Source organism: Bos grunniens, chromosome 22 (assembly GCF_055505025.1).
Source record: "Bos grunniens cultivar Pamir isolate PY7600 chromosome 22, Bosgru_T2T1.0, whole genome shotgun sequence".
NCBI lineage: Eukaryota > Metazoa > Chordata > Mammalia > Artiodactyla > Bovidae > Bos > Bos grunniens.
The window spans coordinates 60950893-61007500 of NC_141186.1; the positions used below are offsets into that span (position 1 = coordinate 60950893).

Consider the following 56608-nt stretch of genomic DNA (forward strand, 5'->3'; position numbering starts at 1 on the left):
CTGAAGTGGGAGTCTCTTGGGGGCGAAGTCTCGCTGCGTCCAGGGAGATGGAGTCAGGACTGGCTTGAGCTGACCCAACTGTGTCTGAGAACCGCCGGTGTCTGGGGACGCCCTCCACACATATTGGCTGCAGAACCTCTGAGCGTGGAAGCAAGAACGCTCAAAGCATGCTGTAACGGGACTGTGCTAGGGTGGCGCCGTGACCCGGGTTTCTGAAAGTTCTGGGCTGTGCTGTATCCTGTGTAGCGACCACGCACAGATCTGCGATGGGCAGCGTGGGCCTTTTCCCTCCTGGCGGAAGTGACAGCTCAGCTCCTTGATCACAAGATGAGAGTGTTCTGATGCTGGTGATGTTTGTTTACATTTTTCTCGTCTTGCCTTAAAATGTGGATTTGCTTTCATCACCACCACCCTGTGTAAAATCATATAAGACTGAAGAAAGAATTCATAGGGCCTGGACTCCATCTTAGGCCTGTTCATGCTGATCATGCTCGGCCACCTTTCCAATGGACTCTGAACTCTGTGTTTAGTGCCTATGAAAACAACAACAGAAGGATAAGACCCCCTCCAGACAGGGGAACCTTGAAGATCGCATCTAGGTTACTCATCGCCTAAGAGAAAACATACACTAATCACCCCTTCCTCCAGACAGGCCATAATTTTTTCTGTATCAATCGGAGTGTAACCTCGGGTTTATTGATTATTGGCTAATTGTTTGACTATTTGAGCCCATGAGCACATAGCACATGAATGATGGGGTTATTGGGATTGTATTTTCCTTGGTCTATGAAAGTCTCAAGGACTTTGGAGTGGTGGGTTCAGACATGTACACGTGGGGTATGAAAGATTTTCACAGATGCTGGTCGGGGTCCTCGGCTAAGAGGAGACTCTGCCTTGGGCCCGCCGGTGTAATAGACTGCACTCCACCATCTGCATTGTCCTTCTGAGTGAGTTCGTTTCCCGGGACGCGTGGCTACATTTGGCGCATTGGCCGGGAAACTCCGGCAAAAAGAACAGACAAGAGGTTTGCAATGCTAGCCACTGCACTACGAAAGTCTATCTCGGGCCCTCCCGAAAACCGCCTCCTGCCCCAGGGACAGGACAGCCCTTCAACCGGTCCCAACAGAAGCCCTGGGCCCCGTTACAGCCACACCAGTGAGCCTGGTGCCGAGCTTTTGGCCACTGGAAGAATGAACGCCGGAGGCAAGGAAGGCAGAGGAAGCGCCCGCAGTGGTGGGGCTTGCTGACTTGGAAATTAAATAGGGCTGCCGGGGCTCAGAGATACCAGGTCCCCGAGAGCCCACGGTGGCCTTACAAGTGGGGGACCAAAACATTGACTTCACGGTGGATACAGGAGCCGAACTGTCGGCAGTAAAACCTGTGGCACCACTGTCCAAAAAGACTACCGCTCTAACTGGGTATCGGGAGAAGACATGATTAGATCGTTCTGCCAGCCCAGAAAATGCCAGATGAGGGGGCACCAAGTGCTTCATGAATTCCTCTGTGTTCCCGAGTGCCCAGTACCCCTGTTGGGAAGAGACTTGCTCTCCAAACTAGGAGCACAGGTGACTTTCTCCCCTGAGGAGAGGCCCACCTTCTGGGTGGACACTATGACTTATTTGCTCTCTCTCTCAATACCACCCCAAGATGAGTGGAGGTTGCATGAGCCTCCGAAGGCAGAGCCGGGTGGGCCAGAAGAGCATGCTGCTGCTGCTGCTGCTGCTGCTAAGTCGCTTCAGTCATGTCTGACTCTGTGCGACCCCATAGACGGCCTCCTACCAGGCTCCTCTGTCCCTGGGATTCTCCAGGCAAGAACACTGGAGTGGGTTGCCATTTCCTTCTCCAATGCATGAAAGTGAAAAGTGAAAGTGAAGTCGCTCAGTCATGTCTGACTCTTAGCGACCTCATGGACTGCAGCCCACCAGGCTCCTCCATCTATGGGATTTTCCAGGCAAGAGTACTGGAGTGGGGTGCCATTGCCTTCTCTGGAAGAGCATGAGAGAGCTAACTCAATTATTCCCTGAGGTCTGGGCGGAAGACAACCCCGCCTTCCCCCAGGCTGGCTAAACATCAAGCCCCAGTGATAATAGAACTGAAACCAGGCACCATCCTGGTTAGAAAGCTCCAGTACCCGCTACTGACAGAGGCCTGGGCCGGCATACTGCCCCACATCAATAGATTGAAACAAGCGGGCATTCTAGTAGAGTGCCAGTCGGCTTGGAATATGCTGATCCTATCAGTCAGAAAGGAAGGAGGACAGGACTGGAGGCCTGTACAGGATCTCAGGTGAGTCAACCAGCCTACTGTGACTTTACACCCCACTGTTACAAATCACTATACCTTACTTAGCCTCCTCCCGCCGAGGACTAAAGTTTATACTCGCCTAGATCTCAAGGACGCCTTCTCCTGCGTACGCCTCACCCCAGCATCACAGCCCATCTTTGCCTTTGAATGGGAAGATCCAGTCGGGGGCACCAAGCAACAGCTCACCTGGACTCCCCCACAGGGTTGTAAGAACTCCCCAGCCATCTTTGGGGAAGCCTTGGCTTCTGACCTGAACTCATTCCATCTGGAAGAGTTGGCTCCTATAATATGGGGATGATCTGCTGCTGGCTGCCGAGACCAAGGGAAAATGCTGGGAAGGGACAAAAGCACTGCTCCAGCTGCTGATGGAAGCAGGTTACCGGGTGTCGAAGAAGAAGGTGCAGCTCTGCAAGGAGGCGGTCAGGCATCTGGGGTTTGTTTTAAAGAAGGACACAAGGGTCCAGACCCTGGTTGGGTCCTGTACACTGATGGCACTAGCCTGATAGAACAAGGACAGCGGCCGTCAGGTCAGCCGAAGCGGGAGGGGCCACCAGGACTGAAAAGGGACGGCGGGAGTTGCCAGGTGGCAGATTATTGGTGCCGGAGGAGCTGGCACACACTCTGGTAAGCCAAACACACCAAGCGACCCACCTGGGCCATGCCGCCTGCCCACAGGTCAATGCTGCCTCTCGGTGTTCAGGCAAAAACCTCCGGGGATTCAGCGGAAAGGCATGCTGCCCTTTGAACACCTGGGAGTGGACTTCACTGAAATGAAACCTCACCGACACTACTGTACCTGCTGATCACGGTATGTACTTCTTGGGGTGGGTAGAAGCTTTTCCTACCGGGACTGAAGGAGCGTCAGAAGTAGCCCGGTGCCTGCTTAGGGAGATAGTCCCCAGATTTGGACTTCCTACCAGCAATGGTTCAGACAAAGACTCGACTTTTGTAGCTGATTTAGTACAAAAAGTAAGCAAAACTTAAAACATCAAATGGAAACTGCACACTGCATATAGGCCCAGAGTTCTGAGATGGTGGAACGGACCAACCGGACATTAAAGAGACTCTCCAAGTGGATCATAGAGACTGACTGCTCCTGGGTGGACTTGCTTCCGACGGCTCTGCTCAGACTCAGGATGACCCCACAGTTCCAAGGCTCTTCTCCACACAAAATTGTGTACGGGAGGCCCCCTCCCATAATAAAACAGGTGTCAACAAATTTGCCTCAGGTAAGGGGGGATATGATTTCACAGCAGATGGAACTGGATAAGGTAATAAATCGGGTAACTACGTTTGTACAAGAAAGGGTGCCGTTGCCCCTTGGGGAACAGATTCATGAGTTTACGCCTGGTAACCAAGTATGGGTCAAAGATTGGAAACATGACTCACTAGCCCCTCGGTGGAAGGGCCCTTATGTTATTCTAACTACCCCTACTGCAGTTAAAGTTGCAGGTATTGCCCCTTGGATCCATCATACGAGGGTGAAGAGAACATACCACGCAGACCCCAAAAACGCTGAGTGGACTGCACAGAGGGACCCCGCTGACCCTCGAGAGACTAAGACCATCCTTAAGAAGAAGGAAAAGAAGATCCTGGACGAGCCCCTTCAGGATGAAGCCTCATAATCAACTCCTGCCGCTTGGCCTCATCAACGTGATTTTGAATTTAACTTCCGTTTCAACTCAGGGCCATGTTTTCATCTCAGGGGCACATTCCAACGCAAACTTCCACAACACTTCCAACTGCTGGGTGTGTGGGGCTATGCCTCTGTCTGTGATGGAGGGACTTCCTTGGTGGGTGTCACCGCTCTGCCAAGGAGATTTTAAACCGCTCTGCTCTTCTCTGGGACGACAAAAAGAGACTTTCCTCTCTCTTGTCAACCATAACCTCTCCCTGCTCTCTTGGCGTAAGACCTACAGTCAATAGACTCGGGTCATGGGGTTGCCCTGGATATAATGCCAGTGTAACAAAAGCCTAACCTACAACAAGCCTCAGTAACTCTACCTTATTTACATGCTAGATGGACAAGATCCGTGTTTCAGTGGTATGAGTATATTGCTGCCTTACTCGTACCCTCTATAGGGACAACAGATGTCATGATTAAAGTAGAGGCCTTGACTAATTTCACAAAACAGGCCCTCCTAGATAGAACAAATGCCATCCAAGCCTTAAATGAAGAGCAAATCCAAATGAGAAAAGCGATAATTCGTAATAGAATGGCTTTGGACATACTCACAGCTGCTCAAGGAGGGACCTGTGCTATAACCAAGGTTGGATGTTGTGCATACATTCCTGACTTACCTGGCAGTGTATCGCCTGCCTTAGATGACATGAAAACCAGGTAGAAGCACCGTCAAATAAAAACACTCCTTCCTGGACTTCGGTCCTACCCTGGGCGCAGGGCGGTTGGTGGAAGACTCTATTTACCACTGTTACAGCTGCCGTGACGGTTCTGCTTTGTGGACCCTGCATTTTACAATGTATTAGGAACTCTGTAACCCGAAGGTTGGTGTCGTTCTCCCAGATTGGCGGTCGGAGAGCCAGGGTGCAATATATCCCTATGAGTGATGCTTATAATATGAGTTAAGAGCATCAAGAGGGGGGAATGAAGAAGGAATTCACAGGGCCTGGACTCCATCTTAGGCCTGTTCATGCTGATCATGCTCGGCCACCTTTCCACTGGACTCTGAACTCTGTGTTTAGTGCCTATGAAAACAACAACAGAAGGATAAGACCCCCTCCAGACAGGGGAACCTTGAAGATCGCATCTAGGTTACTCATTGCCCAAGAGAAAACATACACTAATCACCCCTTCCTCCAGACAGGCCATAAATTTTTCTGTATCTATCGGAGTGTAACCTCGGGTTTATTGATTATTGGCTAATTGTTTGACTATTTGAGCCCATGAGCACATAGCACATGAATGATGGGGTTATTGGGATTGTATTTTCCTTGGTTTATGAAAGTCTCAAGGACTTTGGAGTGGTGGGTTCAGACATGTACACGTGGGGTATGAAAGATTTTCACAGATGCTGGTCGGGGTCCTCGCCTAAGAGGAGACTCTGCCTCGGGCCCGCCGATGTAATAGACTGCACTCCACTGTCTGCATTGTCCTTCTGAGTGAGTTCGTTTCCCAGAACGCGTGGCTACAACAAGACGGTGGTCACCACAATTTTAGGAGGACTAATACGTTTCAGAAGGACTCGTAAGATGAATTTCTTTCTCTCCTCCAGAAAAGCGAGTCTGTTTCTGACCCACGGACGCCGTGGGTCAGTTCGCTGGCCAGGTCTCCACCTCCTCACGGCAGCTGGGACCCTCTGACGCTTCTCCGGCTTTAGAAGCAGGCTGAGTTTCCCCGTGGGTGTCTCCTGCACACCGTCCCCTCACACGCTCTGCCCTAGTTCACTCCTGAGTATTTTAACAGAATTATTTTTCTAAACTGCCGGGAATGCTTCTGTTAACCCCGTGAGGATAAACACATGTAAACATCATACAGAGTGGGGGCAGGCTCACTCTCCCCCAGGACAGGCTGCCAGCGGGTCCCCTCTGTGCCTGCGGGTGTTCAGTGGTGTCTTCCCCCTCACCCAAGCCCCCTGCCACAGCCACACCTGCTTGTTAGGAAAACGCCCATCACGGGGTCCACGCTCACCCCGCGGGGGACGGCCTGAGCCCTGACTCCCCTCAGAGCCGGGCTTGGGACGGGCAGGCTCCATGTCCCCTGGAGCTCTGTCCACTCAACGGGGCGCCATGACCACCCCCCGGGCGCAGAGGAGGCTGGGAACTGCCTCCTTCAGGCATCCATGAGCCCAGATAAAATCTGGGAGTTAGGAAAGGAGGAATAAAGGCAGACAGATGTAGAGGACTCAGTCTGTGCTCCTTCCTGTGAGATAATAGACTGCACACTGGCCCCTGCCCCCAGGTCCTGGCAGCCAGCCCCCGAGCCCCTGCCATGCCCAGAGGGACAGGAACACCAGCAGCATCTGTTTATTGGGAACTCTGGGGGCTCTGGGTGGGCTGCTCACCAGAAAGACCCAGCCGCAACCAGGAGCTCCAGCTCTCAGTTCTGCCCCGACCCCATCCTCCGGAGAGGGGAGACAGGGCTGGAGAGGCAGGTCACACCGCCTCAGACAGGGCGGGTCCCCTCTAAGGCTCGTCTCCACAACCAGCCCCAGGCAGAGGACAGAGCCCGAGAGCCAGGGCTCGTGGGCAGGCGGGGACATGGGTGCTGGCCAGGACCCTTATTCACATGGGGTCACTTCCTGGCCGAGCCGGAGGTCACACGGATTGGGCAAGGTGGGGGTCCCAGATGGGGACAGGGGTGCAGGCCAGAGGCTTCCACCGCATTCAGGGTCGAGCCCACAGCCAGGGACGGTCCTGAGACCCTCCTCAGTACTCGAAGGTTACCGTCTTGACCCGCAGGTACTCGTTCAGGGCTGCCTCTCCTGCAAGAAACGCCGTGCCAGGGGCAACATCACAGTCCCAGCAGCTGCTCTGGCGGGCAGCGCTGGCATGTCCAGCGCTGTGGTCATCTCAGAACCTCCCCTCCATGTCACCTCCCAGACCCCCTTCTTCCATGGCTCCGAGGGGCCCTGCTGCTGTGCCCCCAACAAGCTGGGCACCAGAGCTGATCCCCCACAGGATCCAGGCCCCAGCTGCTGGCTTCCACAGTGGCAGAGTTGGGGTGGAAGCCACCCCAAGTCATGGAGCGGCCCGGGGAAGGGGGGTATCGGGAAGAGGTCTGCTTCCCCAGGAAGGCTGGGCCCAGTGCCACCCTTTCTGCCTTGGCACTCACGTCATCCTCTCGGGTTCGCCCAGCCCCCCACGGGCTCCCTCTATGAGGATGAAGCCTGAGCCTGATTAGGGCTCCCAGGCCCCCTTAATCTTGCCCTTGCCCGCCCCCCGGCCCACTTAAGCACTCAGCCTCTCTCTGTAGCTCCAATAGCAGCTCCTCCAGTCGCTTGGGTCTCAGCCCACTCCAAGAGGCCCATCCCGTCCCCAACTAAAGCCAAGTCCAGCCTCCTGTTCAGACCACTGGACAGCTTCTAGCAGGATCTGACTCCCTGCCTTGGTCACCGGCCTGTCGGCTCCCAAAAAGAAGTAAGTGGCATCTCATCAGCTCTACCCTGGCCCCTGGGCTGAGCGGCCTCTAACGGGTGTTTGTTGAATGAATAAATGAAAGGAGGTGTGGCTGGCTTACCCAGGTCTTTGCCGAACCCTGACTGCTTGAACCCCCCGAAGGGAGCGGCCACGTCAGTCTTGTTGTATGTGTTGACAAACACGGTGCCAGCCTCCAGCTTGTCGCTGACGTACAGGGCCTTGTTGATGTCCCTGGTGAAGACGCCAGAGGCCAGGCCGAACTCCGTGGCATTGGCCCGAGCCAGCACCGCGTCCACGTCACTGCAGGGAAAACCAGGAGGGCCTCCTTGAGGAAGGCAAGGGGCCAGCCCTGGACGGGGAGCACCAGGAGGTCTGCACCCCCGGCCCAGGCGGAGCCCGACACAGCACAGGGCCGAGAACGGCCAGGCCTGCCAACCAAATTGCAGATTCACGAGCGACATAAATGACTGCTGTGCGCGCCCCTGAGGCTTGGTCAGTTCACGACGCAGCCACTGGGACTCAAGGTGGAAGCCAGCGCGCTGTGGAGCTGGAGAGATGCGGAGGACACCCCCGGCGGGCCTGAAGCCCTGCAGCCACCCCCAGCCGGGGTCTCCTCCTCTGTGCTGAGAGGACTCTGTGGGGGTCCAGCTGCGTCCACAGCCCCACCGGTCTGAGCTCCCTCCCCGCAGCTCACGTGAAGACCCGGGTGACCAGGACAGGCTCTCAAGAGGCTTAAGTGGGACCCCTACCCATCAGCAAACCGAGAGATGATCATGACGGGCCCAAAGGACTCCTCCCGGGCTATGAACATGTGGTCCTGCACGTCTGTGAAGACCGTCGGCTCGAAGAAGAAGCCTGGGGGGAGACGAGGGATTCGAGACCCGCCAGTGTCTCCCCTGCACCGCACTCCAGCCACAAGCCTCGGGGACTTTCAACCACACACCTCAATGACGGAGCTGCTCTGTCCACCACCAGGGGCCAGTGCTGTCAGCTGGACACACCTCCTCCCATCCCGACTACCACCCCACAGGCCCTAGCCACTCCACAGAAATGTTTCTGGTGTCAGAAAGGCTTTCTCTATTTCACCTCTGGACACAGAGTCGTGGGCCCTGAGAGCCGTTGGACTGAGATTGAATTTGGCACAATTCAGGGAAAATCAAGAGACTTGAAATTTTCTCTCTACTATTTCGAAGAACAACAACAAAAAGATGAATTTAATAGTGTTGTTAGTTGTTTAGTTGCGTCTGACTGCAACCGCATAGACTGTAGCTCACTAGGCTCCTCTGTCCCTGGGATTCTCCAGGCAAGAATTCTGCAGTGGGTTGCCATGCCCTCCTCCAGGGGATCTTCCTGATCCAGGGATCGAACCTATCTTTACCCTCTGAACCACCAGGGAAGCCCCTGTTAATTTAATAAAATATTCCATGTTTGTACATATTTACAAATTATAACAGCAATTATAATTCTTAACCGTGTGTCATGTATGGACGCTTGTTGACGCACAGGGTGTGGGTGTGGCCTGTATCCACTCATCTGCAAAGGAAACGTGCCCCCCAGCTCTTGGAGCGCCACAGGCCAGTCTCTGCACCCTGCTACCCCATCCTGCTCACACCCATCTCTGCCGCCCCACAGAGAGCTGCATGCTGGGGTCTGACCTCCAGCTGGGAGGAGGCTGTATGCAGGCCCTACACCTGGTCTGGCAGGTGTCCCAACAGCCAAGCTCTCCACCCCTGAGATCCTAGATGGGAGAGCAGAAGTCTGGGAGCCCAACTGCAGGGGCCTGGGCCCCAGACACTGCCCCAGAGGCCATGCCACCTGCTGCCCGGTCCGCAGGTCTCTGACCTGGCCGAGGAACCTGCTTCCCGCCGCACACCAGCGTGGCCCCCTCCTCCACGCCGCGCTGGCAGTACTCCAGCAGCTTCTGCAGGTGGGCCAGGTGATTCTGCGGCCCATGGTTGGTGTCCCGATCCAGGGGATTGCCAATCTTCATCTTCCCCACCTCCTCCACCTGCAGACGCCCTCAGGGTCAGTGTTGCCTGGGCTTTTGACCGCGGTCACCGCCTGACCCGCCTCCCACATACACATCTTTGGTGACCGACCACTGGGCCCTGAAGAAAGTCCGCACGCCAGATGCTGGCCTCTGGAACCATGTTCTGGTTCCAAAACTGCCTTCTGGGTTGAAGCCTCAAAGCACCCTCTGTTCAAGAGCAATCTGGGCTTGGTGTGGGAGCTGGAATGGTGCAGGTGTACAGGGAGAGGGAGGGCAGATGTGCGGGGAGTAGGGCAGGTGTACAGGGAGGGAGGGCAGGTGTGCAGGACAGGGGGCAGGGAGAGGCAGCATGTGGGTTGGAGCCGTGGGGCTGCTGCTTCTTGCTGAAATACTAAAGTCCAGGGAAGACTTGCCACGGCCTCCCCGAGGGGTCTGGGACCCAAGTGGCTGGTGCCGGACTCCACTGCCCAACCCTCCCTGGCCCCCAATGCCCTGTAGCTGGCAAGCAGGCAGCACCAAGCCCGGTGACGGGACCTACCACTCTATGCACAAACTGGTCGTGGATGGAGTCCTCCACAAAGAGCCGGCCGGCGGCGATGCAGTTCTCGCCTTTGTTGAAAAAGACAGAGCTCATACCCTGTGCGGAGGGGAGAACAGCACTGGGTTACGACCCCTGGGGCAGCCCCCCGCCCCCCGCAGTGCTCACCATCTGCACGGCCTTGCCCAGGTCACAGTCCGCGAAGATGAGGAGGGGTGACTTCCCACCCAGCTCCAGGGAGACCTTCTTCACATTGCTCAGGGCGCAGCTGAAAGGGACAGGGAGAGATGGGCTGGGACACGGGGTGGGGAACATGGGACACGGGACATGGGACATGGGATGGGGGACACGGGACACGGAATGGGGGACATGGGACACAGGACACGGGACATGGGATGGGGGACATGGGATGGGGGACACAGGACATGGGACACAGGACATGGGACATGGGACACAGGACATGGGACATAGGACACGGGGCATGGGATGGGGGACATGGGATTGGGGACACGGGACACAGGACACAGGACACAGGACACAGGACACAGGACATGGGACATGGGACATGGGATGGGGGACATGGGATGGGGACATGGGACATGAGATGGGGGACACGGGACATGGGACACAGGACACGGGACGTGGGACATGGGACACAGGACATGGGACATGGGACACGGGACATGGGACACAGGACACAAGACATGGGACACGGGACACAGGACATGGGACATGGGACACGGGACATGGGACATGGGACACGGTACATGGGATGGGGACACAGGATGGGGACATGGGACATGAGATGGGGGACATGGGACATGGGATGGGGGACATGGGACACGGGACATGGGACATGGGATGGGGACATGGGATTGGGGACACGGGACACAGGACACAGGACACAGGACATGGGACATGGGACACGGGATGGGGGACAAGGGATGGGGACATGGGACATGAGATGGGGGACACGGGACATGAGACACAGGACACGGGACGTGGGACATGGGACACAGGACACTGGACATGGGATGGGGGACATGGGATTGGGGACACGGGACACAGGACACAGGACACAGGACATGGGACATGGGACACGGGATGGGGGACACGGGATGGGGACATGGGACATGAGATGGGGGACACGGGACATGGGACACAGGACACGGGACGTGGGACATGGAACACAGGACATGGAACATGGGGCACGGGACATGGGACACAGGACACAAGACATGGGACACAAGACATGGGACACGGGACACAGGACATGGGACACGGGACACGGGACATGGGACATGGGACACGGGACATGGGACACGGGACACGGGACATGGGATGGGGGACATGGGACACGGGACATGGGATGGGGGACACAGGATGGGGACATGGGACATGAGATGGGGGACATGGGACATGGGATGGGGGACATGGGACACGGGACATGGGACACGGGATGGGGACATGGGACACAGGATGGGGGACACGGGACACGGGGGCTGAGGGCAGCTCCAGTGCAGGGTCACTCGGAAGAGCAGCCGAGGATCTGAGCTGGAGGGTCCCTATGAGGCCAGGCCCGCACCTCCTCCCCTCCCCGACCCCGCCTCCCCCACACCATCCCAGCGCAGGCCTTGCTCTCGTGGCACCCCCACCCCCCACACCCTCTCTCCTTTCAGGCTGACCCCAGAAGGAGGTCTTGGAGCCCCACTGGCCTGCGACCCCTGGCTGCCGGGAGCCAGCACGGGAGTTCCCACCCATGACAAAGGTCACGCAGAGAGGACCTGACATGCAAAGGTGAATCAGGACTCGAGAGGCCCCCTGGACCTGCCCGAGCATCTACGCCAAAACCAAAATCTGTCTGTTTTACTATTTCACAACTTTCACCAACTCTTCTGACATTAACGGGGGGCTATCCCCAACCACCTTTCTCTGAAGAAAATCAACTTAGAGCTCTAGTTAATAATTCTCCTGGGCATAATAGGAGTGTTTCAATTCAAACCCCTCTGATGACTTTCTCGCTTGCCTGACAGGTTTGTTCGGACTCCTGCAGCTACACATGTGATTGTTCACAGCCTCCCAACCACGAGAGGCACGGGAAGCTTAAGATATTTTAACAATGCAGAGCTTCTCAGAGAGTTAAAATTGTTAGAATAGAACTAGTAGAGGATTTCTTTGTTGAGCTAATGCTTGCTGCCAAGTTTCCATATCCCTTACCTACTGTGTCCCTGGGGGTGTATTGATTAATATAGTTGGTATATAGAAATGTAAGTAGTAGCTTTAATGTTTGTAACCTTGGACCCTTGAGTTAATTCTTTTCTTGTTAGAGCCCACCACACTTTTGCCCTATAGGAATGCAACTTTATCTAATGCTTTCAGAGGGTGGTGCCTGACTTTAGAAAAATCACCTTTAGAGAAAAATAAGTTTTCTGAATAAAGGATCATAAAATGTTAACAGGCCTCCTGGCCAGAAGATGATGTAAATCACCTAAAGCTTTTGCACATGATAAGTTTGCAGAAAGAAAGCCTGGCTTCCATAAGGATCAAGGACTGCTGACCTTGCTTGACTCCCCCCACCCCCCCATTATCCTCTATGCACAACTTAAGGTATAAAAACTACTTTGGAAAATAAAGTGCAGGCCTTGCTCACCAAAGCTTGGTCTCCCCATGTCGTTCTTTCTCTTTCCTTTTCCTTTTCAGGCTGATTCCCTGGAGCACAGGGGCCCTCAGCATTCACTTTCCTGCCTGGGCTTCTAAGACCCCCTCGAGAAGGTGCCTAAGGTGGGGCACCTTCAACTATTCGAGAGGGCACCTGTGGCCTACATGAACAGAGCAAGTCCTGTGCTGGGGCTTTATTGGCTTTCTGTGTAAACCAAGGAGTATCAGCCTCTTTTCTCTCCTCTATTTTCTTAACTGCAAAATTCTTTGCTTATCTCTTTCTCTATTTCTCTCAGTTGCTGATGCCGTCCTCCCGAGGGAATCCCTGGATCCAACCGGGGCTGGACCCTGGTACCTGGCCCCTCTGCCCGCTCCACCACCTACCTTTTCATAATGTGCTTGCCGACCTCGGTGGACCCTGTGAACCCAATCTTCCGCACGTCCGGGTGATCTGACAGTCTCTGGCCGACCAGTGAGCCTGTGCAGGATGGGCAGGGGGAGGGATCAGGGCAGCCATGGAGCCTGGTCATCCGTCTCCAGCCACCCAGGGCCAGACACCCCCGTCCTCCCCAGGGGCTCAGAACCTCCACTGGGAGGTCTTCTAGCCTCTCAAATTTAGCGTATCTGAGACTCAACTCCTAAGCTTCCCCAGGCCCGCTCCCCTTCCCTGTTCTCCATTCAGTCAACAGCCTCTCCTCGCAGTCAGCGGCTGCAGCCAACAGTCACGCTCCCCAACCCCCATCCAGGAGTCCCCCAGTCTGGGGCTCCCACAGGCAGCACTCCCACCAGGGAAGCCCCCTTCATGTAGGGGCGCGTCACACGGCAAGCCTTGTGCCCCGTCCCCAGCCATACCGGATCCTGGCAGGATGTTGACCACGCCCTTAGGGATGCCCGCCTTCAGGGTCAGCTCCGCAAACTTCAAGGCCGTGAGTGGGGTGACCTGAGGACGCAGGACAGGTGGTCAGGTCCAGAGGGCTGGGCAGCGGGAGCCGGGCACCAGGCTGCTTGCCTCAGCAGCTTCCCCTGCAGCCTGACGCCAGGCCTGAGCCCCCTGCACCTTCCCCCGCCTCCACCTGTTTGTGCCAAGCCCTGGGGCGCCAGGGCCATGCCCAGAGGCCGAGGGCATTCCTCTCCCTGGCCCTCAGGACCACCAGCCCTCCTCTGCCGCTGCCCATGCCCGCTGGCCTCCGAAAGCTCCCTGGTGCCCAGCCTCACCCGCCCGCCCTGTGTGATGCTGCTGAGGCCAACCTGCGTCCACGCCCCCCAGTCTGGGGGGAAGCCTGGTTCGGGGGTCTGTGCCCCCCACCCCACCATTGCTGGGCCTCTGGCTGAGCAGTGCCTGGGTGGGTGCTCATACCCTGGGGGCTTGGGCAAGTGGGCTCTCCAGGGACCACTGCCTTGACCTGTCAGCAGCCCCCCAGCCTCAAGGGAGAAGTTAAGGGTCACCTCTGGGGCTGCAGCGATGCTGCCTTGAGCAGACGTGTATGGAAGTCAGTGGGGAATTCATTGTGTGTTAAAATGCCTGAGTGTGGGCCTCTGGTGAGCCAGAATCATTGCACTGATTTTCATTATGTTAATACCGTTGAGGCCCAACCACCCCAAAGGCGCTGAGGGAGTGAGACGCCCCAGCCCACTGCCCCAGCATCAGCCCTGCCGCGCCTAACTGATCTATCTGAGGTCCAGACGAAGGACGGCGGCTCGTGTGGTGACCCCACCACAGGCCACACTGCACAGGCTGCTCCAGTGCAAGGACCCCATCACGTGGCTTCTCCGAGAAGGACCCCCATCACGTGGCTTTTCTGAGAAGGACCCCGTCATGTGGCTTCTCTGAGAAGGACCCCCACGTGCCACGTGGCTTCTCCAAGAAGGACCCCCATCAAGTGGCTTCTCTGAGAAGGACCCCCATCACGTGGCTTTTCTGAGAAGGACCCCATCACGTGGCTTCTCCAAGAAGGACCCCCATCACGTGGCTTTTCTGAGAAGGACCCCGTCACGTGGCTTCTCTGAGAAGGACCCCCACGTGCCACGTGGCTTCTCCAAGAAGGACCCCCATCAAGTGGCTTCTCTGAGAAGGACCCCCAACACGTGGCTTCTCTGAGAAGCCCAGTTGGTGGACATACAGGGGCTTCCCCCAGATGTTTGGGGTTTGAAGCTCCAGCTTTAATGGTAGACGCCCCAAGCTCACAGCCCAGAGCTGGGTCCTGGGGCACATGGAGGGGGCACACAGCTCAGGGGGGCTGAGCTGGTGTCCCCAGAAATGACACAGATGCTCACAAAGAGGCTGCACGCACATCCTGGTTAGCCTGACTTGGCCCCGAGACCCAAACACACCAGGTCTGCCCTGTGGGCTGTCCCTCACAGGCTGCTCTCACCTGCAGAGGCTTCTCCTTCCCGCCCGTGCGGGGTTGTGGGGGAGTGTGGGGGTCGAAGGGGCCTGTGGCCTGCCCCTGCCCTGCCAGGTAGCGCCCACGCCCTCCAAGCCTGCAGGCCCCGGGCCGCGCCCGCACCTACCTGGGCAGGCTTGATCACCACTGTGTTGCCTGCAGCCAGGCAGGCGGCCGTCTTCCAGGACAGCATCATCAGGGGATAGTTCCAGGGGATGATGATGCCGCAGACCCTGTCGGGGAAGGAGGCCAGTCTTCATCTGTCTGTGCCCCCGGAGGCCCTGCCTGAGCCTCATGGCTGCCTCCCTCCTCTCCAGGCCAGGCCCTGCTCAGGGCCAGCGTGCAGCTGCCTGCCCGGGCAGGGTGGTGTGCCCAGTCTGTCCCTTCCCAGGAGGGGTGATGGCAGAGGACGCTGCAGTCTCTGCTGGGACACCTTCTAGGGACACAGCCTGGAGCCACCCCAGGAGGAGGGTGACAGCAGGTAGGCACGGGTGGGGACAGGCAGAGCCTGGGAGATGGTCTGGGACCACAGGGGTGGACAGGCAGCCACAAGAGCGGGTCAGAGGTCACGAGTGTGGGCAGGAGGATGTGAGAGATGGTCAAGCGTCACTTGGGTCGGTGTGGATGAGGGTCCTCCTGGGCATTAGGCCAGGGCTATTGCCATGGGAACAAGAAGGATGTGGTCCATCTGGGGGCCTGAGGAAGCCTGCACGCTGTGTCCTGAGAGGTAGTGTCCTGTGTTGGTGCCACCCCTTGTCCCAGACAAGCCTCTGGCTGGGCAGTGTCTCCACAGAGGGACCCCCACGTCCCAGAACTACTGATGGCACCACGTGGCCCTGCGTCCTCCTGACCCTTAAAACCTGGGGTGGCAGCCCCTCTCTGCGGGTCAGTGAGACGAGCTCATCCCCAAGGGGGCCCCTCGAACACCAGGCAACTGCCGTTTCCTCACTCCCACTGCTGTCTCCATCACCATCTTCACTATCATCTTCACCACCATCATCTTCACCACTGTCTTCGTCACCGTCGTCTTCACCATCGTCTTCATCACCTTCTTCACCACCGTCTTCATCACCATCATCTTCACCACTGTCTTCACCACCGTCTTCACCACCGTCTTCGTCACTGTCGTCTTCACCACCGTCTTCATCACCATTTTAACCACCGTCGTCTTCACCACCGTCGTCTTCACCACCGTTTTCACCACCGTCTTCACCACTGTCAGTTTTCACCACCGTCTTCACCACCGTCATCTTCACCACCATCGTCTTCACCACCGTCTTCACCACTGTTTTCACCACCGTCGTCTTCACCACCGTTTTCACCACCGTCTTCACCACTGTCAGTTTTCACCACCGTCTTCACCACCGTCATCTTCACCACCATCGTCTTCACCACCGTCTTCACCACTGTTTTCACCACCGTCATCTTCACCACCGTCTTCACCACCATCGTCTTCACCACTGTCTTCGTCACTGTCGTCTTCACCACCGTCTTCACCACCGTCTTCACCACCGTTTTCACCACCGTCTTCACCACCATCATCTTCACCACCGTCATCTTCACCACCATCTTCACCATCATCATTCACCACCGTCATCTTCACCACCATCTTCACCACCGTCGTCTTCACCACCATCTTCACCACCGTCTTCACCACCATCTTTGTCACCACCGTCTTCACCACTGTCATCTTCACCACCGTCATCTTCACCACCATCTTCACCACTGTCGTCTTCACCACCATCTTCACCACCGTCTTCACCACCATCTTCACCACTGTCTTCACCACCATCTTCGTCACCACCGTCTTCACCACCGTCATCTTCACCATCGTCATCTTCACCACTGTCTTCACCACCGTCTTCACCACCATCTTCACCACTGTCTTCACCACCGTCTTCACCACCATCATCTTCACCACTGTCATCTTCACCACCATCTTCACCACTGTCGTCTTCACCACCATCTTCACCACCGTCTTCACCACCATCTTCACCACTGTCTTCACCACCATCTTCGTCACCACCGTCTTCACCACCGTCATCTTCACCACCGTCATCTTCACCACTGTCTTCACCACCGTCTTCACCACTGTCTTCACCACCATCTTCGTCACCACCGTCTTCACCACCGTCATCTTCACCATCGTCATCTTCACCACTGTCTTCACCACCGTCTTCACCACCGTCTTCACCACCGTCTTCGTCACTGTCATCTTCACCATCGTCTTTATCACCTTCTTCACCATCATTTTCATCACCATCTTCTCCATCATCATCAGAGAATGGTTCCCTGAACAACGACAGCCTGGCTGAGCCCAGCAGTGGGAGGAGGGTGCTCAGAGACCAAGGCAGACAGGTCAGTAAGGAGCCACTTGGCTGGCAGAGCAGGAGTGCAGTGCAAACTGGGGCCAGCCTGGGGCCCACACACCTTCCTGGGGGTGGTGGGTGTGCTGAGGGGTTAGGAGAGCTGGTGCCCACCCCAGATACACCCAGCAGACCCAGAGGGACTGAGCTTGAGAGGGAGCAGGGCAAGAGCCCTGGGAAAGAAGGAGAACTGGGCCGGAGGCTCCAAAGCTGAAACCCTGCAGAGACTTGCTGCCACCAGGGCTGGGTCGTGCCTGCGGCCCTGCTTGAGGGGGTGACCTTATCTGGTAACAAGGTGTCTGGCAGGCGGGGTTTGCCAAGGAATGAAAGGTGAAAGCGAAGTTGCTCAGTTCAGTTCAGTTCGTTGCTCAGTTGTGTCCAACTCGTTGCGACCCCATGAATCACAGCACGCCAGGCCTCCCTGTCCATCACCAACTCCAGGAGTTCACCCAGACTCACATCCATCAAGTCAGTGATGCCATCCAGCCATCTCATCCTCTGTTGTCCCCTTCTCCTCCTGCCTCCAATCCCTCCCAGCATCAGAGTCTTTTCCAATGAGTCAACTCTTCGCATGAGGTGGCCAAAGTACTGGAGTTTCAGCTTTAGCATCATTCCTTCCAAAGAAATCCCAGGACTGATCTCCTTCAGAATGGACTGGTTGGATCTCCTTGCAGTCCAAGGGACTCTCAGAGTCTTCTCCAACCCCACAGTTCAAAAGCATCAATTCTTCGGTGCTCAGTCATGTCCAACTCTTTGTAACCCCATGGACTGTAGTCTACGAGGTTCCTCCATCCATGGAATTTTCCAAGAGTACTGGAGTGGGTTGTCATTTCCTTCTCCAGGGGATCTTCCTGACCCAGGAATTGAACCCGGGTCTCTAGCATTGCAAGCAGACAATTTTACCGTCTGAGCTACCAGGCAAAGGAATAGCTGTCTGATAAACATGTGGCCGGGAAGAGACCTCTGCGCCCCCACATGCATTCCTGGGAAGTGCCCAGCCCATGACTCACCCGATGGGCTCCCTCCGGGTCATGGTCAGGTTCCGGTTGGGTCTCGCCTGGTTGATGGGGATGGTGGAGCCCTGGATGAAGCAGCAGTAGCATCACTGGGGGGTTTCTGGCCACCTCCCGCTGGGCAGCTCCTTGCACCCAGGCCCAGGGAGGGACGGGACTGTCTGTCCCGAAGCCCCAGCTGGAGTTGGACAGGATGGCTGAGGTGCTCAGAGCCCCACCTGGATCTTGTCGCACCAGCCAGCGAAGTAGCGGAAGGTCTGGATGGACATGCCCACGTGTGTCTTCAGGGCCAGCGTGTAGACTGCACCTGCATCCAGGGCCTCGATGGTGGCCAGCTCCTCCTGGTGCTGCTCCATGAGCTCTGCCAGCCTGGAGGGGGCGGCAGGGGGGGGGGCGGGCCTCAAGCTGGCACAGCCCGCCTGCCCTCTCGGGGGTCTGCCCCCGACTCAGTCTCTGGCCTCAGTGTCATCATCTGGAGGGGCTGCTGTGGGCTCCTTGGAGGTGGGATGCCCCCCCATATGAAGGCCTCACCTCTGGGAGCAGGGTTGGGGGGTCAGGTGGAGACCACCCATCCAGAGCCGCCCTCAGGCTTGAAGGTGGCTGACCCATCCTATTCCTCCAGCCACCGGCAGGCCCCAGCACCCCAGTCTGCTCCCAGCTTGCTGACCCCCCAGGGACCCCCAGGGAGGCAGCCCCCAGCTCCTGTCTGGCTGAGCAGCCATGAGTGGGAGCACCCCAAGTCCTCCCTGGGCTTCTGCTGGCACCTGGCTTCACCGGGAGGGGACGTGACATGGGAGAGTCCTCCCTGAGGCCACCAGCTGTGCAGTCGCAAGTCCTCCCAGAAGCGCCCCTGCGCCTGGGGAACGGGGATGGGGTGGGGCTCACACCTGTACAGGAGGCGGCCACGGTCCCGCGCGCTGATCTTCCCCCACAGTCCGTTCTCAAAGGCGTCCTTTGCAGCGGCCACGGCCTTGTCCACATCGCTGACCTGGGCCAGGGACACCTGGCAGAGGGCCTGCAGGGGCACCGAGCCTGAAGCCTCCGGGCCCCCGGGCGGCCCCGCGGGGGAGGCCAGGCTCATGCGGGGCGCGGCCGGCAGGAGGGGCTGTGTCCACGTCCCCTGGGGTCTTCGCCGCCCCGACCCCAAACAGGGCGACAGACGCGGACTGCTGCTCAGCGTCTTTGACCAAGAGCAGGAGCAGGCCCACATGCTGAGGGGCCCGGTCGGGAGGTCTGCTTCTTAATAAGCCTGCCTGAGCCCCTGGATCCTGTGCCCTGAGGGTGCCCACCTGCCCTGCAGCTCAGGCCTCCACCTAGACGGGCCGGGGGTGGGAGTAGGGCTGAGGCTGGCGTCTCCAAGCCCACGGCCCAGGAGCCCACACGGCCTCCCGCCCGGGGTCCCCAACAGTGGCCTGGAGGTGCTGACAGCCCCTGACGGGCTCGCTTGGGGGTCCTTGTCTGGGTCCACACAGCCCGCCTGTTACTCTCTTTAAACCCCCTCAGGACCCACGTTCTGCATCCCAGTCCTCTGCAGGTGTGCGTGTGTAGGAGTGTGTCCATCTCAGAATGTGTGTGTGTGTGTGTGAACTTGACTGCCTCTGCTCTGATGTGATGCCCGATGGCCACAGCCAAGGAGTCTGAGAGCCTGGGATGCTGAGGGCCTCGGCGAAGGGGGGCCCTGATTCGGGGGGTGAGAGGGAGGGGAGGGGGCCTCCCAACACGGGAGGGTGTCAGTGGACAGGAGAGGACCCCGAGAGGTCATGGAGGGTGGCGGGGGCCGAGGGTCCGGGCCTGCACTCACACTTCCATCTGTCGGGTTGATGGTCTCGTAGGTCTTGCCACCCTCGGCGTCCACAAATGTGCCCCCGATGAACAGCTGATGGGGCATCCGGAGGGTCAGCTTGTTCACGGCTTTTTCCACCTGGGGGGCAAGGACCTCAGGCTGGAGCTACAGGGGCATCCCTGACAGGCATGGGGACTACTTGCCCCACCAACCCTTCGACACACAAGTAGGGGCCTGGGGTCTCCTCACGGATCCAGCCCTGCTGCCCGGGGCCATCATGCAGGGCAGAGGTGACGGCTGAGACAGGGACGCTGGGCCAGCCTGCCGGCCAAGCTGCCCCGGCCCCAACCCCAACCCTTGGGCTCCACACTCAGGAAGTGGCACAGCCCCTGCCGCATTGCACGCACATGGGGCCTTGGGGTGGCTTCTCCCCTAAAGTCCACGACCCAAGGCCAGCCTGGGGTCCACCCCAGCCTCCTCTCCTTCCTTCATCCGCCTTGTCCCCAACTCCCAGCCAGACAAACCATCACAAAGCCCATTCCTATAGGAGCCGTAGCCTAACTAGACACCCCAAGGGTGGTTTGTGCAAAGTTTCTTTACAAACAGGTCTGCGTTACTTCCTCACACTTCACACACACAAGCTGAACGTACAGGGCTGTTTGTTCTCCTTCATGGAAGCGAAAGTGGGAAAGTTGCTCAGTTGTGTCCAACTCTTTGTGACCCCATGGACTCCAGGCCAGAATACTGGAGTGGGTAGCCTTTCCCTCCTCCAGGGGAGCTTCCCAACCCAGGGATCAAACCCAGGTCTCCCGCATTGCAGGAGGATGCTTTATACCAGCTGAGCCACCAGGGAAGCCCTTCTTGGGAAACCATTCCCAATTCCTCTTTCTGTCCCACTTGGTCTCTCTCTCTCCTGTGTCAACCAAAGGCCTTTGATACAGTGACTGGTCGCCCGGGTGATGGAAGAGCCGGAGGCTGAGCCCAGCAGGAAGCCGCTGCCAGTGCTGAATCAAGACGAAGGGAGGAGGTGGTGGAACCCGAGTGAGGGGTGAGGGTCAGCAGGAGGTGCAGGACGGGAGCTGGAGGCCACACCAGAAAACCGCCAGTGGAGAAGGGGGCGGGAGAGACACACTGTGGACATGTCTCCTCGACACCGTTTCGTGCCCTGAATCTTAGGCAACAGCGTCCTCTGTAGAGTCTGCCCCACTGCCTGGCATCTTTAGGCTGCTCAGAGTTACCAAGGGGAGCTTGATCACCAAAGGGCAGGCTCTTGGAGTCCTGGCTTCCCTGGGTGTCCCCGTGGACCCGCTGGTGTGGGTGCCTGTGGGTGTGCAGGCTCACACAGCCCGTGAGCCCAGGCCTGCCTGTGGGGCTCCCGGGACTCACGTAGTCGATGGCGCACTCGGTCTCCTTGTCGCCCCCTCGCAGCCTTCTCACTAACAGCTGGATGAAGTCCCCAAAGGTGGTTGCCATGTAGACATCTTCATTTTCCAGTTCCAGGCCGTCACACAGCTCCTTGACTTCCTCCACCAGCCTGGAGGACAGAAGGGGGAGAATGGGAGCCTGGACAAGGCCCGGGGTCCTGCCCTCCTCTTAGCAGAGCTGGTGGTTCTGCCCAGCACCCAGAGCATGGGTGTTGGTCTCAAATCCGTCTTGAAAGCCCAGTTTGAGGGTTCAGAGGCTCTGGGTTCAAGTTCCGGCTCTGTCAGTGCTAACTTGTGGTCAGTTGCTTTGGGAAGGCTTGCGATTGCTTTAAAACTGCTCCAAAACAGTTTGCTCTTCCTCCTGTGAGGGTGGGGGTCTCGGCCCCCTGCCCTGCCCTGTGCCTGCCAAGACCTTCTGGGGCGGTGGTCCTCATCTATCTGCTTGCTGGGCTCCCGCTTGCAGAGCCGTAAGCAGCCAGCTACATGTCCAGGCCCAGAGTGGCCACTCCGGGGCCGTGACCCCACTGGAGATGGACGTGCCTGCCCACCAGCTGTCCCACACCGGATGGGCACAGGCTTGCACACCCTCGTCCTTTCTGGATCTCTGACCCACACAGTGCCCGCTCCTCAGTTTGGGGGTGACTTCCGACTCAGAGACCCCGGGGCTCCACCCCCACCCCCACCTCACCTGACAACGTCCACGGATGCGGCCCCCGACTTGAAGAAGTCCGTGGACTCGTCCACCTCCGGCACACTGGGGAGGATCCGCTTCCAGGCACCCTGGAGGGCCAGGCAGTGAGAACGAGCCCCCAGGCCCAGAAGGCAGCCCCTGGTGCAGCCTGGCCCCAGGCGGGCCTGTCCCCTCCGGGCTTTGCTGCACCCAGGGCTGGATGGTCCTTGGGTGACCACCTCCCTCCCAGTGCCTGGCCGCAGGCCCTCATGCCGTTGGGCGGTAGGACCCAGCAGAGGAAGGAGGGCCAGGGGACACCTGGAGGACAGAACCACGGCGTGCCTGAGGCCAGGACATACGGACTCTGGGTGTGCACGCCCCGCCCCCCCAGAACACACACCCAGTGCATGCATGCCCCCACCACAGCAGCCCCAACGGCTCCCCACCCGCACAGCCTCCGCGGTGCCCAGCTCCTCCTCTGTCAGCTCCAGGGCGCTGCTCTCTGCTCTCCCGAAAAAGTGTGCGGCTGGGATCATCTTCCCATCCTCCAGCTGGATGTTCTTCACCAGCAGCTGCGACGGGAGGGCCATCAGTGCCCCTGGGCACCCCGCGGCGGGCATGCACTCGCCCCCATTCTCCCCTAGGCAGGCCCGGACGCAGGCAGGGCGTGAGGAGACCAAAAGGGCGGGGGTGCGGGCAGCGGTCGGGGGGACCCGTGTCCTCCACCCCAGCATGCTCTCAGGCTTGGAAACCCACGATGGCTGTATTTGAAGAAGGAAATGGCAGCCCACTCCAGTATTCCTGCCTGGAGAATCCCATGGACAGAGGAGCCTGACGGGCTGCAGTCCATGGGGTCACAGAGAGTCGGACATGGCTGAGCGACTCACAACAACAATGGCTGTATTATTCTATAAAACCAATGCCTGCATGTGAGACGGAAGGCATCCCACCACTGCCTTGAAGGCCAACGGAGACAACAGTTAGTCACCCAGCACCCAGCTTGCGGAAACCGCATGGAGACTGGCCCAGGTCGTGAGGCTCCCTCTGGGTGGGGGAGCGTGTGCGCTCACGGCAGAGAATGTGTCTGCCAGGTGAGACGCTCTGTGAAGAGCGCCCCCCGCCCAGAACTGGAGCGGGGCTCCCGGCTCACTGCCCCCACCCCACCGACTGCTGCCTCCCTGCATGCTCTGGAGCCCCAGCCCAGCAAGCCCGGCTGGACGCTCCTGAAAGACCCTCAGCCGAGGCCACCACGGCTGCCGCCTGGCCTGGGGTCCCTCAGGGATGTCGGGGAGATTGCGGCCCAACCCACGCGGCTGGTGCCTTCCTCCGGCGGCTGCTCCAGGACCTGCACCCAGGCCCGTCCTCCACCGCTGCTGGCAGCTAAGCTTGGCCCCGGCTAGCAGAGAGGCCCGCCTCTCTGTGACCACCGTCCTCCTCTCAGTCTGCCTTCCTCCGTAATCCTGCCTGGGTCTGCTGCGGGAACCTGGCCCGAGACAGATGCCCTCATTCCACTGCAGCACCACCCAGGAAGGGACACCCACGCGCTGTAACCCTCAGGTGGCCTCGGGCCAGTAGGACAGGCACCCAGAGTGAGCTCTCACCGGTCCAAGCCAGGCTGCTCCCTGCCCGGGACTGTTTGCACGGCCGCCACCATGTGTTCAGCATCCGCAGAGTCCCCTGAAGTTCCCCCAGTGCTCCAACACCCCTGCCTGCCCTCCTTCGCTGGCCCTGGTACCTTAGGGCCCAGGCCATCTGCCCACCACCTCGTGCGGTGAGTGTCACGGTGAGTGGCAGGCCCGGAGCCAGCAGGCAGGGCCGGAGCGGAGCTCTGCCGCGGATGCGTGTGGGTCAAAATAGACAGGGATCTGAATTTCTTTGCTTCAGTTTTCTACTTGGTAAAATGGTGAAATGCTAACATGGATCTCATAGAGCTGTGGGGAGAACTGAATTGTTTTAAACAGAGCGTGGCTCTCAAGCACACATCAGTATTCAGTTGCATAAATCCTGGGTGTCACCCTGAGCTGCAGTTGCTAAAGTGGGTCAGAGCAGCTTATGTGCGCGGCGGGACTTCTGTTCAAAGAGAAGGAAACTGAGCTCGCTCTGTGCACCTGGACTCTGCTGGGCTTAGACAAGGCATGGGCACAGGGCTCCCTGGACAAGACCCCCCGACTCTGATGCCCCCCAGGGCCCCCAGCTCAGGACCCCCAGTGATGCCCAGGCACAGGGATCCCTGAACAAGACCAACCCTGACTCTGACGCCCCCCAGGGCCCCCAGCTCAGGACCCCCAATTATACCCCGGCACAGGGCTCCCTGGACAAGACCAACGCTGACTCTGATGCCCCCCAGGGCCCCCAGCTCAAGACCCCCAGTTATGCCCAGACACAGGGCTCCCTGGATAAGACCCCCCAACTCTGATGCCCCCCAGGGCCCCCAGCTCAGGACCCCCAGTTACGCCCAGGCACAGGGCTCCCTGGACAAGACCAACCCTGACTCTGACGCCCCCCAGGGCCCCCAGCTCAGGACCCCCAATTACGCCCAGGCACAGGGCTCCCTGGACAAGACCAACCCTGACTCTGACGCCTCCCAGGGCCCCCAGCTCAGGACCCCCAGTTACACCCAGGCACAGGGCACTCTGGACAAGACCCCCTGACTCTGATGCCCCCCAGGGTCCCCAGCTCAGGCAGGGCACCTGGCCAGTAAGAGCCCAGGGCAAGCCTTCCTGGGACGGAAAAGTGGCCGACCCAGCAGGTGAGGGTCTTCCCTCCTGGATTCTGTGGTCTCCTTTCCCTGTTTGCTCCAGAATGGCCAGGAGTCTCCCTGCGGGGCCCGAGCCCACAGTACAGTCCAGGAGTCGCAGCAGCACACTTACCATCCGGCTGTCATTCCCGAAGAGGATGAGGCCCGCTTTGGTGATCACCCCTGGCCGGTGGGCGCCCGGGATGGGCAGGTCCTCTCCCTCAGGCTCCAGGCCCGCAGTGCTCAGCGTCGAGTTGAAAAACGTCAGCTTCTGTTGGGGACAGGAAACCAGAAGGTGGAGATGAGAGGGGGGCCCCTGCAGCCTACCAGGCAGTGCTGAGCGGGCGGGTGATGACGGACTGTGACGGCGTGGGGCCAGGACAGCCCAGGTGTCAGCGCCCGGAGCACAGACGAGACCTGGGCAGGCGGGAGGCCCCAGAGGGGGCCCCTCCCACCTAACATGGGACCGTGACCTCCAACCCCAGGGTCAGACACCTGCAGAAAGTGTGCTCAGCCAGCACCGAGGGCGGGCCTGCCTGGGGATGGGTCACGCCCTGGCCGCGGTGCACAGGGGCTGGTGGTGGCAAGGCCAGAGACCCTGGACGGTCTGGGAAGCCCGCCCACGAGCAGCGGTTCGGGTGGTCAGGGGCTTCGTGGAGGACAGGGCTGTCCTCGAAAAGGCCTGGCTGAAGCCCCCTCACCCCCAAGGCGAAGGCGAATCAGGGTTGGACTGGGGTCTCTGAGGGCTGCTCAGTTCAGTTCAGTTACTGTCATGTCTGATTCTTTGCGACCCCATGGACTGCAGCACGCCAGGCCTCCCTGTCCATCACCAACTCCTGGAGTTCACTCAAATTCATGTCCATCGAGTCAGTGATGTCCTCCAACCATCTCATCCTCTGTCATCCCCTTATCCTGCCTTCAATCTTTCCCAGTATCAGGGTCTTTTCCAATGAGTCAGTTCTTTGCATTAGGTGGCCAAAGTATTGGAGTTTCAGCTTCAACATCAGTCCTTCCAGTGAATATTCAGGACTGATTTCCTTTAGGATGGACGGGTTGGACCTCCTTGCAGTCCAAGGGACTCTCAAGAGTCTTCAACACCACAGTTCAAAAGCATCAGTTCTTCGGCGCTCAGCTTTCCTTATAGTCCAACTCTCACATCCATACATGATTACTAGAAAAGCCATAGGTTTGACTAGACAGACCTTTGTTGGCAAAGTAACGTCTCTGCTTTTTAACATGCTGTCAAACGGAGACCAGCCTTGGAAAGCCCGGAGCAGACAAGACAGCTCCGTCACACAGCAGAGCTTAATTTAGCTTCTTTTGCAAGACACGCAAGACCAGCCTGACCTCAGTCACTCCTTGCTTGTCTCTGGAAATCATAAGTGAAGTTTAAACTGTTCCTCAAGATTGAATTAAGTGACCTTTAGCCAAATCCCTATCATTTAAGAAAACTCTTTGGACAGCCAGTCACTGCCTCCTCACCGTATAGCCTGCTTCACGTCAGCAGACTGTGCATGGTCTGGGGCTCCCGGCTCCAAACCGTCTTTTGTGAGAGTACTCAGCACATAGGTACTAAGTACCACGTTGGTGATTCACTGCTTTCAGTTCTGCTGTTTCGGAACTTTGACCGCCGAGGGGTGAGAGTCTGACCCCAGAGCTGCTGCCTGGCCTGGAGGCCTCGTGCGTGCGGACCCCACCCTTCCAGGACCCGGGGGGCTGGGGCTGGGGTCTGCCAGTGGCCAGAGATCACGCAGCTCACACGTTCCGGCAGTTCAGCAGCAGGGGACCCAGGAGCATGGCCCATCCCGGCCGCAGGGACACACCTGCCCACAGGCCTCCGTCCAGGCGCCCGGCACCTTGTCGTTCCCACGGATCCAGTTATGAATGGCCTCTGCCGGCTGGTCCCAGTCGATCTGCAGGGCAGGACGTGTGTGCTCAGCGGGCCCTCCCTGCGCTCCAACCACCAGAGCCCCAGCCCCGGCCTTCACTCCTCCCCACGGGCCCTCCTGACGCTGGGTGGAGCCTGGGAAGGGGCTGAGGAGCCTAGCTTCCTCTGAATCCCAGAGCTGGGCCAGCCTCCCCCTGGGGCCTGGCTCTGGGTGTGCATGGACCCTCGGTCTTTCATGGGATGTGAAGGGCAGGATGGTTTGTAGGGAGATGACGCTCTGTGGTCACAAGGACCAGGGCCCGACACACAGGGCCACCCCCCAGTTTAGGGCGGCCCCACAGGGCTCACCAGGTCCCTGGAGAGCACCCCCTGAGCCCCGATCAGAGACCCAGACCTGGGCCCCCGGGATCCCCAACCGGGGCAGCCCCCAGGAGCCCAAAGCCCTCCTGGAATTCATCTGGCAGACAACCGCCCTCCCGCCAGCCCATCTCCCGGGGCCCCTGCCCTCCCTAAAAAGGAACTGGGGAGAGTGCAGACACCCAGTCCCTTGGCGCTCACCCTGGCCGTCTCCTTCCTCTGAATCCCCTCGTAGGTGGCGCCCTCCTCGGGCTGAGGGAGTCTGGGGGCTTTGCCCTCGGCAATCAGCTTCACAGCCTGAACCTGGGAGGCGGGGGCAGAGGTGTCTGAGGCATCAGGACCCTCCCCTCGGCCCCCGCTCACAGTCCGAGCTGTGGGATTGTGTAGACCCTCCCAGCACCACACCCGGCTCGGGACAGGCACCACGGGATCTGCTTTGGGAACAGGTGGATCCGTGGCTGAAAGCAGGGCCCAGGGCTGAGGGGCGGCCCCCACTGTGCTATGGAGACGACCCCGTCTGCCCCCTGTCCCGCCGCCTCCCCTGCTGGACACGCTGCCCCTTGGGGCTGCACAACAGCTCCGACATCAACCCTTCGAGTCTGCCTTCCACCTCCAGCTCCTCAGAACCTCCTTGGACTTTCCATTCATGAATTCTTAGGGAAAGAGGGTTTCTTGTCCCCTGGAATCAGGAGGTGTGGACCTTGAGCCACCAGGGACAACTTCTCCTCCTGACCAAGGGCGCCCAACCTGAGGAGGAAGCTAATCAGACGGGAGGCAGAATCAGGGTGAAGAAACAGAACCCCCGACCGGCCAGAGCCTCTGGGCTCAGCCAGGCTTGAGGATGTCCCTGTCTGGAGTCTCCTCTCGGAAAGGAGCCCAAAATGTGCCTTTTTGGGCAAGGTTTGTTGAGTTGTTCTGACAGCTGTAAGCAGGTCCCGTTTAAGAGAACAGTGTTGTCGTTCAGTCACTCAGTCGTGTCTGACTTCTTGTGACCCCCATGGACTGCAGCACACCAGGCCTCCCTGTCCATCACTATCTCCCAGAGTTTTCTCTGATTCATGTCTATTGAGTCAGTGATGCCATCCAAGTATCTCATCCTCTGTTGCCCTGTTCTCCTTTTGCCTTCAATCTTTCCCAGCATCAGGGTCTTTTCCAATGCGTCGGCTCTTGGCATCAGGCAGCCAAAGGATTGAAGCTTCAGCATCAGTCCTTCCAATGAATATTCAGGACTGATTTCCTTTAGGATGGACTGGTTGGATCTCCTTGCAGTCCAAGGGACTCTCAAGAGTCTTCTCCAACACCACAGTTCGAGAGCATCAATTACATGTTCTAACCCTGCCTCTGTGAAACCCTGAACTGAGAGTCCCTCCCACCTGCAGAATCCTAGCCAGCTCTGGGCAGTAGCTGGCGCTGGGGAGCCCTGGGGTAAGTGTGCGGCCCTGCCCTTACCATGCCTTTGACGCCTTCCGGGAAGAGAAAGCGGTTGTAGAGGGAGCTGACAGTGTCATCTGGGAGGACCTCACACTCCTTCTGGAGCAGAAGGTCCCCGGTGTCCAGACCGTCGTCCGCCCAGAAGATGGTAAACCCCCCTTTCTTGTCCCCGTGGATGAGGGTCCTAGGGACGGAAGACTGACGCCTGAGTCCGGAAGGAAGGACCATAGAAAAGGGGGCCTGGGGCTAGGGCCCCTCCCGCCTCCCCAGGGAGGACGCAAGAGGGAAAATGGCGTTTACTGATGCGACCGCGTGCCAGGTATCAGGTGGAAGAAGCCCTCATGCTTCTTCCTTTATCCTTCCTGCCGTGTAACAGCCTCGCACGCCCCTTCTACAGATGCGGAGACTGAGGCCCAGTGAAGCGAGGAGATGTGTCTGGAGGTCAGGGGGCTGAGTCCCAACTGGTCCAGCTACAAGCCCGCCCTCTCTTCCGGCTCAGATGCCTGCCTCCCTGATGGTGCCTCCAACAGCTCCACCCTGCAGACTCTCGCCCTCTCATCTAGAGCTATCTGCTCCAGGTGTCTCTAGTCCGTCTCTCTCTCTCTCCAGGTGGGCGGGCGGGGGTGGACGGCGTCTGGCAGTGCTGAGCCCTCGGGGGCCCCGGAGCGCAGCCACGGAGCCCGGGGCGGCCGGCCTGTCTCACCAGTTGATGGCAGAGGCGCCCCGGTGGCGCGGCAGCAGGCTCGGGTGGTAGATGATGGAGCCGTGCCGGGGGGCGCTGATGACCTCCATGGGGATGAACTGGCTGCAGAAGGGCAGCACGTTCAGCTCAGCTCCCAGGGCCTGGTACTGCGCCACCACGTCGGGCAGGGCCCGCCCCTTGGCCCGCCAGCGGGGGAACTTGAACACTGGCACGCCGTCCTGCTCAGCCTGCAGGCCTGCGGGACAGTGGGTGAGAGTCCGCCCCCAGCCTCCGAGCCCCTGCCTGCGGGGTGGGGGGCTCCTGCACCCCTCTCCAGGCCTGTCCCTCACAGCACCCCCGCTGCCCAGCCGGGCTCTGCTGGGCAGCGTGGAGCCATGGCCCCAGCCAGGGCCAGCCTCTGGGATGCCTTTGCCTGGACTGACCCTGCCGACTGCCAGGACCTCTGAGCGCCTCTGTTTCCCAGACACCATGTGGCCTGTGACCTCTTTACCTACAGGCCCCATGAGTGTGTCTCCCTGCCCCCTGGCTCCGATGCGCGGTCCCCACGTCTCCAGGTTTGAGGATGTAGCCCCCCCGAGTCTGCCCCACCGCCCCCTGCCCCCTGCGGGCACGAGCCCTGGGCTCTCTCCACGGCCTGCACCTGTCAGCTGCTCCCTGGCAGGTCTGGGGACAGGTGTGGCAAGTGTGACAGCTCCGTCACACACAGCTGCCGCGTCACCCTGGTGACCCTCGGCCTCTGCCCTGTGTGCAGGGAGGCGGGTCGGCGTGAGTGGTCTAGACAGTGACCCTCTGAGGCCAGGTCGAACAGCAGCCCCAGGCAAGGGTCACTGTCACAGGCCGCACTGGGGCAGGAGCGGAGCAGTGGTGCCTCGGCCTGTGATGCTCCATCGTGGGAGCACCCTCTTCCTTCGGAGCCAGGTCCCGCGTTCTGAAACATTCAGCCCTGAGGAGGACCTGGGGGCCTGAAGGCCCAGCCCTTGAGCTGAGGCCCCAGCTCAGCAGCGATTCTCACACCATTTTCCTTCTGGAGAAGTGGTGTGTCTCTGGGAGCTTGTTGGAAATGCAGACTCCCAGGCCCCATCCCATCCTGGGGGCAGAAACTCCGGGGCCGGGCGTTGGGGGGCAGGGGACTCTGCTCAATAGCTGCCCCTGCCGGAGACGGGGTGCAGGGCTCGCTCACATCCAAGAACCCGACTGCGGTGATTCCCACCCGGCAGCCCTTTCGGAGCCTGGGTGAAGGGACAGGGGAGCTGGGGGTGTTCAGACTGTGGGGTCCTGGGTGCAGGCCAGCCTTCTCCACCACCCTTCGCTGTGATATGCTTTGTTCCAGAAAAGCGTGGCGGTCAGTGGGCCCTGAGCAGGACCCAGGGTGGACCGCGTGTGATCACTTCAGGCCGGGGACGCCCACACAAGGCCCGCAGGTCCCACTGCCACCGCCGCCCGCCAGGCACCACTCACCGAGGGGGTCTGCCTTCCCGTCCTTGTCGGGCACGGTGAACACGCCCACCACCTCATGGCCCTCCTCCCGCAGGCGGCAGTAGACCTCCTGGCCGAACAGGCTCTGTCCGATCACTGCGATCTTCATGGCAGCGGCCGGCGGGGACCTGCGCAAAAGGGACACAGCGTCCCACGGGGCGCGCTGGCCCAAGGGCGCAGCCCGCCTGCTCCACCCCACCCCCGGGCCCAGCTCTGGGCACCCTGGGTGGCCAGCTACTGCGGGGAGTGGTCCACCTGAGGGGCGGAAGGGGAGGCCACAGGGCTGAGCGGGGTGTGATCACAGACCCTGGACGCCCCGCCCGATGCCCAGAGCCCCCAGCCCAGCACCCAGTGCTGTGTGCCGCCGTGTCCTCCCGGGTCATCCGAGCGCATCTCTGCAACTAACCAGCCCTGCGACCTCAGTCAGGTCACATCAGCTTCCGTCTCCTCATTTGCTGATGAGGAAGCTGCTCCTCAAAGGCTTCCAGCAGCAGGCCGGGCGCTCCCCAAGCAGGAAGCAGCGCGGGGCTGCGGACTTGGGGCCTGTCCGCTCCACGGAGCCTTTGGATGAACCCAAGTTCTTAAACTGAGCACAGTACCCCGCACCAAAGTCCCCCTTTATGCTGAATGGGCTTTGTATCCTGTTTAAGAAATCGTTGCCTCCTCCAAGTTCCTGCACACCTTCTCTTCACCTTCCGGTTGTCTGACAGAGGAGCAAAGGCAGTCTCCTCTACAAATGTTCCTGGAACTGCTAGACACCCACACGCGAAAGACGAGCCAGACACACATCAACAGTCTTCACAAAAAGTAACCGAAAATGCACCACAGATGTGAATGTAAAATGCAGACTACGAAACTTCTAGGGGACAACAGAGGAGACCACCCAGCATGTGGTGCTTTCCAGATTCAACAACAAAGGCATGATTTAAAAAGAGAAAAATAAGCTGGACATCATCAAGATTAAAAACTCCGCTTGAGACGCTGTCAAATGAGTGAGAATGGTGTGTGTGTGGGAGGTATGTGTGTGTGGTGTATGGGCGGTGTATCTGTGTGTACGGTGTATGTGCTGTGTGTGTGGTACATGTATTTGCACACATGTGTTTGGCAGAGTAAAGCCTAGAAGGACCCGCACAGAAATATTAAGAGTCACCAGGCAGGGTTTGGGGGTTTGGAAGTCTTTTGATAGCTCTAATTATCTTTTTCTTACCAGAATGTTGTTTTTGAAAATATTGGGTGTATATTACTCGTGGAAAATTAAGAGGACAAAGCAGGGAGGCAGGGTCAGGAAAGCCACTGTGGAGCTGGTGGGCAGGAGCCCTGGGTGGGGCAGCCCACCTTGAGCTTTGGTGCAGGGAAGGTCAGGTTGGGGGGCGGCAAGTGGAGGAGGGAGGAGACCCACGGCCCCTAGGGGGCCTCCTCCCCTGGTGGCACCTCGGTTCCCTCCTCCCGCAGGGCTCAGGGACACTGTGAGGCTGCGCCTGCAGCAGGGGGACCTTCGGGCTCCCCAGGCCCCCTGCCCAGTGGCCAGGCCCTGCTCAGGGCCCCTGTTCCGAGCTGCAGTTGGAAGGCCCTTGAGCTGGGCAATCAGCCACAGGCGTCGGTCCCCAGCTGCCCTTTGCTGGCCCAGAGCCATCTCGTGCCTGCAGTCATTCCAGCTGGGCACCTGGTGGTCCACATGCTCGTGACCCCCTCAGCCTGTGGGGTCACACTCCATCCGCGACCCTTCCCACGGTCCTGGGCAAGGGGATGGGCCACCGCATAGCTGCCCTGGGTTCAAGATTTCCTTGTCTCCTAAAGGGACAGGGGCATCTCCCAGCGCCATCGGGAAGGTTCACAGAGGGGAGATTTGCAGAGGGTCCGCGGCCAGTGGCAGGCAGAGGCCCCAGATTTTCAGAATCAGCCTCAGCCGCTGAGGGCTATTATTATACCACCTATCAATTTTAGCCCAAGAAACTAAGATTCAGGGCTTAAGAAAGTTGCCTGATTTCTGGAAAATTGAGGGCGCAGGAGAACTGGGGTACCTGGTCAGGGTGCTTGCCTCCCCGAGGCAGGTGGCAGGTGAGGGGTCCTGACAGACCCTGGAAGGGCATGGGCTGTGAGCAGCTTGAGTAACGCAACACCCAGACCAGAAAGGGGGCTACCCTCACCCCGGCTAGGGTCTGGGGTCCCGTCCCCTCCCCGTGGGGAAGGACAAGGGCAGGTGGACTGGAGCTGTCCAATCACGAGAGGTCCTTGTGCCTGGGCCCCCCAGCTCTGGCCAATCAGGTAGGACCATCCCCAGTCCCGAGAATGGGGTGAGGGCCTTAGGAGGCGGCAGGACCCTCTGGTCACCTCCCCCCTCCAGCCTCCACGGCCCTGATGACGCCCACGGCCCACTGTGCGGCTTCGGGAAGCGCTTTTCTCTCCTCGCCCTCCCTCCTGCGCGATCCCCGCCTCCCCCCGCCCCCCGCCTTGCCTTCCTTCGGCCAAAGGACCCCCAGCCAGGCTGGGAGACTCCGCAGCCCCCAGCGGAATCCCACCTCGCTCCCCGCCCCAGAGCGAGAGCAGAGCCAGGGCAGCCTCCCTGCCTCCCTCCAGGGGACTCACCACGGAGGAGCGCAGGCCTGACTGTCCAGAGGGACCTCTGAGTCCAGGTCCGGGCAGGGGACGGCGTTGGCGCTGACCCGGCCTGGGCGGTGGGGAGAGGTGGGGCTGGTCCCCGCCAGTCCCGGAGCCCCGGCCAAGGCCAGAACCCCAGAGGGGAGGGGCGCGGGGCTGGCGGGAAGCCACGGGGTGGGGGCGGGGGTGCGGGGACGAGGGGGAGGGGGAGGGAGGACCCTTCCAGGAGTCACGGGCTCTAAAAGGGCCTGCCGCGGTTCTCTGCAGGGCTGACTTGATCCAAGGACAGTGGCCCGCAGAGGCCGTAAGTTCACTCAGTGGCCTGGAAACTTTGCACAGAGCTGTCATGTCTTTCTGGGGAGACCCCCTGTACCTCGGGAGGCCTGTACTTCAAGGTCACATCCTAAGGGAAGCTTTCCCCAACCACACACCCACTAAGACAGACCCCCCCCCTCACCACGTGACCACAGAGAGCTTCAGGGTGCTTCTGCACCCTCTCAGCCACAGGCTTATCCCAGGCTCAGAGATGACCTGACCACCATCTTCCCCGCTGCACAGTCCACAGGAATCCCCAGCTCCCAGTGCCTGGTGTTTCCTGTTCTTATTCAGTTGCTAAGCCCTGTCTGGCTCTTTGCGACCCCATGAACTGCAGCACACCAGGCTCCTTTGTTCTCCACTATCTCCTGGAGTTTGCTCAAATTCATGTCCATTGAGTTGGTGATACCATCCAACTATCTCTTCCTCTGTCACCCCCTTCTCCTCCCACCTTCAATCTTTCCCAGCATCAGGGTCTTTGCCAATGAGTCAGCTCTTGGCATCAGGTGATCTAAGTTTTGGAGCTTCAGCTTCAGCATCAGTCCTTCCAGTGAATATTCAAGGTTGATCTCCTTTAGGATGGACTGGTTTGATCTCCTTGCAGTCCAGGGGACTCTCAAGAGTCTTCTCCAGCACCACAGTTTCAAAGTTATCAATTCTTTGGCGCCCAGCCTTCTTGAGGCTTCCCTGGTGGCTCAGACAGTAAAGAATCCACTTGCAATGCAGGAGACCTGGGTTCAATCCCTGCGTTGGGAAGATCCCCTGGAGAAGGGAACTGCTACCCGCTCCAGTGTTCTGGGCTGGAGAATCCCATGGACAGAGGAGCCTGGCGGGCTACAGTCCATGGGGTCGCAGAGAGTCAGACACACTAAGCAGCTTTCAGTTTCAGCTTCTTTATGAGCCAACTCTCACATCCATATATGACTATTGGAAAAACCATAGGTTTGACTAGACAGACTTTTGTTGGAAAATTAACGTCTCTGCTTCTATAACGCTGTCTAGATTTGTCATAGCTTTCCTTCCAAGGAGCAAGCAATTTTTAATTTCAGGGCTGTAGTCACTGTCTGCAATGATTTTGGAGCTCAAGAAAATAAAATCTGTTGCTTCCACTTTTTTTCCATCTGTTTGCCATGAAGTGATGGGACCAGATGCCATGATCCTAGCTTTTTTTTAAATGTTAGCACAGATCACACCATAACGCACTTATCCATAGGCTTGTCTCTCTTCACAACAGGAAGATCCCTGAGGTGGAGACAGGGTCTCAGCTGTGTACCCCAAACCCTAAGTAGGGCTTGCATCTAAGAGCGGTGAGCGTAGATGGATGACGCTCAGCCCGCGGTGGCCGGGGCGGGAGGGGTGGTCGGGGGCACGGATAGTACAGTGAGGGCTGTCTCAGCCTTCGTTGTGGGGGAGGGGCAGTCTGGGGGCAGCTTAGAGGGAGAGTCTGGCTCAAGTCAGGTGGACGGGTGGCCTGATGGAGGCTCTTTCTGTTGTGTAAGGATGATTCAGCTGTCCTCTAGGAATTCGGGAGCCAGTGCCGTGTGTGTGTTGGGAGGAAACATTAACTCGGAGGGTGTGTGGCCTTGGACGGTAGCCGCGTGACCCGTTTCCCTTCCAGCTCAGGCCGCTGCTCCCTCTGGCCGGGTCCTAAGGTCTCCTGCTCAGGGGCGTGCTGTGGCTCCCCTCTGCCTTCCCCTCTCCCAGCCCTGCTTCTACTTGTGAGTTACTCACAGTGGCACCAGATGCCAGCCCCCAGTGGCAACCGATAATTCAGGATGGCTTCCCACGATATTCCCTTGGGATGGGCAATGTATGATTTTACATGTTGCCTTATTCAGGCTGGGGACACAATGCCACAGGCTAGGCAGCTTACAACAGCATCCATTCATTGCCGGGGGCCTGGAGGTCTGTGGTCAGGGTGCCAGCCTGGTCCTGTGAGGGCCCTTTTCTGTGTCCTCACATGGCAGAGGCAGCGAGGGGGCTCTGGGGTCCTTATATGAGGGCGCTGATCCCACTCTGAGGGCTCCACTCTATGACCTGGTCACTTCCTGAAGGCCCCCTGCTTAAACAACCTCAATTGTGGTTAGGAGTCAACATATGAACTGGAGGAGCGGGAAACAGCCCTTCAACCATAGCACAGAGAGATGACATCGGAGGGAGCCTTCATACAGCTCTAGGCTTGAACCAGGATCCACCCAGCGACCTGGAAATGCAATCAGGTGTTTCTGTAGAGTGGGCCGAGGCACGCAGAGTGCACAGCTGTTCTCCTGCGAAGGCCTTGCATGGGGGCCTCTTGACCCTTCTGGAGAGTCAGATTCCGGGTCTGGGACAGGGCCCGGCCAGCAGGTGCATCCCCCACCCCAGGGCTCATCACAGGGAACAAATGAGAACTTGGGCAGCTTGCGGGGTGGGGCGCAGGGTCCCTCCTGGAGGTGCTGTCAGTCCAGTGATGGGAACAGAAACCGAAAGCTGGGGGTTGCTGTGATGAGGGGGGAGAAGGTCAGGAGAGGGGCCGGGGGCCCTTGGGGTCTTCAGGGGGCACAAGGTCTGGCAGGACTTGGGGGAGTTCAGTTAGAGAAGCAGAGCAAGGCTCCAGATGGAGAGACAAGTAAGAGTGCAGATGAGGGGTGTGGGTGGGGCTCGAGTGTGGAATAAATGGTACATGTGGGGGCGAGGCCTGTGTGTGGGCGGGGCGTGTGGGCGGGGAGTGGGGCGGGGCGTGTGGGCGGGGCGTGGGGCGGGGCATAGAGGCGAGGTGGTCTCCAGGAAGCGTGAGGAAGCGTGACTCGCCTGTGGTGGCTGATCCCTTAGAAGCTACACACAAGGGGAGTCTGTTTACCCCTTGGTCCAGTGGTGGCTGGACCATTTCATTGGCATTTGGGCAACTGACATTGGGTGGCTAACTCTTTATTTTGCAAAGTAAGAACATCTGAAAAATAATCAATTTCCCAGAATACTATTCAGGTTTAAAAAGGAAGGAAGCCCCGACATGCCACGACATGGAGGAACCTTGACGACACCATGCTCAGTAGTGCAATAAGTCAGTCACGGAAGGACAGGCAGGGCGTGATCTCACTTACACGAGGCCCCAGGAGCATGCAGATTCGTAGTGACAGGAAGCTGCATGGCGGGGGCCAGGGCTGGGGGAGCCGAGCGGGAGCTGGTTCAATGGGGACAAAGTGACTGTCTTACAAAGTGCAGCGTTAATTGGGCTGGATGGTGCTTGTGACTGCCCAACAATGTGAACGTGCTTAATGCCGCTGATCTGGATGCTTAAAAGTGGTTAAGATGGTACATTGTGGGTTATTTGACCAGGATTAATTCTTTTCTAAGGGCTTCCCTGGTGGCTCAGACAGTACAGAGTCTGCCTGCAATGCAGGAGACCCGGATTCCACCCCTGGGTCTGGAAGATCCCCTGGAGAAGGGAATGGCTGCCCACTCCAGTATCCTTGCCTGGAGAATCCAGCCACTCTCCTCACATGCTCCATCTCCCTCCAGCACTCTGCGGGTTGGGTGACCGTAGGTCAGGGCCAAGAGGCCGCTGGATGCAGTCTTTCCGGGTCTGACTCCAGAGCAGCGAGGGAAGGAGGAGGGTGGGGAGCCCAGCAGGTGAGCAGGTCCGGGCCAGTCAGGAGAGAGCCCAGTGGGCACAGTGGAGGAAGCCGAATGGGCAGCCACAGGTACGAGGGCACCAGGGTGGCTGAGAGTACAGACGGGACACGGTGAGGCCCCGGACGGCAGCAGACAGGGAGACACCACCCGCAGGCCAGGTGGACCAGGACAGGGCCGGTGCGCATGGTTCCTCCTGTCCCGACGTCGGTGTCAGCCACACGTGCGTGCGCGCTCAGTCGCTCAGTGGGGTCCAATTCTGAGACCCCATGGACTGTAGCCTCTGCTGGTCAGTCAGACAGTGGCTGCCTGGGATGAGGTGCACTGGCAGGAAGGGCACTGGGGGGCTTTTCTAGAATGATAGAAACATCCTAATTCTCTGGAATGGCAGCTACACAGGTTGTGCAATTGTCAAGCCCCATCAAACTGGGCGCAGAAGATCTGTACAGAAGTCACACAAAGGCTACAAGTTCACCACGGAAGTAATATGTGTTCAGCACGAACTCGAAACAATCTGAAGAGTTAAAACTCCTCCCCACCACAGCTCCTCTGGCCCTCCTTGACCCTGACCCTAACCATCCCAGACCTTGAGCCACAGGAGTCCCCAGGACTGGTCCCTCTTCCCGGAGTCCAGGGTAGACCTCAGCGTTGCCCGCCCCTCCCCCTTCCAGCAGGACGTGCACGCACAGCGCCCCGACACTAGCTCTCCTGTGCGGTAGGATACGCCCCTGAGGTGCAGCGTTTGTTTCTGCAAAACACAGTGGACACACTCAGGGCCGGAGGTGTTTCTCCCCACCCCCACGCCCAGGGAACCAGGAGGACAGTGGGCACCTGTCAGGACGAACTGCAGAGCCGATCACGGGCCCGCAGGGGGCGCAGAGGAACAGGCCTCGCAAGTGCACACGCTTATCCTTTGGATTCTGAACTTTGTAAACCTATAATCTCCTCCAAAACCTTAATTAAAGGGGGAGAGGGCACACGGAGCACCGGGGCTCTGCCGTGCGCCACCCACCCCACCCCGGCGCTCCTCCCCCAGCCCCGAAAACCCAGCCTGGAGTCACACTTGGGGCTGAGACTCACGCAGGACTTGGCCGAGCTGCTCTGTGCTCATCTGAATGCAGGAGAGTCCTGCTTCCCTGGCCGGTCCTCCGCGGCCGCCCTCCCAGAGGGGCCGAGGACAGCCTGCTTGTCCTGCTGCAAAAACAATGGGGCCGGAAACGTGGGGCGGCTGGGGGAGGGGCCCAGCTGGCCCCCCAAAACCACCTGCCACAGTCTGCCCCCTGGAGACCAGGGCTCCTTCAAGGCATGCCTGCTCTGGGACTGAGGATTGCCCACTTCTCCGGCCACTGCGATGACCCCTCACACACATCGGAGCCCGCACCTCCCCCTGCCCAGCCCCCGACTCCGTGCTCCCCGCCATCCTGTCTGCCTGCACACCATGTGGCTGAGCTTCCGGGCCTACAGCCAAAGTCATTTTGCCCCAATTTCAAAAGGGCTGTCTCCCAGGACATGCGCCTTCCTGCCTGGGAGCTCCAGAGTCTAAGCCACAGGGGAAAGGCCTTTGTGGGTCCTGGAGAGATTCCATCCCCGGGGCCCTCAGTGGCTGGGACGCTTGGGCCTGTGAGGTGCCGTCTCCTTCCCTGATGAGCTCTGCAGGCCAGGCCGCTCCCTTCCTCCTTTCTGCATGGGTGGACCTCACAGGCGTGGTCAGCCTCTGGTGGTGCTAGTGTTAAAGAGCCCGCTTGCCAGTGCAGGAGACTCAAGAGACGCTGGTTTGATTCCTGGGTCCAGAAGATCCCCTGGAGAAGGAAATGGCAACCCACTTCAGTGTTCTTGCCTGAAGAATCCCACAGACAGAGGAGCCTGGGCTACAGTCCAGGGGGTCGCAAAGAGTCGGACACGACTGAGCACTCACACACAGGCATAGTCTTGAATTCTCACTTATGTGAGAACAGCTGTGGAGCCCATTAAAGAAAATACAAAGCCAAGCAGAACTCATCTACACAGCGTGGACTGGAGTGGACGTTTGGGTCCGTTCCCTTGGTGCAGGCACCTGGGTGGTGGTTGTGTGCCTGGATCCGGGTGCCCTCACACCAATGTCCATCACATAACTCTCCACGCACGTGTAAAACTTCATCACCCTGCCACATGGGATTTGCGCATTCTGCCAACCACAGCCACTCCTGCCCTCTTGTCCTCAGCAGAAGCCGGTGACCAGCTCTGGCCCGTGAACAGAAGCAATGGCCAGTCCCCCTGCTGGCCAGCAGTGAGACATCACCAATACTCTGCCTCCGGGTGCTCCAGCTTCCTCACCTGCGCCGTGGGCATGGTGGTGCTACAAGGTCAGACGACTATCAAGAGTATCAAATAAGGACTTCCCTGCTGGCGCAGTGGATAAGAATCTGCCTGCCAGTGCAGGGATCTTGGTTTGATGTCTGGGAAGATCCCACGTGCCGTGGGGCAGCTGAGCCTGTGCGCCACAAGCACTGTCCCCCACCTCTAGAGCCCGCGCTTCATGACAAGAGGAGCCTGCACGCGCCACAGCCAGAGCAAGCCTGTGCACAGCAGTGAAGACCCAGCACAACCAAGAAGTAAAATATTTTTAAAAAGGAATATCAAGTAAGGTAATGTGTCTGAAGCGTAGTACGTTTTTTTTAAAGCTCTAGAAAGACCTCAAGATGTGTCGCCAAACCTCCAAAATGGTCTTGAGGTTTCCAAATGGTGTAGGTTATTTCTCTTCATTTTCTGGAAAAGCGAGTGTGGGGCACAGCTGCAGAACTTGCATCCCTGTGGGGTAAGGCAGATCCAGCTCACCAGCTGCACTGCTAGGGGAGGGGGGGCATCTGTCTCCAGCATCAGACCTTCTAGGTTGAAGGGATCAGGAGGTAGCTGGAGATGAGCAACTCTGGAATTCAGCAAGCACGCAAAACCCGTACGTTTTAGGTGGATTTGTAGCGTGAACCAGGTGGATTTGGAGTGTGAAATAGTGATAGAGGCATGCAGGAGGAAGCATGCTGCTCGCCAGAACGTAAAGACGATAAAAAGCTAAAGATGCTGCCAGAAATAGCTCCTGTGCAAGACACAGCTCTAGAGATGGGATTATCTGGAGACAGACGAAAGCTCAGTTTCAGAGTTAGTGCTCAGTGACAAGTAGCCTTATTCCAGAACCCAACCCAATTTTTGCCACTGACTGCTGAGGCTCCTCTCTCCAGCCAGAGAGCCTGGGCATGTGATGAGCTGAGAGTGCAGAGGCCCTTGGCCGAGACCCTCGGGAGCAGCTCTCCTGGTTCTTCAAGGCCACCTTGTGTGCACACGTGTCAGGATGCACCCCTGGGGGGCAGGACACCCCGAAATCAAGCACATGGGAACCTCAGCGGGCAGGTGTGCTCACCCAGGTGTGCGCCTGAGGCGTGTGAACAGCTGACATGAGCTCAGGTCAGGGTTTGCTTCCCCAAGAGTGTGCCACAGACCTATGTAAGACTTGAAGATTCTTGGCAGATACAGTATTGAAGACCAGTGCTGTCAATCAACATTGCCCACAAAATTTCAGATAACGCAAAGAGACAAAGAAAAGAGGCAAAACCTTGGGCCAGGAAGGAGACGGACGTGTCATTCTATCCATTGTCCGTTTAAAGCAATAAGAGCGTGCAGATGGATTTCAGTTGCACTTTTTAAATTTGGTGTTTCATCTATGACTGTAACATGCGTGTGCACATGGGTGTGTGTCTGTGAACACTTGTGAGAATGGGAGCGTCCTTCCTCCTCTCCCAGATGGAGGCCGAGGACAGTAGCGGCCCTTGGCTGACCGATGCACTGCTTTCTGGACTGCTCATTTCTCAGGCTTCCCCTGCGTTGCCAAGGGAGCCGCCTGCAGAGGAAGGGGTCTGTGGGCACTTTCTCAGCTGTGAAGCCTGAAAGGGAAGCAGGAAAAGACCAGGCGAGATAATAGTGAGATTTACTGGGTCCCTGGAGGGGCCGTCTCCTTGCTAATTAAGAGGCAGTTAGGAGCCGCTTCCTTCCTCAGGGTGGCAAGAACTGACATTGGTCATGAAGTGTGCGACTATGCTTAGCCAAGAGCTACTTCTGTACCATGCACACATTCATTTCTAGAAGGATTGCGTGTTTAAACACAACAAACTAAGACATAATTTCAATAAGATACACAGTAATCAAACCAGTCATCAATCCTGTAGGAAATCAACCGTGAGTACTCATTGGAAACACTGATGCTGAAGCTGCAATACTTTGGCCACCTGAAGAGAAGAGCCAGCTTATTGGAAAATGCCCTGATGCTGGGAAAGACTGAAGGCAGAAGGACAAGAGGACAGCAGAGGTTGCGATGGATAGACAGCATCACTGATTCCATGGACATGAGTGTGAACAAACTCCGGGAGACAGTGGAGGACAGGGGAGCCTAGTGAGCAGCAGTCCAGAGTTGTGCAGGACTTAATGACTTAACAACAGCAGAAAGTACAGTAATCGTTCTAAAAACAGAGTGAAAAGCATTTCATGCCTCAGAAGTCAGAAAGGAAAAACAGATTTAACTATAGAAACTGTGAATTTTCACACTAAAAAGTACCACAAATCTTAAAAGAGGACGAAGTCACTGGTGAAAAAACTCACAACCAGTACCAACACTGCCGCGTGCGGTGCCTGGGCTGCGTCGCCCCACACGCGGAGGGCGTGACCCTCAGCACCGCACGGCGTGGCCTGGCTTGGAAACGGGCTCTGTACAGGGGCAATCTAGTTAAAGTGAAGTCACAGGGCCGGCTCCAGTCCCACACCTGGGGTTCTTATAAAGAAGAAAATGGGATGCTGAGACAGACACGCGGAGGAGCAGCTTGCGTACAGACAGCCTGATGGAAGGTCAGGGCGCTGCATCTTCCAGCCATGGAAGGCCAAAGGTCGCCGGCCACCTGCCTGCAGCAGGAAGAGGCGAGGAGGGCGCAGGCCCCGCCAGCACGTTGACCTCAGATTTCTAGTCTCAGGACGGAGACAGGTCATTTCTGTTGTTCTCACCCACCCAGGAAACTAATACAGGGACTTGGTGGCATTTAGGTATAAAAACTCACATATCAGTCATCAAAAAGATGATGATGCCGTGTAAGCGTGATCACAGGCCAGAAACAGTAAGCCAGCAGGGCTTCCCTGGGGGCGCAGGAGTTAAGGGTCCACCCGCCAACGCAGGGGACACAGGTTCGATCCCCGAGCAGCGAAGATCACACATGCCACAGCTAAGCCTGTGTGCCACAACTATTTACCTCGTCCTCTAGCCCCCGGGAGCTGCGACCACTGAAGCCTGAACACCATAGAGCCTGTGCTCTGCAACAGTGACAACTGTTGCGATGAGGAGTCTGTGCGCCGCAGCAAAGAGTAGTCCCTGATCGCCACAACCAGAGAAAGCCTGATTGTAGCAACTAAGACCCAGAACAGCGGGGAAAAAAAAGAAGAGGAGGATAGAAAAATATCTTCCAGGCTTCCGGGGGCTTGGGTCAGCTGGGGCTGGCTTCCAGGATGGTGGAGAGCAGGCTGTCGGGGCGGCTTCCCCCGCCTCGCTGGAGCCCTGGTGGGGGTGCTCTCCCATGAGGCCAAGGTCCCCGCCGGGGCTGCCCCGTGAGCCTGCAGACCTCGTGGGTCCAGGACCCACTCCCCTGCGGGGCTCCGGAGCTGGCGGGGTGAGGAGCCCCCTGCCTCTGCCCTCCTCTCTGCAGATCACCCCCTCCCAAACCGTGCCTCCCGCTGAGACAGCACCTGAGGAGTCCTCATGACGGGTGGCACCTGGGACCCCTTCCTGCAGTGCTTACACCTGGACAAACGTCTCTTTGAGCAACGATACAAAGAAACTATAAATAAAAGTAAATAAAACTAAATAAAAGCGTGCACGTTCAGTCCAGCTGCTCAGTCCAGCTGCTCAGTCCTGTCCGACTCTTTGCGACCCCACGGACTGCAGCCTGCCAGGCCTCCCTGTCCGTCACCAACTCCTGGAGTTCACTCAAACTCATGTCTGTCAAGTCGGTGATGCCATCCAACCATCTCATTCTCTGTCGTCCCCTTCTCCTTCTGCCTTCAATCTTTCCCAGCATCAGGTTCTTTTCCAACGAGTCAGTTCTTTGCATCAGGTGGCCAAAGGATTGGAGTTTCAGCTTCAGCATCAGTCCTTCCAGTGAATATTCAGGACTGGTTTCCTTTAGGATGGACTGGTTGGATCTCCTTGCAGTCCAAGGGACTCTCAAGAGTCTCCTCCAACACCACAGTTCAAAAGCATCCATTCTTCGGCGCTCAGCTTTCACTGAAGCTTTCACTCAAGCCCTCTGGAGCCTCTGCACACCTCATGGTGGCTGCAGCCGTCTGGGGAGCTGAGGAATGCTGGTGACCCTGAGGGTCCTCCCAGAGCCAGAGGCAGCCTGGGGTGCAGACAGCACTCGACCTGGAGTTTAGCACCTCGGTCCTGGGCAGCTCCAGCCCTCAGCTGGCCTCGGTCTAGCAGGGAGTAACTGCCTGGAAGGTTTAAAGCCAAGGCTCCCAGCCCACCCCACTCAGAGAAGCTGCCGGATCTCGGGGCCACACTCGTCAGGGGTGAGGCGTGGCCACTTCTGTGGCTCAGCACGTGGCCTGTCGCCAGTGGCCTCCTGTCCCTGACCCCATGGCTATAACCACTGTCCCGAGAGGGATGCTTTTCGTGAAGTGCAGGCCCTGCTTCTCTGTAGGACCTTCTGGCTCCAGGGAGGGATCAGTCCCGTGACTCGCGCGAATGGCCAGCGTGGATGGAGAGACAGTGGTGACTGATGACCCGCATGTGGGGATGGAGGCTCAGCAGAGAGGAGGAGGGGGGCTGGGCTGAGACAAAGCGGGGGATCCAGGGCCCAGGCCGCTGAACGCAAGCTCTGACCCCCAGGGGATGGGGCCGGCTGAGTGGTGGGTTTCGTGGGGCTCTTGCCCACGTGCTCTGCCTCACCACCTGTCCACACGGATCAACCTTTCTGTCTTTGTCCTTCCCAGCCTCCAGAAACGGAAGAGACCCCATCAGTGTAACTTTTCCTGGAGGCCGGGAAGGTTCTTCAACTGCCCTGAATCTCAGCGTCTAGAAGAGCTCCAGAGAAGGCAATGGCACCCCACTCCAGTACTCTTGCCTGGAAAATCCCAGGGACAGGGGAGCCTGGTGGGCTGCCGTCTATGGGGTTGCACAGAGTTGGACACAACTGAAGCGACTTAGCAGCAGCAGCAGCAGCAGAAGAGCTCAGAATTTCCCGGCCCAAGAGCTCCAGGTTTAGCTCAGTTCAGTCGCTCAGTCGTGTCCAACTCTTGGCGACCACATGGACTACAGCACGCCAGGCCTGCCTGTCCATCACCAACTCCTGGAGCTCCAGGTTACAGATGGAGAAACGCCCTGGGAGGCCTCAGCGCCAGACACTGCAGGGACACGGGACAGCACAAGAACGGTCCTGGTGGAGAAAGGCAGAGAGCGCTCAGGGGAGAGGGCGTGGGGCACGGGCCTCCCCTGCGAAGACCCTCGTAGAAATAACAACGGAGGGGTACAAGCCACCCTGGCCTCATCCCTTCGCGGGGAAGGCCCCGCGCCCTCACTTGCAGACCGGACCAGAGCCAGACCTGCGGGCGGACTGGCCAGAAGGGGGCAGTGGCGCCCAGCAGACCCTCCGGAATCTGGCTCTGCTGGAAACCTCTGGGAGGGAGGCAGTGCCCCCAGGGTCACGTTCCAGGGTCTGGGCGGACAGGTCCAAGGTCCCACGGAAGACACCTGCGAGTGGCTGGCCTGGCTCAGTCAGCACATGCCTCTGCGATGGGTCAGCGTGCCACCCAGCATAGGGGAGCCCCTGGGGGGCCCCCAGATCCCCCAGGATGGAGACCTGCTGCTGGAGACCAGCTGGCACTGCCCGCACTTGCTCCACCAGAGACAGTGGTGGACAGAGAGGAGCACTCAGGAGGAGCACTCAGGGGAGCACTCAGTAGGAGGACTCAAGAAGAGGACTCAGGAGGAGCACTTACAGGGAACACGCAGGGGGAGCACTCAGGAGGGGCACTCAGGGGAGCACTCAGGGGGAGCACTCAGTAGGAGGACTCAAGAGGAGGACTCAGGAGGAGCACTTAGAGGGAACGCTCAGGGGGAGCACTCAGGAGGGGCACTCAGGAGGGTGCCCCCTCTCCTCCCCAGCCACGCTCTCCTGGGCTCTCAGAGCCTCATTGCCTGCAAGTGAGTTTGACGGCTTGGCCCCGTTCGACAGACCGACAGATGGACCGTGCATGTCTTGCCCTCCCTGGAGGCCCTGTCATCCCATTGCACAACAGAGACAGGTTACATCACCTCAGGGCCTGGCCAGAAGAGAACCAGCATTTCCAGGGCTTTCTCGGCTGTCTCCCAGGCTTGAGGGGCAGCGGGGGAGCGGTCCGAGGAGACCCTCCTGCCAGGAGCACGGACCTGAGATGTCCCAGCCCTCGCTTTGGCCTCACGGTGCCTGTGGCCACTGCCTCCTCCTGCACTGCTGCCCGGCCAGTCCCCGCTCCAACCCTAGAGTCTCCGAGCAGAGAAGGGCCTGTGCAGAGGGCGGGCTGAGCTCCCCAGGCTGAAATTAGGAGTGAAGCTTGAGAGTACAGTGCTGTAAAAGAAGTGAAATCAGCAAGGTTTTGATGGAATGAAAAGTTAGAGATAAGTCCACGTGTTCAGGACGAAGCTTAGTCCACAAGGAAGCACAGGTCTTCAGTGGGATTCATCAGGCAAACTCTACCCTTCCCATCGTTGTTGTTCAGTCGCTAAGTTGTGTCAGACTCTGGGACCCCACGGGTTGCAGCCCACCAGGCTCCTCTGTCCTCCTCTGTCGTCTCCTAGAGCTTGCTCAAATTCACGTCCATTGAGTCAGCGATGCCATCTAACCTTCTCATCTTCTATTGTCCCCTTCTCCTCCCACCTTCAATCTTTCCCAGCATCAGGGTCTTTGCCAATGAGCCAGTTCTTTGCATCAGGTGGCCAAAGGATTGGAGTTTCAGCTTTAGCATCAGTCCTTCCAATGAATATTCAAGACTGATCTCCCCTAGGATGGACTGGTTGGATCTCCTTGCTGTCCAAGGGACTCTCAAGAGTCTTCTCCAACACCACAGTTCAGAAGCATCAATTCTTCAGCTCTCAGCCTTCGTTATGGTCCAACTCTCACATCCACACGTGACTCCTGGGAAGACCAAAGCTCTGACCAGATGGAACTTACTCAGAATCCTCGTCAGTTCAGGAACACGCCTCCCCTTCCTGGGGCCTCCTCCATCCCCTGTGTGTTGGGAGGGAGTCAGCACCATGTTCATCCTGGCGCTGACTGTGGGTTCAGGAAACCTGGAGGCCAAGATGCACGCGTGCGTGACTGTGGTCTCACACCACCCACGAGCATCATGAGATAGGCAGAGGGGCAGGCCTGCCCTAGGGCCAAGGGAGGGAGGGGACCACAGGCGTCTGGGACGCGCGTCCACTTTCCAAGGGGCCTGTGGCCCAGGCGTGAGGACACAGACATGGGGCGTGAGGGAAACTGGCAGACTTCTTCAGGTGCTGTATTGCGAGAGAGGGACATAGCCGACCCACCCAGCTGCATCACACTGACCGCGGGCAGGACAGCTGTGCAGGCGTCCAGACCTCTGGTAGCACTTTTTCCAATCATCAGAACAAAGAGACGAGCGGACGTGAAGGTGCTGGGCCTGAACCACTGGGGTACGTGTCTGGGTCACTCACTCGGGCTCCGGACCTCAGCCTGCATCAGACGTCCCCTGATGAAAACAGAGGATGACCTGAAATACAGAAATGTGGGCATGTGTCGTCAGCAACTCAGGCAGGCGGTGCCCGGGGCTCCGTGGGATTGGAGCCGCTGGGGTGGATGCCCCTCATCTGAAGCCTGGCTGTGCGGCGGCCCTGGGGAGCGTCACTGACGGCAGAAGGCAGCGTTCCCGTGTGGCTTCACGCGAGCTCAGCGCCTGAGATGTCTCACGCTGCAGTCATTTGTGAAGAATCCGAGGCTCGTGATTCCCACTGGCTTCTCTCCCGAAGCACGTGGGCTCCCTGCCTGCCTCACGGTGAAAACACGTCTGCCCAGAGTTCCAAATTAGGGGCGTCTGTCCGGTCCCTCCAGCGACTGGGGGCTGTCCCTGCCCTGACTGCGGGGGACATGTCCCTGCTCTGACTGCGGGGGTGTCCCTGCCTCTGCTGGGGGGCCCTGCACCCCCCGGGCTGTCAGAAGGGTGCGCCTGGGCGGGCTTTACCTCACACTTTACCCATTTTCCAAAAAGGCAGAAATCTGGGTTTTTCTAGGAAATCAAAGGTTTGAAAACCACAGCAAGGCCAAACACAGCCTGTCTGGGAGCTGGACCATTGCAGAGGGGGGTGGGGGCTGGGGTGTCCCGAGTGAAGGGGCGGGGTGCCCAGCATGACCAGGCACTCAGCAAGTACTCCTGGATGGGTGGATGAATGGGGGGATGAATGGATGGGTGACGGACGGGTGAGTGAGGGTTTGGCAGGATGCCCGGTTCCCATGGGCCCAGAGGTTGTTTACCCTATGTCCCGTGGGAGAACACGGTGTCCAGCCCGAGCCGTGTTCACGGAGGCGCTGGAGCTGCAGGGCCTGAGGGCTGGCCGCCAGCCAGGCAGTGAGAGGCTGGGCAGGAGGTCGGAGCCCTGGGCTCGGACCCGGGCCCCCGACGCTCCGTTTCTCCATTTCAGGTAGTGGCTGCCTCTCCTTAACCCCCCATCACGGTTCAACACAAGCACAAAAACCTCAGTTACTGCAGCCCCTGAGAAGCCTGGCCCCCAACCCCCTCTGGTGCAGCTCTCCCCAGGAGGCCTGGGGCCCCCGAGTCCAGGCCAGAGGGGCAAGGGCTGGGCTGGGTCAGAGAGGAACTGGGGTGCCCTCGTCTGGGGGCGCTGGCTGTGTCCTCTGTGTCCAGGACTTCAGGGCCCGCTGCCTTTGGCTTGTCTGCGCAGGAGACAGGCTGCTCAGGCCAGGCCTCCCTCCAAGTGTGCTTGCGGGGGTCTCCGTGAGCCCTCCACTGCAGTGCGTGTGTGCACGTGTGTGCAAGCCTCTTTCCCGTGAGTGCATGGCTGTGTGTGCGAGCACCCTTGCTCTCTGTATTTGTGGGGAGCACGGTGGGGATGGTATAGACCTCTGTGCGTCGCACCTGTAGGGTCTGCCGGTATCCTTAGTGCGTTCGAGAGCGCGCGCCCATCCCCATCCCCACCCCCAGCGCGCGCTCAGCCCCACCCGCAGTGGCGCCCCTCGCCCGCCCTGCGCTGTCAGTCTGGGCGGAGCGTCTCCCGCCCTGGGGAGGTCGGTGCATTCCTGCGCGCTCGGGCTGGAGTCGGAACATTCCATTCATAACAGTCCTCAGAGCGGGGGAGGGCGGGCCGGGCGCAGAGTTAGTGATTAAACGGAGGGACAAGGAGGCTCTGCGTGGCTGGGCGCAGGCCTGCGCTGGAGGAGAGGAGCGCGTGAGCCCTCCTCTTCTGGAACCCGCGGGAGCTCACCGGTCGCACCCAGCACCGCGGTGCCCTGGGCCCACGGAGCAGTGACCGCCCCAGATGGCCTAAGCACGGGGAATCGTGCCCCGCAGGCCCACCGTGGATTTTGCTGTTACTCCCATTCTACAGATGGGGAGACAGGCTCAGAGATGAAGGAGCTTGTACCCTTCATTAGAGCATCATCAGAGCAGTAGGGGCCTTTGCAAAGCCCTGGCTTGTTCAGGGGAGCTTTGATTGCCTGATACTCACATCTGCCTTAGCTGGGTGGGACCTGGGTGTGCTGTCCCATTTGCCTTTGGTTGTGGGGTGGTGGTCTTGCTTCCCAGCTGAGCCATGCCTTCCCCAACAACAGGGCCCGAGTCCTGCCTGTGGGTGGGGGTCCACCTGGCCGGCCACCGCCCTACTGGAGACCGTGGCAGCAAGAACAGGAGAGAAGCCCTGAGTCCATCGTGGCTCCAGATGGACAGGGAGGTGGGGGGCAGGAGGAGCCCTGGCTGAGGGCACAGCTGTGGCCTCGTTCCAGGGCGGAGCAGGGCTGAAGTGGAGAAGGCGGTCCATTCCCAGGCCTGCTGGCCCTGGCCGCTTGGGTGCAGGCTCTGCTGAGTGTCTGAGGGTGGCCTTGGGGAGCTGGGGAATGTTGGGGCGGGTGGCAGGGCAGCTCCGGCCCGGGGAACTCTTTGGGGGGCACTGGATGGACCTTAGATTCACGCAGCAGGCAGACAGTGGGTAGCGGAGGCCAGTCCCAAAGTCAGAGAACAGGGAGACGTCCACCTGTCCACTGCAGGTCTCATCCAGCTGGGGCTCTGTGACCCCCGGGCTAACCTGAACGGTGATGCGTGGAGGCTCTGTGATTAACGTGGAGCTGCTGGAAGCGGGCGGGCGGGGAGTGCGGTTCCTGCTCAGTCAGCCAATCATCAGCCAGGGCCCCGGGTGGGGCTTCTCCTGGGCAGGCATTCCAGCGCATCACTGTCCAGTCAGTCTCTCCTCTCCTCGCCGTAAGCAGCGGTTGTCCTGCTGTCTCCGGGGCAGGGTTACTGGAGGCAGTGGCAGGGGGCACTCAGCAAGCATGTGTGCTCCCCTGGTCCCCAGCCCTTCTCCTCCCGGGCCCTCATCACGGTGGACTCCCCAACCCGGACTCCCGGGGCCAGAGCCCAGCCTCTCCATCAGTGCTCACGGAGGCCCTCCTCAGCCGTTCAGAGACTGCCTGCGGCTGGTCTTGCTCGCGGAGGTCCTCGCGGTTGGTCCAGAGAGCTCCAGCCCCGAGCCTCCTTTGGGGGGTCTTTGGGGTGATAACCACGCTCATGGCGGTGCCAGGAGGCTGTCCTCCTCTCTGGTCCTCTGCTGAGATCTCCCCAGCATCTCCAGGCTGACGTGTAGGCTCAGCGCCAACAGCCGATGGAGCCGTGTCTCCTTGCGCTTCAAAATCTTTCTCATGAAAATCGTGTGTTTCAGTCGCTCAGTCATGTCCGACTTTTTGCGACCCTGACTGTAGCCCACCAGGCTCCTCCGTCCGTGGGATTTTCTAAGCAAGGATATGGGAGTGGGCTGCCATTTCCTTCTCCAGGGGATCTTCTCGACCCAGGGATGGAACCCGGGTCTCCCGCATCACAGGTGGATTCTTCACAGCCTGAGCCACTGAGGGAGCCAATTAATTCATTTAAAAAGGGATCTGGAGACCAAGATGTTTGAGAATCACCTGTTTAAACTGCATTCTGACCCAGGATCTGTCTCTGAACGTCTAGGAGCAGATACCTACCACGAGGGCCTGAGGCTCCTCTTCTCAAGACGGGCAAAGTGGAGCCTACCTCTGGTGCCCACTGGGCACGTGAGACAGATGGAACACGGCGGCTGGCACACCCAGCGGGGAAACGTGTGGGGCTCGGCCTCTCCCAGGCCCCTCCGTCTGGGGAGAAGCTGGCTAGCGCCCTCCAGGCCCCAGGCGCCCGTGGGGTTTGGAGGGACTCTTAGCAGCTTTTCTGAGTCCAGCAAACAAGACGCGGTGCAGCCCCTGCCCAGCGCATTCATCTCGCCTGGCACCTTCCCCAGGCGGGCACGCGGCCAGCTCCCTGCACACACATTTTCCTGCATGTCCAAGGTGTGAGAAAAGTAACACGTTGTTGCTAGTCTTGCTGGAAAAGGCCTGGTTTTAGAGAGCGCTGGGCTTTGAGCTTGTCGCAAAGTACACTCTGATTCCTGACCGAAATACCAACTGACGTAACAGAAGCTTCCTCACAGACAAAACGTTTTGCTTGGAGACGGACCCCTTGGTGCTGACGGCCAAGCCAGGGCCCTCCGAGGGCCAGGGCCATCCTCACTGCCCGGCTGTGGCCTCCCAGGGGAGCCGCTGGAGAGAGGCCGTTCCGTGGAAAAGAGAATTCAGTCCAGTAGCCAGTTACAAAATAAATACACCAAGCCTGCGGCTTGCCCAGCTCCCCAAAATAACTATAACAACATATGTTGGAGAAAAGATCCCATTCACAATTCAATGAAAAATTAGGAATCCCAGGAAGAAACGAAACCAGGAAACACACAGGACAGGAGACGCCCGCTCTCACCTGAGAAATAAAACTCACCGAGTCGACGGGGAGAAAGGCATGGCCCTGGGGAGAAAGACATGCTATTTTTCAAATGTCCATTTTGTAGCAGAAATACTTGAAAAGGAAAGCAAGTGGGTGGGATCGTCAGAGATGAAAATGAAAATCGTTTAAACCTTGAACTCCTGATGGAAGAATGGAGTGGAAAGCCATGTAAAAATCTACAGATCAGCCTGAAGTTACACAATCATTTCACGCATGGAAAGATGACCTTTCGAATCAGCAGGGAAAGACAGCGCCATTTTCAATAAACAGTTTGGGCAAACGGCCAACCCCTTGAAATGAAATAAAATAAGATTCCTGTTCTGCGTTTCTAGACGGATTAAAGATTCGACTGTAAGATGAAGCCAAGCAAACACTAGATGTGTATTTCAGTGAATATTTGTGTGATCTTGGGGGTGATGAAGAACTTAATACACATGAAACCAGAGATTAAAACAATACGGAAAAGGTAACGGGTTTGACCAGAAAAATTTCAAAACTTCATTGTGTCAATAAATACAAACAGATCTTCCCTTTAGAAACGGACCGAGGAGGTCGTCCAACTTCTCGCCGACACAGGAAGAGAAACAAAACCCGCCACATTCATCCAGGCAGCAACTCTCCATCTCCAGCCGTGAAAACAGACAGAAAAGCCCCTGCCCTAGAGGAGTTGACATCCGTGACGAGAGACCAACACGAGAAGGAGCTGACCACGGGGGGCGTCCCTGGCGGTCCAGGGGTTAAGAATCCTCCTGCCAATCCCGGGGAGTGGAGGGTTCGAGCCCTCGTTGGGGAACCATTAATGGATCCCAGGGCCACAGGGCAGCTAAGCCCAATTGCCACAACCAGAGAGCCTGGACGCCACAGCCAGGACCTGATGCAGCCTCAGAACAATAAATAAATAAATAGCAATTATTTTAAAGAAAGATCTCCCACTCAAAACTCAGACGGAAACCCAGACCAGCGGCGGAGAAGCTGCCGGCGGTGAGGCAGGGCGACTGCCTCGTCTTCTGTGGTCCTTTATGTCATCTCAGGGGCATCTCCCTTCCTAAACCGTTTTCCCCTCTTCGGTGTGTTTCATCCTTCATGCTACTTCACCCTCACAAGGCTGAGGGTTCACAGCGTTTCACACAGATGCCTAGAGATGAACGTGTGGTCTAAACTGGTGCTGGGAAGAAGCGTCCTGATGGCAAGTGGTCCTTGGAGGGGGTCCTCTACATTTTAATAGCTACCTATTTATATTACAGTCTATTAGGAAAGCACTGTTTTCTATTTATGGGAGACCTGTGGCATTTCCTTATCCTGACTTTTAGAAGAAAATTTTTGACTGACTCCTGTTGCATGTGAGACATGCCACATGTGACATGTGAGTTCCCCCTACCAGGGCTGGAACTGTGAAAAGCAGAGTTTTAACCACTGGACGTCCAGGGAAGTCCCTGGCTTTTTCTTTTATGTAAATATGTTTAAAAAAAAAAAAAACTATGTTTAAGTAGGCGGCTGGTGTGAGACCAAGGTTATGTGCATGATGAAACACAGGGTTCCAACACGGGCCCGCTGTGACCTTGAGGGAAGCGGCCGCTTTCTGAGAGAGCGGCTGTGGCCGGGGCCGGACCTCCAGGCAGAAGCTCCAAGAGGTGAGGGGTCCCGGATGGAGCTGAGCAGGACGCAGGCAGGGGTGGGGAGTTGAGCGTGGCAGGAGGGAGGTGGGGTCCTTGTGGAGGGACTGGGGGAGGATGAGGCATCTTGGCTACTGTGAGACCTCGGAGGGGTCCCCAGAAAGGACCCTCAGCCCCGAGGGCTGATGCTGGGCTCCCGGGTTCCCACTGTGCCGGTCCACGCAGGGTCACTGCCTCACCCAGGGGACCTCCAGGACTCCCGCGGTCCCTGCCCTGGGTTCGAGGCTCTCTGGCCCTGGGAGGACGGACCGATACCCACATCTCTTCCCCGCCCCCGCCAGGAGGGAGTGCAAGCCACCCCCGAAGGCCCACTAACAGGTTGTCGGGCTGGACTTGGCTTCTCTGGGTGTGAAACCAGACCGGGGGCCTTGGTGCAAAGGTAACTGCACGCAGTGGGTGTGTGGCAAGCGGTGAGCAAGAAAGCCTGGGGACCAGTGTCAGGAAAGGAACCAGACTCAGATCCAGGGTTTTGTACGGACCCACAGATTCTCGCTCTGTCCTTTTGTTCCCGGGAGCCTCTGTCGACGTTCCTCCTCCCTCCACCCTTCTCTTCTGTTTTAAAATGCATTCGCTTCAGTGTCCAGAGAGTTGATAGCAACGCTTCAGTGCTTGATGACACAAGCCCCCCCGAGACATCACAGAGGCCATGCCTGTGAAACGCAACAGTTTCGACAGTGTTGGAGTTGGAACGATTGCCCAAGGCCCATCCGCGGCTACCCGCCCCCCGACGTGTGTGCCCACGGGCTGCGTTCAGGGTGGTGGGTGTCTGGATGGCAGGGCAGCCCTGCAGGCTGCTAGGAGCTGCAGGAATGCGCGTCTTCACAGAAGGACAGGATCGAGGGACGGGAGGCACCCTCAGGACAGCAGGGGCTCCCGGAAGTCCTGGTCCTTAGCGGGCCAGGACGGGGGGCTGTGTTAACCCACCTGCTCATCAGCCCGTCACCCAGCCCCCTGCACCCCAAGACCATGCGTGTCCCCCGTGCTAGGGAAGGACCACGGCAGCTGGGGCCACAGCCCCCCTAGGGGCACGTGTGCTGCATGGCTCTGGGGCTCGCCTCGTCTTCTCCCGCTGCTCCACGTGTGTTGGCTGGACTCTGTCCGTAAGAAGACGTTGACTCGCGTCTCAGCATCAGTGATTAAGCCACACTCCCTGGCTGGAGCCTAGCCGGAGGGAGAGCGAGGCTCCCAGGACCAGGTTCCCCTGGCTTCTCCCGGCTCTCAGCCTTCACCGGACAGCGACCGTCTCCACGGCACGCGGCCCCCGGTCTGTGTCCTCTGGCGCGCCCTCCCAGGAGCGAGACCTGCCTCCTTGGTCGAGGCAACGTCTCAGAGCTGCACCCTCTGTTCTGACCTCGCTGTACCTTTTCATGAAAGTGAAAAGTGAAAGTGTGAGTCGCTCAGTCGCGTCCGACTCTCTGTGACCTCATGGACTGCAGCCTGCCAGGCTTCCCTGTCCATAAGATTTCCCAGGCAAGAGTACTGGAGTGGGTGGCCGTTCCCTTCTCCTGGGGATCTTTCCGACCCAAGGATCAAACCCATGTCTTCGGCATCGGCAGGTGGTTTCTTTACCATTGAGCCACCTGGCTGCATCTCTTACAGCCAGCGGCTTTGTGGGGGTCCTTCCCCTCCACACACACATGTGCACGCATGTAGGCATACAATGCACACACACACGCAGCCCCCACAGGTAGACATGCATGTGTGCACATACATAAACACAGTGCACACAAGGGCGACACGCACACACATACATGTTCTCACTGTACACGTTAGGGCATTGTTTTTAAAATTCAAACAGTAGAAGGGCTAACAGCAGCCCAGGCAGTCACATCTCCCCTGGCCATCTGCCTCATGGGGGCCTCAACGACCAAGGCCTGGGGCCTGGCTTGAACACGTGACACAGCCTTGCCGCTGTGCTCAGAACTCAAAGGAGTAAAGACAACGGAAGTCTAATTTTTACAAGCTGGACACAGATTTGAACAGGTAGTACACCACGGAGGATGTAAGGAGGGAAATGGAGCGCGTGAAGGAGCTGGCAGCCAGGCAGCTGCAGGCCCCGATGCCGCCCCCGAAGCTGCTTTCAGCTCCAGCTCTGGGGTCTTCCCACACGCATGCTGGAACTAGCCAGTGCCCACGAAAAGCCGGCTGGGAAGCTGAGTGAGACTGCATTGACTCTGTGGATCAATCTGGGGACAAATGTTACAGTGTCTAGTCTTCCGACCGATGACAGAGAGTATCTCTCTGTTTACTTGGGTCTTCGTTGAGGAGCCTGGTGGGCTGCAGTCCGTGGGGTTGCTGAGAGTCGGACACGACTGAACAACTCCGCTTTCCCTTTCTTTCGTTCATTTCTCTAAAATTGTTTTGCAGTTTTTAGCCTCTTCGATTTACTTTTAGGTTTAGTATTTTTTTCTGACTATAAATGGTGTTCTACGTCAATTTCTGATTGTTGCCAGTATAGAGAAATGGAGTGGGTAGCCATTCCCTTCTTCAGGGGATCTTCCTGAACCAGCCCAAACCTGGGTCTCCTGTGTTGCAGGCAGATTTTCTTACCATCTGAGCCACCAGAGAAGCCCAAAAGGAAAGTGACATCTCAGGCTGGACTGTGGCCCGCCGCTCTGCGGCTCACTGCACATCCCCGGGCACACAGCATGTCCAACACGTGGCTGCGTGTGCTGCTGGACAGGGTGCATTCCCAGGGTGCCTGCCACACTCTACCCTTGGGGCCACACCGCAGCCCCCTTGCCCACCTGGGCCCCAGGTGCCCTCCCCACCATCCCGGCCATCAGTTCGCTGAGATGGGCCAGGAGGCCCTCGACCTGAGAAGTTAAGGCCGCAGTGCCCCGGCCTGCTGGGGCCTGGCTCTGCAATCGGACGCTGGTAACTGCTCAGGGCAGACCGCATGCGGGGTTCTGCTGACTGCTCAGCGCAGACCTCAGCGGGGCTCCAGTGACTGCTCAGTGCAGACCTCGAGGCTGCTCTGCTGATGGTTCAGCGCAGACCTCGGTTGGGGGGGTGCTCCACTGACTGCTCAGGGCAGACAGCTGCTGACGGCTCAGTGCAGACCTCGGGGCGGGGGGCGGTGCTCTGCTGACTGCTCAGTGCAGACCGCGGGCGGGACTCCCGTGATCACTCAGCGCAGACTGTGGTGGGGCTCCCGTGGGGAGGCCATCTATTCTGGCTCCCCGTCTCAGGACGGCTCGTCTGTTACCTGGGCCAGCAGCACTGCCCAAAATGGCCCCGTCTGACCCCTTGCCTGGTAGCTTCTCCGGAATCCTCTTCTGAAGGCAACGCCCTCTGGGACAGGCTCACCCATCAGAGAAGGAGAGTTCTCTTCCCACAGGTGGATTGAGAGTGCCCAGGCCCACAGGGCAGGAGCAGGCACCGGGGGCTCCTCCTCACGCGTCTCCATCGGAATAAAGAGGCCAGTGGAAACACTGGGCTGGGACTGTGCAGGGAGGTGACCTGGGAAAGTCTGTGTCCAGCACCCAAGAGCACACCACCAAAGGCAGGGTCCG

General features: G+C 58.4%; 1 protein-coding gene across 2 annotated transcripts; it reads right to left on the reverse strand.

Moving 5' to 3' along the window:
* Window positions 1-6179: 6179 nt before the first annotated feature.
* On the reverse strand, window positions 6180-33456 carry ALDH1L1 (aldehyde dehydrogenase 1 family member L1). 2 transcript variants are annotated; one of them, XR_015151971.1, is made up of 23 exons: window positions 33406-33456; window positions 30802-30947; window positions 29344-29578; window positions 28659-28824; window positions 27411-27512; window positions 26788-26877; window positions 25098-25235; window positions 22674-22799; window positions 22246-22337; window positions 21520-21667; window positions 20152-20271; window positions 19238-19365; window positions 18569-18719; window positions 18348-18418; window positions 15099-15204; window positions 13440-13527; window positions 12972-13065; window positions 10098-10197; window positions 9930-10000; window positions 9244-9409; window positions 8151-8256; window positions 7502-7701; window positions 6180-6746 (listed from the first exon to the last, which is right to left on the reverse strand). XR_015151971.1 is itself a non-coding variant. In XM_086368987.1 (23 exons), exons 2-23 carry the CDS (start codon window positions 30926-30928, stop codon window positions 6691-6693), a joined length of 2709 nt encoding a protein of 902 aa, XP_086225113.1. In that variant the 5' UTR covers window positions 30929-30947; window positions 33406-33456; the 3' UTR covers window positions 6180-6690. The 2 variants fall into 2 exon arrangements, 1 of the variants encoding a protein (XP_086225113.1); XM_086368987.1 differs by having other exon boundaries at window positions 9930-10028.
* Between the last annotated feature and the right edge of the window lie 23152 nt (window positions 33457-56608).

What these genes read in the sequence shown, in the direction of transcription:
- ALDH1L1 (XM_086368987.1), bottom strand. Translation starts at nt 30,928, where the DNA reads ATGAAGATCGCAGTGATCGGACAGAGCCTGTTCGGCCAGGAGGTCTAC. An exon ending in GGACGGAGGCCTGTGGGCAG is followed by an intron (nt 25,236 to 26,787) that starts GTGTGTCCCTGC and finishes TGTCCCCAACAG; the next exon opens with AAGCTGACGTTTTTCAACTC. An exon ending in ACCCGGAGGGAGCCCATCGG is followed by an intron (nt 15,205 to 18,347) that starts GTGAGTCATGGG and finishes CTTCCCCGACAG; the next exon opens with GGTCTGCGGCATCATCATCC.